The sequence below is a fragment of the Notamacropus eugenii genome, chromosome 5 (assembly GCF_028372415.1).
Source record: "Notamacropus eugenii isolate mMacEug1 chromosome 5, mMacEug1.pri_v2, whole genome shotgun sequence".
NCBI lineage: Eukaryota > Metazoa > Chordata > Mammalia > Diprotodontia > Macropodidae > Notamacropus > Notamacropus eugenii.
Window position 1 is genome coordinate 69785825 of NC_092876.1, and position 70384 is coordinate 69856208.

The 70384-nt window shown below is 44.0% G+C and overlaps 1 protein-coding gene across 6 annotated transcripts; it reads left to right on the forward strand.

Moving 5' to 3' along the window:
* The first annotated feature begins 14805 nt into the window (after window positions 1–14805).
* On the forward strand, window positions 14806–60583 carry GMEB1 (glucocorticoid modulatory element binding protein 1). Of its 6 annotated transcripts, none has more exons than XM_072609593.1 (11): window positions 14806–14959; window positions 26742–26899; window positions 47628–47740; window positions 48218–48342; window positions 49065–49168; window positions 51199–51356; window positions 53118–53249; window positions 54447–54584; window positions 55047–55169; window positions 58248–58295; window positions 59727–60583. In XM_072609593.1, the coding sequence occupies exons 2-11, from the start codon at window positions 26772–26774 to the stop codon at window positions 60425–60427; spliced, it is 1770 nt and encodes a 589-aa protein (XP_072465694.1). In that variant the 5' UTR covers window positions 14806–14959; window positions 26742–26771; the 3' UTR covers window positions 60428–60583. The 6 variants fall into 6 exon arrangements, with proteins under 6 accessions (XP_072465694.1, XP_072465697.1, XP_072465698.1 ...); XM_072609596.1 differs by having other exon boundaries at window positions 47658–47740; XM_072609599.1 differs by lacking the exon at window positions 58248–58295 and adding an exon at window positions 24086–24181 and having other exon boundaries at window positions 14858–14959; window positions 47658–47740.
* The last annotated feature ends 9801 nt before the right edge of the window (window positions 60584–70384 follow it).

Genomic DNA, 70384 nt, shown 5'->3' on the forward strand with positions numbered 1-70384 from the left:
ACTCAATACTGTGTATAATGTTCTTCTGGTTCTGCTCATTTCACTCAACGTCAGTTCATATAAGTCTTTCCAGGATTTTCTGAAGTCCCACTGTTTGTCATTTCTTATAGCACAGTAGTATTCCATTACATTCATATGCCACAACTTGTTCAACCATTCCCCAATTGATGGGCATCCCCTTGATTTCCAGTTCTTGGACACCACAAAAACAGCTACTATAAATATATTTGTATATGTGGGACCCTTTCCCATTTTTATGATCTCTTTGGATACAGTCCTACAAGCAACATTGCTGGGTCAAAGGGTATGCACATTTTTGTAGCCCTTTGGGTATAGTTTCAAATTGCTCTCCAGAATGGTTGGATCAGCTCACAGCTCCACCAATAATGAACGAGTGTTCCAACTCTCCCACATCCTCTCCAACATTTATCATCTTTCTGTTCTGTCATGCTAGCCAATCTGATAGGTGTGATGAGGTACCTCAGAGTTGTTTTGATTTGCATCTCTCTAATCAATAGTGATTTAGAGCACTTTTTATATGACTATAGATAGCTTTAATTTCTTCCTCTGAAAACTGCCTGTTCATATCCTTTGACCATTTATCAACTGGGGAATGACTTGTATTCTTGCAAATTTCACTCACTTCTCTATATATTTTAGAAATGAGGTCTTTATCAGAGACACTAGTTGCAAAAATTCTTTCCCAGTTTCTGCTTCCCTCCTAATCTTGGTTGCATTGGGTTTGTTTGTGGAAAACCTTTTTAATTTAATGTAATCAAAATTATCCATTTTGCACTTCATAATGTTCTCTCTCTTGTTTGGTCATAAATTTCTCCATTCTCTATAAATCTGACAAATACACTATCTTTTGCTTCCCTAATTTGCTTATAGTATCAACCTTTGTACCTAGATCATGAATCCATTTGGACTTTATTCTTATGTATGATGTCAGACTAAGTCCCTACTCGTAATGGCAAATTCCTATACTCAAAAGTTTTGTAAGCATAATACCAGATCTATTGAATAATGGGTTGCTATGGGAACCTCTGAAGTTACTGTAGTAAGATTAAGCTATTATAATTAGGTCAAAGGCTTTGAAATCAACATACTTAATATCAAATTTGTCTTAATTAATGTTAAAAGAAGAATGGTTTGCAGTCTATCATGTAAATGCCTTAAAAGAAGCATAACTTGAACAGAAGTTGGAATTGTTTTATGACTTGATATGTACTGTGTCAAAAAAAAAAGTGACTACTTATTGTATTTATGTATGTTCTGGAGCCTATCATTAATTCCTTAGTGAAATATCACCCTCCTGATGGGGAATTAGTGAGTAGTGGATTAATGTAAAATGTAAAAACTAGGTTCTAATGCGAATTTCTTAAACATGACAATTGGCCAAGGTTCCAATTTTGATTTTATAAGGATAGCAGTTTTGTAGGAGAATGAACATCTGGGTTTCTACAGGAAGGTGATGGGAAGATGCTGAGATACAGTGCTAAAGATGGCTTGAATGAGCATCCAGACCAGAACACTACATCAGATGATGTTCCTCCCTCCAGCCTGCTGCATGAGATGAAACTTCTAACTGGACAATTGATTGATTTATGTTTTTCTTTTGAGTCTGTGTATCTATACTTATAAAAGGGGCCTGCCCCCTTTTAATGTGTTAATGCATGAATCAACTTTGTTCCTTTCCCATATTTACATAAAGAGGAGATAGATGACAGAAAAAATCTATATGGGAAGGAAAGTGAGGAGGTATCGATTGGATTTAGGTGTGGAAACAAAAATTTTGAAAAAAAGGGGGAAGTTTTGGGAAATAAAAGAAGGAATTCTGTTTCCACAGGATTAAAACTCCTCACAGCTTTGAATGATGCAGCTAATCAGAGTTGGGACCTAGCAAAAATAGGCTTCTGATCAGGTAAAAGGTCAGAAACTTGTGAGCAGGCTTCACGAGCTGTTAGAGGGAGAACCTATCAGAGAGGAGAACATAAAGTGAGTATGTTCCTCACATGACTCTTCCACTTCACCTCGATTGCACACCAGGATAACTGCCCCCAAGTGTCCTCTTTCCATGTTCAAGAAGACAAATTTCCTTTATCTGATCCTAATCTTTGATCATTCCAACTCTCCCTGTGCCTTTCTCTCCTAAATCTCTTCTCAGCCCTCATAATGATCTCCAGTCCTTCCATCTTCAGTATCTTTCCAGGCCATCACCCCTGCTCCTGGCTATTACATGTTCTTTCAAATCTGATGAAGCTTAGTTAGGCTAGGGCAATATTAAACAAGGTCAATCTTATACTATTCTCCCTTCCTGGATTCTTTGCTCCTTTCATTTGAACCTTTCCAAACCTAACTCATCTGCTTCTGCAGCTCCTCCTCATGGAACCAGAGTAAGGCATAGCACTGTATCAAGTGGGTCTACTACAAAGATGCCACTCTAAGTCCCTCTGCATAGGGCTCAAGTGGACCCTCACTACAGGAAGGTTACTCTTCCCTAATTAAATTCTCTATCCTACTCACCACAGCAGCTAGTTCAAACCTCATGTTCTCCTCCTCACAATACCCTCTGCTCCTACCCTCTCAGCTGAGGACCTTACTGCATACACTTCATGGAAAAAAATCAAGAATCTTCTTCCCTTCTCTTTTCACATTCCATGATATCATCTCTCACTCTTCACTCCCACCTTGAATGAAAAAGTGACCCATCTCCTTGCCAAGGTCAGCTACTCTATGGGTATCTGTGATTTTTATCCTCTTCCACTTCTCCAGAAGATAGCTCTATCACCCTTCCCTTTGTCTAATCCTTAATCTCTCACTACTTGTTCCTTCCTTATACCTTTCTCTTGTTGTTGTATTTGCTTTTGTTATTATGTTTAGAGTTTAACAAAAGTATCTAGTACCATGTAAGTACTTGAAATATATTTGTTAATTGAGATTTCTTTCTAAGACAGATGGGTTGTTTAAATGGTTTAGGGGTGGTATAGATGGATGTATTAAGGGGCCTGGCCTGCTTCAACAGAATAGAGGTAAGGGGGGGAGGGGAGGAGAGGGAAAATAGCCTCAGGAGTTTGTGAGGCTGGGAGCTCTTTTTTTAAAAAAATGTTTATTTATTTATTTTTAGTTTTCAACATTCATTTCCACAAAATTTTGAGTTCCAAATTTTCTCCCCATCTCTCCCCTCCCCCCATGCCATAACAACTTGCATTCTGGTTACCCCTTCTCTCAACATGATTTCCCTTCTATCACACCCCTCCCTTCCCTTGTCCCCATCTTCTCCCTTTTCTTGTAGGGCAAGATAGATTTCTATACTCCAGTACTTGCATTTTTTATTTCCCAGTTGTATGCAAAAGCAATTCTCAACATTCATTCCTAAAATTTTGAATTCCAACTTCTCCTGTCTTACCTCCCCACCCATCCCCACTGGGAAGGCAAGCAATTCCATATAGGTTATATATGTGTAGTTTTGCAAAAGACTTCCATAATAGTCATGTTGCATAAGATTAACTATATTTCCCTCCATCTATCCTGCCATCCATTTATTCTATTCTCTCTTTTGGCCTTGTCCCTCCCCATAAGTGTTTACTTCTAATTACTCCCTCCTCCCATTTGCCCTCCCTTCTGTCATCTCCCCCACCCCATTTGTCCCCTTCTCCCCTACTTTCCTATAGTGTAAGATAGATTTTCATATCAAATTGTGGGAGCATGTTATTCCCTCCTTAAGCCAAATGTGAAGAGAGTAAGCTTCACTTTTTCCCTCTCACCTCCTCCCTTTTCTACTCCATTGAAAAAGCTTTTTCTTGCCTCTTTTATGAGATATTTTGCTCCATTCCATTTCTCTCATTCTCCTTCTATTATATTCCTCTCTCACCCCTTTTTAGATATCATCCCTTCTTATTCAACTCAACCTGTGTTCTCTGTATATATATGTGTGTGTGTGTATGTGTCTGTGTGTGTGTGTGTGTGTGTGTGTGTGTATAATCCCTCCACCTAGCCAAATACTGAGAAAAGTCTCAAGAGTTACAAATGTTATCTTTCCATGTAGGAATGTAAACAGTTCAACTTTAGAAAGTCCTTTGTGATTTCTCTTTCCTGTTTACCTTTTCATGTTTCTCTTGATTCTTGTGTTTGAAAGTCAAATTTTCTATTCAGTTCTGGTCTTTTCATCAAGAATGCTTGAAAGTCCTCTATTTCACTGAATGACTATTTTTTCCCCCCGAAGTATTATACTTAGTTTTGCTGGGTAGGTGATCCTTGGTTTTAATCATAGTTCCTTTGACTTCTGGAAGATCCTATTCCACTCCCTTTGATCCCTTAATGTAGAAGCTGCTAGATCTTGTGTTATCCTGATTGTATTTCCACAATATTCGAATTGTTTCTTTCTAGCTGCTTGCAATATTTTTCTCCTTGACCTGGGAACTCTGGAATTTGGCCACAATATTTCTAGGAGTTTCTCTTTTCAGATCTCTTTCAGGTAGATTGGTGGACTCTTTCAATATTTATTTTCCCTCTGATTCTAGAATATCAGGGCAGTTTTCCTTGATAATTTCATGAAAGATGATGTCTAGGCTCTTTTTTTGATCATGACTTTCAGGTAGTCCCATAATTTTTAAATTGTCTCTCCTGGATCTATTTTCCAGGTCAGTTGTTTTTCCAAGGAGATATTTCACATTATCTTCTATTTTTTCATTCTCTTGGTTTTGTTTTGTAATTTCTTGGTTTTTCATAAAGTCATTAGCTTCCATCTGCTCCATTCTAATTTTGAAAGAACTATTTTCTTCAGTGAGCTTTTGAACCTCCTTTTCCATTTGGCTAATTCTGCTTTTTATAGCATTCTTCTTCTTATTGGCTTTTTGGACCTCTTTTTCCAATTGAGTTAGCTTATTTTTAAAGGTGTTATTTTCTTCAGCATTGTTTTGGGTCTCCTTTAGCAAGCTGTTGGCTCACTTTTCATGATTTTCTTGCATCTCTTTCATTTCTCTTCCCAATTTTTCTTCCACCTCTCTTCCTTGATTTTCAAAATCCTTTTTGAGCTCTTCCATGGCCTGAGACCACTGGATATTTATTTTGGAGGTTTTGTATGCAGAAGCCTTGACGTCTTCTGATGTTATGCTTTGTTCTTCCTCATCTAAAAGGATGGAAGGAAATACCTGTTCACCAAGAAAGTAACCTTCTATAGTCTTATTTTTTCCCCTTTTTTGGACATTTTCCCAGCCAGTTACTTGACATTTGTGTCTTTTGTCAAGAGGAAGGTATACTCTAGGGACCTGTAAGTTCTCAATTCCTCCAAGGTGGCACAATCAAGGGAGGAGAGTTTACTCCTCTCCTGGCCTGTGCACTAGTCTGGGAGCAATCAAAAACTTTTCTTGCGGGGAGCTCTTTCTTCCAGTCTCTAATAAAGGTATGAGGCTAGTTTTCTATCTATCTATACCAATCAAATATCTCTGAACTAGGGATAGGAATTTTCAGAACAAAAGCTGTTTCCCTGGTTGCACTTAAGTGGTAAGATTAGCCCTTACTAGGTCCTTTCTACTGAATGATAGTTTACAAAAGACAATCACAAATAGCAAATCTATTTATCCAAGCAAAACATCAAACAAAAATTGTATCAGTTCCACAGTTACACCAGAAAATATATAAAAGTGAATGAGTTCTTCAACTGAATCAAGAGAAAAGACCTAGTCTCACCAAAGGAGGTCTCTTCTGGCAGTCTCTAGGAAGGTAAGCTGGAAATTAGAAACATGTCAATGACCTGGCTTCACCTACAGGTTTGCAGTATCTCTTTTCATTCTTTCCAGTGCTGACCTCTGTGCAAATATGTAGCATCCCTTCTACATTCTCTTCACCAATGTGCAGTCATTCTCCTTCTGCACATAGTATGCTGCCTGCTCCTCCTCTCCCTGCCTTGGGTGGGAATCAGGTTATACCTGCTAACATGCCCATGTTCATTTCACCATCAAAAAACTCTTACCTAGGAAACAAGAGATACACATAAACATAAAATAAAGATTGAGAATAGAATTTATTAGGAAAAAAAGCAAGGGTAGTAATTATGATCTCAGAGAAAGTTAAAGCTAAAATAGACTTAATCAAAACAGAAAAATAAGGAAACTATACTGTATGTCAGCCATGTTAATAAATATCGTTTTATACTGTTTAAAAGAACTAGGTGGTATACTGTTGGAATCTCGCTGTAGTAAAGGAAATGATGAGTTGGTGGACTTAGAAAAATATGGAAAGACTCAGATGTATGAAGGAAGAGGTTATTTACCCTCAGAGAAACAGAGGACAAATAAGTATAGTCTTACACAGATGCACATGAATGTATATGTCTGTATATGAATATGATTACAGATATCTAAGTATATGTACATGTAAGTGTATGTATGTATAGGTATGCATATATGTCTTTTGTGTGTATATGTGTATGTGTGTGCATATATATTTATCTGCACTTAACTGTAGCCTTCTTGGGGGGGAAGGAAAAAGGGAAAAAAAGAACAAAGTGAAAGGTATACAGTAGAGAAAAAAGAAAACTTATAAGGAAGCAAAGGTGGACAACTATGAACACTGAGTGTTTTATTTTTGTTACTGTTATTATTATTAGTTATTATAGGCTTTTTTGAAAAGGAAATTCACTGTTGTATATTTTGAAGCCTCTCTTACATTCTGCTCCACACATGACAATGCTATTTTTTTCTCTTCCTATTGTGTTTGTTTATTATAGGTTTCTTTTTATTTTCTTATTATATACTTAAGTTTAAAATAATATTTTTTTGAAAAAAAATCTCTCACCTGGAACTCAAAATTTTTAAAAATTGATGATAAAAAGATTTATGTCTGATTGGGAAATATTTAACAAAATAAAAATGTTTTAAAAAAAACAAACCTCTCACTTGATCTTACCATTCCCACAAGCCATTATCCTCTGTCATCTCCCCATTCTCCACTCTCACCTTAGCAAGACTTTGAAAATACTTTATATGCCAGGTGCCTCCACTTCCTTTCCTCTAATTCTCTTCTAAACTTTCGACAATATATCTAAACCTCTTCGTTCAACAGAAACTGTTTGCACTAAAGTTACCACTGATGCCCTAATTGCCAGGTTTAATGACCTGGAGCTCTTCTATCTAGGCATCCACTACACTGCTCTCTCCTGGATTTCCTCCTGCCTCTTGGACTGTTCATTCTCTGTCTCGTTGGCTAGTTTTTCATCCATGTCCCACCCTCCTCATAGGAGTGACTCCCAATCCTCTCCTCTTTTTTCCCTCTATACTCTTCCACACACTGAATTATCATCTCTACACAGATGACTCTCAGATCTGCATATTTAGCCCTAGTCTCTTTCTCAAGCTAGTCCTGCATCATTACCTGCCTATTGGACATTTCAAACCATAAGTCTCATGGGTGTGTTAAATTCAGCACATCCAAAACTGAACTCATTATCTCTCCCCTAAAACTCAGCCCTCTTTTTGAATTGGATGGGCAGCTAGGTGGTGAGGTGGATAGAGCACTAGCCCTGGAGCCAGGAGGACCTGTGTTCAAATCTGGCCTCAGACACTTACTAGCTATGTGACCCTGGGCAAGTCGCTTCACTTTCTTTGCCTCAGTTTCCTCATCCATAAAATAAGCTGGAGAAGGAATGGCAAACCACATCAGTATCTCTGCCAAATGGGGTCACAAAGAATTTGACACAACTGAAAATGATGGCAGTCAGTTCACTGCTCTGGCTCCCTAGCTCCCTGGCCTCTCTCCTCTCAGCCTTCCAGGTGCTCATCACCATGACTTCCCTTTGCTTAGAGCTATTTCTATCTTTGGAACACTCTCTTACATAGTCTCTTCTTTCCTTTAGCAGCACTAACACCTTGGGGCAGGTCTCATTACCTTCTGGTTTGCCTCCTGCTTCAAGTCTCTCCTCCCTCCTGCATATTTTCTTCTCATCTATCCAAGTCATCTTCCTAAAGCACAAGCCTGGCCATGTCATTCCCCTACCCAATCACCTCCAGCGGTAGCCAATCACCTCCCGGAACATGATCACCAATTTATCCTGTATATTTTGTTTGTACGTAGGTGTTTGCCAAGTTGTACCTGCCTTTCCACCTTAGAGTGCAAACTTGTTGAGAGCAGGAACTATTTACGTCTGGGTATCCCTAGTGATGTCACCGGTCCTCTTCAAGGATGAAGGACAAACAATAACTAGCACAGTGCCTGGCACATAGTAGGATCTTACTAAATGCTTGTTGACTTGACTTCTTTCCCCTCAACAGCTCTTGTATATGTCCCTTTCTCTCCAGTAACCAAACTGTCACCCTAATTCAGGCCCTCATTGCTTCTTGTTTGGAACAGACTTTCAAAGGTGTCTCAAGCCTCTCAGTTCTACAATATATCCTCCACATGCCTCTCAAAGTGGATTTCTTACAGTGTAGGGTCTGACCACTTCACCCTCTACTCAATAAATAACTGTGATTTCCTATAACCTCTAGAATTAAATATGGATGATGTATTTTTGTTGACGCATAAATTGGATTTAAACGAGTCAGCAAAATCACCTGCATCCCTGTTTTCCAGATTCATCACAGTTCAACGGCAAGAAAAAATCAAGATGACTGGTGATGGCTTGGGATGCAGTGAATGACCTAGGCATCTTTGATGTAAAACAAAGTTCTAAGTGTTACACAGCACTTAGCTGCTTTCATGACTGCTGGAACAAATTGTTCTCATCTATCCATTCCTCTGAGGGAAGAGTTTACATGCTTGAGGCAGACCCCCCCCCCTTTTCCCCCAATCCTCCAAAGGGTCTGAAACCCCTCAGTTACCCTTAACCTAGTTTAGCCCGTCCACTGAAATGAGTTTACTGTGATGTGGCTGCTGGGCATGCTACAGCTTCTTGGGGCCATAGGACAGAGTTGGGTGAATCAGGGGAAACACCAAAGGTGGATGGGCATCCCTCCCACCAGAGATGCTAATCTTCCCTGAACGTACCCTATGCCCTCTGTGGTTTTTTAAGATCTTTGCAAACTTGTCCCTTCCTGTCTTTCCAGTTTTCTTACACATGCCCCTCCATTTATCTTTTCTACAGGCTTCAGCCCATTTGAGTTTCCTCACAGACCAAGTTCCAATGCCCATCTCCCAGTCTGTATCCTGGCTTTGGCCCCTGCTGCCTAAGATGTTCTCCCTCTTCACTTCTGCCTCTCAGAATCCCTGGCTCCCTCAAGAACCATTCCCAAGGCCCCTTTTTTCAGAATGCTTTTCCTGGTCTCAGCTGCTAGTGCCCTCCCCTCTAATGTACTATGTATCTTTTGTGTGTGTTTTTTGTATAAACTTCCTTCTGTACATGTTGTTCCCCCCCTCCCCACTTAGAATGTAAACTCCTTGAGAGCAGGGACTGGGTTGTGTTTTGTTTGTTTCTTTGTTTTTTATTTTCTGGTTTGTCAGTCAGTCAGTAAACCTTTATTAAGTAGAACTGTGCTAAGTGCTGGGGGTACAAAGAAAGGTAAAAGACAGTCTCTGCTTTCAAGGAGCTCTTAGCATAATGAGGGAGACAGTGTGCCAACAACTATGTACAAATAGGATCAATTGGAAATAATGAAGAAAGGGAAGGCATCAAGGGACACCGAGAAATGGTTCCTTATAGAAGGGAGGATTTTAGATAGGACCCTGTATTGTGTTTGTCCTTTGTTTTCTTTTTTTAAAAATTATTCTTTCTTTCTTATTAATTAATTTATTTGTTTTCAGTTTTCTATAGTCACATAAATCTTAGATTTTCTCCCTCTCCCTCTCTGAGACAGCATGCAATCTTATATGAGTTCTACACATACATTCTTATTAAATACATTTTCACCTTAGTCATGTTGCATGGAAGAATTAAAATGAATGGGAGAAACCATGAGAAAAACCAAATCAAACTAAAACAAAACACAAGAGAAAATAGTCTGCTTCATTCTGCAATGCAATTCCATAGTTCTTTCTCTGGATGTGGATGGCATTTTGCCTCAGAGTCCAATGGGAATTTTTTAGGTCCTTGCATTGCTGTGAAGGGCTAAGTCTACCAGAAAAATTCCTCACACACTGTGGTTGTTGCTGTGTACAAAGTTCTCCTGTTTTTGCTCCTTTCCCTCAGCATCAGCTCATACACATCCTTCCAGGCCTCTCTGAAGTTTTCCTGTTCATCATTTCTTATAGCACAATAGTATTCCATTACATTCATATACCACAATTTTGTTCAGCCATTCCCCAGCTGATGGGCATCCCCTTGATTTCCAGTTTTTGGCCATCAAAAAGAGAGCTACTATAAATATTTTTGTACATGTGGGACCCTTTCCCATTTTTATGATCTCTTTGGGATACAGTCACAGAAGCAATATTTCTGGGTCAAAAGGTATGCACAATTTTGTTATCCTGAGTGTATTTCCACAATACTCGAATTGTTTCTTTCTAGCTGCTTGCAGTATTTTCTCCTTGACCTGGGAACTGTGGAATTTGGCCACAATATTCCTAGGAGTTTCTCTCTTCGGGTCTCTTTCAGGAGGTGATTGGTGGATTCTTTCAATATTTATTTTGCCCTCTGGTTCTAGAATATCAGCCCAGTTTTCCTTGATAATTTCATGGAAGACAATGTCTAGGCTCTTTTTTTGATCATGGCTTTCAGGTAGTCCCATAATTTTTAAATTGTCTCTCCTGGATCTATTTTCCAGGTCAGTCATTTTTCCAATGAGATGTTTCCCATTATCTTCTATTTTTTCAAAGTTTTGGTTTTGTTTTTTAACTGCTTGACTTATCTCATAATCATTCATTTCCCTGCTCAGTTCTCTCTTTCAAAGAACTACTTTGCTCAGTGAGCTTTTGAACCTTCTCCTCCATTTGGCTAATTCTGCTTTTTAAAGCCTCCTTCTCCTCACTGGCTTTTTGGACCTCTTTTTCCAATTGAGTTAGCCTCTTTTTAAAGGTGTTATTTTCCTCAGCATTGTTTTGGTTCTCCTTTAGCAAGCTGCTAACTCACTTTTTAAGTTCTTTTATTGCCTGAGCTCAGTTTAAGTTCACTTTGGGGGCCCTGGAGGCAGGGGCCTTGACTTCCTGTGACAGTATGCCATGTTCTTCCTCATCTGAAAGGATGGGAGGAGACACCTGTTCTCCAAGAAAGTAACCTTCTATGGTCTTACTTTTTTTCCCTTTTTTGGGCATTTTCCCAGTCAGTTACTTGACTTCTAAATCCTTTGTCAAGAGGATGGTCCTATTACCCCTCCTCTCCCCAGGATCATGTTCAAGGCTGAGATTTGACTCAGCTGCTTCATTCCCTGGGACTTTGGGTGGAGGTGGGGCTGTCACTCAGGGCTGAGGTTTAAATCAGCTGCTCCCTACTGCTAGATGCTTTAAGCTGAGTTGTCTGGATAATGAACCCAGGTTGCTTCCTGGCCATGGTAGATGCCTGTAGTATGCTGCTGCTGTTGCTGCCTTCGCCTGGGGCTATTGCTGGAGGAACTCCGTTTCCCTCTCACCCAGCTGGGAAAGCCCTCCCACACTGACCTTTGGAGCTTTCTTTGTTGCTTGTGGGTTGAGGTATCTGGGACCCTCCCTGCTGGGAACTCTGCCCTGGAGGTCTGTTCAGGTCCTATTCCTCCCAGTGCCACAGGCATCCCGTGAGATAGACCTTTCCTGTCGGCCTTCTAGGTTACCTTTGACTGGAAACCTCTTTTGCTCTGTTGTTCTGTGGCTTCTGCTGCTCTAGAATTTGTTGAGAGTCATTTTTACAGGTATTTTGTGGGCTGTGGGGGTGGAGGAAGCACTAGAGTATATGTGTCTTTCTACTCTGCCATCCTGGCTCTGCCCCCAAGATGTTAGCCTTCTCTAGTACAAGGTTGGGAAGGAAATAGCTTAGTATTCAAATGTAACAATTAGAAAAACAAAATAAATATTTTTTTAAACGTCCAGAGTGTCTTGTGTTAGGCAGAAGCAAGGAAGCTAGTGTCACTGGATTGCAGTGTACATGGGGGTTGGAGTCTATATATATATATATACATATATATATATATATATATATATATATATATATATATATGTGTGTGTGTATATATAAGGTGGAAGAATATTAGAAAGGTGGGGCTGGGGTTGGGTCGGGAGGTAGGGGTGGACTATATAGGGGTTTAAAAGTCAGAGGGCTTTCTATTTGATCCTGGAGATAATGAGGGGCTACTGGAATTTAGTGCAAAAAGGAATGACAAAGAAGTGACCAAAGCTTCAAGAAGATCATTTAGAAGGCTGAGTGGAGAAAGAACTGAAATGAGGAGAGCTCTGTGATGGGAGGACCAATCAGCAGATTATTGCCACAGGTACAAGGTGATGGGGCCTCCATCATGATAATGGTGGCTTTGAAGAGAGAAGGGGGGATACAAAAGAGATGTTTGGCAACAGATTGGGCATGGGAGTGGTAAATGCGAGGAGTGACACCTTGGGTGGTAGCATTTTCAACAATAATAGGAAGGTTATAAAGAAGGGAGGTTTAGAGGAAAAGATATTAAGTTCAATTTTGGTGAGTTTAAACTCAAATGAATTTTAAGATGTCTGTGGGATATCCTGTTCTAGATGTCCAATAGACAATTGTGAGCCTAGAGGTCAGAAGAAAGGTTGTCTGGATAAGTCAATCTGAGAATCATCAGCATAGATAATAATATCAGCATAGACAGATGATAATTGAATCCTAGGAAGTTGAGAGATCCCATGATAGAGCCCTATGGGATGTCCAGAGTTAGTGGGCTTGACCTGGATGAACATCCAGCAAAGCAGATTGAGAAGGAACAGTCAAATAGAAAGGAAAAGAGTAGGGTCATTAAAGCTTAGAGAGAAGAAGGTGAGTAACAGTGTTAAAGGCTTCAAAGAGGTTGAGGGGAGTGAGGACTAAGAAAATACCATTAGATGAAACAGTTAAGAGATAATTGGTAATTTTGGATAGAGCACTTTAGGTAGAATGATGAGATCAGAAACTAGAGTATTAAGAGAGTCAAGAACAGAGTGAGAGGAAGGGAAGAGGCAGCATCTATTATAGTCAACCTTCTGAAGGAGTTTAACCACAAAACAGGGGAAAGATATGAAATGAGAATGAATGGTGATGGATGGACCAAATGAGGTTTTTTAAAGAAAGACGAAGATATGGGCATGCTTGTAGGCAGAAGGGAAGCAGCCAGTAGACAAAGAGACTGAAGATAAGTGAAAGAATTAGGATAAGAGGGGACAATCTTTGGAAAAGACCTGATGGATTGGTATCTAATAAGCAAGTAGATACTTGTGGACTAACTGAGTGACATCACTTTGGTTTCACTGATCTAATCTAATCTTAACCTTCTCACAACAGACTTGTGTGAACCAAAGACACTCTCTCCTTTCAAAACTTTGATGAGAGGGGCTAAATTAAACAAACAAACAAAAAAGAGTGCACTTTCATTCATATCCCTGTCAAAAAGATCAATCCACCAAGCCATCCCATGAAGTCTTCTCTGAACATTGCCCACCCCCCAAGAAGGGGACCTTTCTCAGAACTCCCAAACACTTTCTACTCTTACAGTGATTACTACCACATACTAATAGCCTAATACCTAGACCCTTGTAGCTTGGCTCTCAACCACAAAAATTTCTTTAGTAATCAGTCAATAACTATTTGAGTGAGGAAGACTGTGGGAGGTCACCAGCCTCACTTTCTCCTCCAGAACCACCTGGGCCTAGTGGCCAGATATTCATCAGGATGACTGGAGATGGCCCAGGAGGCAATGGGAGACGCTGGCCCTCCCCCCCTTCAATGAAAGTCAACTCCAAGTCATGTCATCGTCTCCCTGATGTCATGGTCCACTGAGAAGGAAGGACAAACACAACTACCAACAAGTATTTATTAAACACTAGCTGCATGCCAAGCACCTGGATGACAAAGAAAGGCCAAAGGCAGTCTCAGATCTCAAAGAACTCAGTCTAGTGGTCCTTGCTTGACTGGGATCCTCATCCCATCTCATTCACAGGTGTAGGTTTGTGGAACTGAATCCTAGGAAGTGGAGGATCCCATGATAGAGCCCTGTGGGATGTCCAGAGGTAGCGGGCTTGACCTGGATGAACATCCAGCAAAGGTCCGAGAGGAGGCAAAGCCTGTGTGATTCATGAACCGGATAAGTGAGAACCAAGCGACACACTCGTACCTGCTGCTTCGACGAGACGCCAGCCCGGCTGTCAGTCTGGCTGTCTGTGGTCTGTTGTACGTGTGCGTGTCAGTCCTGCCCCTGTGGGAGCACCCCCGGTGCACCGTGCGCTAGCACACGGTACGGACTGGCCTTGCAACCCTGTGCCCGGAGCAGGTCCGCGTCTCACACCCGCTGTCTGGGCGGTGCTGGGCAGCACGCCGTGCCCGCTGTAGTGTGTGCGCGTGTGTGTGGCATGCCGGCGCGTGCTGGAGCGTCTGTGTGTCCTGTCCGTGCCGGAGAGGGCCTTGCGTGCAGCGCGTGTGCAGGAACGCTCGGTGTTGCGGTGGTGGGCATATGTCGGGGGGCTTTTGCAGGTTGCCAGCCTGCTAGTGCGCGCTGGACGGTGCGTGGTGGGTGCGCACATGCGGGGCTGGGTTTTTGCAGAGTGTGCTGTGGACGCTGGAGTGTCGTGCGTGTGTGTGTGTGTGTGAGGGCCGCAGCTGTGCGCGTGGGTGTCCTGCGGAGGCATCCAGGTGGGCCAGTACCGAGCGCCCGGCTCCGCCGGTCAGTGCCGCAGGGAGTAGTCCAGAGTGGGAGGAGGGAGGAGGGAGGAGGAAGGGAGCATTCTCGCGGGAAGGCCCCAAATAGGGCCACGGCCCCTTTAAGGCGCTAGCTCCCTGGCGGCGGCCGGAAGTGTTGAAGCCCGGACTGGCGGCGCTGGTGGCTGCGGCAGCGGCGGTTTCTGCGCATGCTCCGTCGGCCTCCCGAACTCGCCGCCCGCCGCCCGCCCGCCGGAGACGGTGAGGAGGAGGAGGGGGGAGGGGTGGGCGCGCGGGCTGCGGCGGGGGTGGGGGGTGGAGGCGGGAGCGGGGGCCACGCGGCGGGAGGGGAGGCGAGGCGAGCGCGGAGGGGGAGGGGAGGCGAGAGGCGGGGGGGCTGCCTCCGCGGGCGCCTCCCCACGCCCCGTGCGTGCCGCCGCCGGGGGAGCGAGCGGACGTCGCGGCGCCGCGGGGGGGGGGGTGACGGGGGCGGGGGAGCGACGAGGCGACGCTGCCGCGGCCGCCGTGACCGCCGCCGCCGCCGGCGGGGCCGCGCGAGCCCCGAGGGGGGGAGGGAGAGAGGCAGGCCGCGCGCGCCCCCGGCCCGGCCCCCGCCCGCCCTCCCGCCTCGGCACGCGCGTCCCCGCCCCGCCCTGGCCCGGCCACAGCCCCCGGAGCGAGCCCCCGCGGAGCTCGCGCGCCCCGGGCCCAGGCAGGGCGAGGCAGGGCCGGGCAGCGAGCGGGCCGAGCGCGGAGCTGCCCCGGCCGGGGGCCCGGTGCCTGGCGGGGAGCTCAGGGCCGATGAGGCCTTGTTACAGGGGAGGAAACTGAGGTCGGGGAGCCGGCCCAAGGTCACCCGGGGGGGCCGCGTCAGAGCCAGGATGGGGAGGCAGGGGGGGAGCAAGCGTTCGGGCAGCGCCTACTACGTGCCAGGCCCCGCGCGCAGCGTTGTAGCAGGGAGCTCTCCTTTGATCCTCTCTGCCCGAGGATTCGAACCCAGGCCCTCCGGCCCCAGAGCCGTGGAAGCGTGCAGAGGGGCTGCTGGGCGACCCTCCCCCACCTCTGCTTCCGAGGCCAGACCCCCGTGCGGCTGCAGACCCCTCCCCCTCTGCGGGTGTTACTGGAGGATCCATTCCCAGGTCAGAGGTCAAGGAAGGAGCCAGGGTCCACCTCCGTGTGGATCAGAGTTGGGGGCTGCAGGAGGAGCCAGGCGCACCACCAGGGACCCTCTGATAGAGCATCCTTGCCATGGAAACAAACATTTAGAAAAGGGGCACAGCATCCAAGGGATCGCCCGGTCTTGAACCGAAGAGGAGGCTTTTTCTTTCATCTGCTACAGTATCCATCCGAGAAGTCTTTTCTTTGGCTTCCCTAGGTTCTCCCCTCCCCCAGTCCACACTGAGGTTACCTTCCTTGTCCTCTCCTGTATGTCCCTGGTTGTTTACACGTTGTCCGCCCCCTCCGCCTTAGAAGGAGAGCTCCTTGAGGGCAGATGTGGTTCTCCACCTTCTTTGTGTCCTTCCCACCTAGCACGGTGCGTGGCACATAGGCCTAGAAGCTGGACGTGGGATTTCATTGATAGGGGAACCCCCAGAGGGGAAAGCTCTGGCGGAGCAGGGCAGCACCTTCTCTTCCACTGACAGGTTTTAGAGAGTTGCAGGGAGCAGAGGTGTTAGGCCCAAAGCAGATTAAAATGGAATTGGGAAAGGGTTGAAAAAATAAAAATACAGTAAAACTAATGCCTGCTTTTCTGAGTCAGGATGTGGTGCTCAGGGAGCCTTCTGTGGGCCCTGTTTCTGTTTCACTTTGACACCCCAGGCCTGCAGCATTGAGAGGTTGGTTGACTGACTTCAGGAACATGAAGTCAGTATGCATCAGAGGCGGGCTTAGAACTCAGGCCAGCTTTGTCTCCACTATGCTGTAGACATATAATATGTAAACAGTAAGTGCTTGTTGACTGGCTGCGCAGTCATTAAGTGCCTACTGTATGGGAATACAAAGGATTAAAAAAAAAAAGCCAGTCTCTGCCTTCAAAGAATTTACATTCTAACTGGGAAACTACTCGGAAAAATAAAAACAAAAGACATACCAGGTACCTGCTGTGCCATAGCTGTAGGTGCTAGCCACTGGAGGGAGGAAGTTAGGAAATGCCTCCTGTAGGATATGGTGAATGAGCCCAGGAGGCCAAGAATTCCAAGACTTGCAGATGAGAAGGGAGCCACTCCAGGTGGGGGGAACTGTGCAAAGGCACCCAGACAGAAGATGGGAAGAGCAGGTGATTAGGTCAGTTTGGCTGAAACCTAGCAAGCTGGAAGGGAGCCTAGAGAAGTAGGCCAGAGGTGGACTTGGAAGGGCCTTAAATGCCAGGCTGAGCAGTTTGTAACCTGGATGACTAGAAGGCTGGTGGTGTCCTTAAGAGAAATAAGGACTTTGGGAAACGGGTGGGATTTGGAAGGAAAGATGAGTTCTATTTTGAGTCAGAAGTACCAACAGCACATTCATTAGGAAATATCCAATAGTTACTTGGTGATCAGGAGTGGACTAGGGGTCATCTGCCTGGAGAGAATTGAACTTAAGGGAGCTGATAAGGTCATTGGGAGGGAGGGAAGGAAGAGGGCCTGGTAGAGAGCCTTGGGGTACACTTACAGGCAGTGATCCAGAGTAAGAGCTGAACAGATGGGAAAGCCAAGAGAGGAGAGTATCCCAGTGGAGAGGATGATCTAACTGAAATGTTATGAATGGGCAACAGTGTCAAATGCAGGGGTGGAAGAGGTCTGGGAGAAGGAAAAGTATTCAGGGATTGAAAGCTTGCCCCCATGCCTTGGAGGACCCTTCTGTGTCAGGGTCTGGGAAGGAGCCCAGCTTGCTCGGAGGCATCGTAGTGAAGTGCAAAGGGTACTACATGTGGAGTTGGAACTTGGGTTAAAATCCTGGCACTGCCTTCTGCTACATGTGTGATCTTGGGCAAACCCCTTAGCGCTTTAATAAAATGAAGTTGTTGGACTGGAACAGGATTCTCAACCCTTTTTTGTGTCATGGACGCTTTTGGCATACTGGTTGATAAATAAGCATTTGTTAAGCATCTACTATGTGCCAGGCTCTGTGCCACACACTTTTACAAACATTGTCTTGTTTAATAAGCCTGTGGACCTCTTCTCAGGATATTTGTTACCTACATTCAAAGACAAAATTTTTTTTTTCCATCCAAGTTCATCCTTGAAATCTATCCATGGATCCTAGTTAAAAACCCCTGGTGCAATGATCTTTACGGTCCTTTGTGGTTCTAAAGCTGCACTTACTAGAATGTTAGCTCCTTAGAAATCATAGAAACAGTCAACAATTTCATTCAAGAGAATGACAATAATGAGACAACATACCAAATCTTATGGGATAGAATGTTAGCTCCTTGAAGTAGGGGTTGATTTTGCTCCCTGATGACCCTGTACCACCAGACATTTAGTAAGTTTTTAATAAATGCTTGTGGATTGATTGATTGAGTCTGAGTTGGTATATCTTCTCCCAGGGGACTGAGAAAGTAGACCTTTTGGGAGATTTCAATGGAAAGGATCAAGGGCTGAATTTCCAGCTAGGAAAGCATGTGAACAAATCCCATCTCAGACACTAACTAACCAGGGCCTGATCACCTCACCTTTACTGAACTTAGGGAATCTCATCTGTAAAAAGGGGACAATTCCTACACCACCTTCCTCACACAGTTGTTGTGAGGCTCAAATGAGGAAATAGATGTAAGGCCCTTGGTAGATATTTTCTTCTTCAGTTAACTTTATTGAAGGAATTCTCCCCTTCCCCCATTCCAGGATGTGAGCAAAGGCATGCAGGGGTCCCCTACTATTTGAGGGGGTCAGGGAAGAAGCATAGGAAGATAGTAGAATATCCCCTCCAATACTGGGATGGGAGGAGGAAAAAGGAAGGAAAAGAAGCCTTCTGAGGTAAGGCCTTGAGACGAAGAGAAATTTAATTTAGTTCAACCTTGACTGGCCATCTAGGTGTGCTACTTAACCTCTCTGGGCCCTAGGGGACACTCTAAGACTATAAATTGCCAGGAAGGTTCTGAACTGCCTTGGTAGAGGGAATTTTCCTCATCCTTGAGGAAAGTGATGAAATCTCAGCCAGTCTCCATGCCCTAAGAACTGTTCTTGATCTTGAGGGCAATGCAGAAATGAATTAAGAAAATGCCTCAATCTTCAAGGAATTGAGGGTTTTTTAAAGTTTTTAAAAAATCGTTTCCACCATTTCCCCTCTCCTCTTCTTAATTGAACCGTCCCTGTATAACAAAAAAAACAATGAAGCAAAAGCACCAGGTAACTGGCTATCTGACTGCACAGCATTCTTCCTGGGCACCCCACACCTCTGAGAGGAGGGAGGCATAAGTTTCATTTTTTATACTGGGGGACTATGACTGTTTTTTCAAGGACCTAATTCAGCTTTTTTTGAATGGTCTTTCCATTTATATTATAGCAATTGTGTATGTTCTTTTGGTTCTCCCTGTTTCACTCTACATCAGTTCATACAACTTTCCCAGTATTTCTCTGAATTCCTCATTTGTCATTTCTTTCTGCACAACAGTACTTCATTACATTCATTCACTACCGTTTATCCAGCCATTCAGTTTCACACAGACTTATTCTGGTTCTCAGTTCTGGCTTTTAATTCGAGTTGTAATCCCTTAAACCCCACTGGGATGGCTCTTTGTGCAACTCTGCCTCACTTCAAGACATCACTTGGGATGTCATTGAATAAACAACAGTGGGATGACCTTACCAAGCTCCCCATTGACCACTCATTTATTCCCCTCTAGAAGAGTGATTTCCAAGCAGCTTTTCAGAAAGCTCTGCTATTCCTAAGATGTTAGCTATTACCCTGACTGTGGTTCTTTGTAGCTTAATTTCCCTTGATCTTTGCTTTGAATTAATGTGAAGGGATAAAGGGGATGAGGATGAGGGAGGTGTGGGAATGTGTACCTCAAGCATACCTTTAACACAAGAATTGACCAGGTATAAACTGCTTAGTGTATCTCCCAGCCCAAAGACTAAAGTTTTCCCTACCTTTACTGTTACAAGTTCAACGATGGTTGGGTTAATTGTTTTCAAAATTTAAAAATGTTTTCTAAATACCTTATAATCTCTACTTTTCTTATCCTTCAAATTCCAGACCTCATAGCCTTGCTACATTGAGCACAATAAGCATATTCCTCTGGTTTAGACATTGTTTTCTTGTAACTTTTAGGAGAAACACAAAAGCCTGAATTTAATTTTGAGTAGATCAGTTCCCATATGTTGACCTGTTATCTAAACAATCAAAGTCTCTTTTTTCACCATGTCCTGTTTGTCTTTTGAGAATAAGAATGGGGAAATCATTTTTAGTTTTCCTTCCACTTTGATTTCCCTTCTAAACCAGGATGGGGTTCTCAGTGATGTCAAGGCATTATGGATATTTGAGGGCCTTTCCATAAAATACCCAATGAAACTTCATTCCTCTCTTGCCCCAGGAGTTTTTGTTGTCATGAACAATAGCCACACTTCATTTTGCATTCAGCCTTGCCTTTAGCTCATACTGTAATAAGAAGTGCTAGTTTTGGATTGCTTGCTGGGAATGTGGCCTTTTGGGTGATAAAGGAACATCCCTTTCTCAAACTTGCCTCTGGAAGAACATAAGAATTGTTGTATTGGATCAGATTCTTGGTTTTATCAGCCTGGTGCTCTGACACACTGATTTTTGTTTTGTGGAAGGACATCCGTAGTACCGAACACCGAAGTTAGAGTCTATGGACCTGGGTTCTAATTACCCTTACTGCCAGTGTTAACTTGGGCAAGTAATTTATATTTATGGGTAAATAATTTTACATGTATTTTTCATTTGTAAAATGAAGGGGTTAGACTAGATGGCTTTTAGGTGTTCCTTCAGGTCTGAATCTATGGTAACTAGTATAAATGCTCCAGAAGCGAGTATGGGTACCCTCAATATGTAGTTTTAGTTCATAGCATATTGTGGTCTTGACATCCATGAAATTAATCTTAGACCTTTTGGAATCTATTTTCCACTAATACCACCTTTTGGAGGTACCAAATGCTACATTTTCATGCAGCACTTAGAAAAGCATTATTTGTATTTTTTCCAAGTTTACGTCATTCAAGAGGTGTTTTTCTTTTTAAAGCATTTGCTGATATCTTGTATTTTCATATGACTTTCATTTCTGAATATTCCCCCCACCCCACCCCCCACAGTGAGGCATCATAAGATCATAGATATAGAGTTGGTAACAAAGAAGAAAGAGGGGGAAGAAAAAGCAATTCTGCAGAACAAACCAACACATCAATCAAATTTGACAGGACCTGGAATGTTCCACCCATGGTTCTCCACCTCTGCCAAGAAGGAAGGGAGGGTGTGTTTTATTTCACAGGTGCTCTTATCACTGGAATTAAGGGATTTTCTTAATTCTGGGGCATGGTGAAAGGCTGTGTTCACTTAAGTCCTACCCTTTATGATTTTTAAATGGATTACATCTCTCTCTGGATGGGAGGGCATTAATCTATTCTGTTATCACATAGCAGCCTCATCCTCTTGGTTAATGTTTCTGTTGCTGTAATCGAATGCATCAATCAAGCAGGCAGACATTTATTACATGTGTTAGTTTCTTTATCTTTCATCGCTTCATGATGACCACTCAAGAAATGTAAATAAGTTTCAGAAGGATTTATATAATTTGCTGGTCAGCCTTTGACTGACTACCTTGCCTTGCTCTCCACAGTGATGAGGATAAACCTCCTTTCTCTTCTGGCTCCCACCTCCAACCCCATACTTTTCATTCTCAGCAAGTGATCTCATATGACATTACTGAAAAGATTGAAGCCACTTCTCTTGAACTGTCTTCCTCTTTCTTCCCCTTTGCTGCTAAATGTCCAGAAAAAACAGCCTACACTCCCCACCTTCACTTCCACACAACCCCTTGAACTCTAGTCTCCTTTAATCTGGCTTCCATTGCCACTGAAACAACCCTTTCCTAAGACATCCATGAACTTACTGCCTTTTCTCAGTTTTCCTCCACTATTGCCCCCCTACCCCCCATAATTCTCTCCTCCTCAGGCTTTCAAGATACTGCTTTCTTCTCATTGTCTTCTTAAACCTGTCTAACCACTCCAAAGTCAGCTTTCCAGGTTGAGCTGCCTCCTCTTCCCATCTCATCTCAAAGAGTGGGTGTTTCTCAGTCCTCCTCTTTCTCTTTAAGCTGTTTTTTGAAGAACACATTCTCTACCCTGGCTCCTGTTGATTGCTTCCATTCAGATGACTCCCCAGTTTTCTTCTCTAGACCCATTTTCCTCCCTAAGTGCCTAGGCTGGAGGGGGAGAAATTTTGAGATAGGGAGACCAATCAGGGGCAGGACCAGAGTCCAGCTAAAAGATGATGAGGGCCTCGACCAGGATGATGGCTGTTCACCAGCTGAAAATGATCTCATCCGTCTCAGATTTTCTTGGAGTGCTTTAGGCTTTGACTATGCCTTCTTTTATACTTTATATACAATTTTTACTCCCAAATTCTAGATTATAATAAGCTTGAGAGAAAGGACCTTGAGCATTTTTCCATCTTGGTATCTTTAATGCATTTCTTTGCCCACAGAAGTCACTTAACAAATTTTTGTTGAATAAAATATTATAATATAAAAAAATATATAAGTAAAAGTGGAAGTGGGGGAAGAGGTAAGGAGTTTCAGCAAGTTTTTAACCTTTTGAGCTTAGTTTAGTGTAGAGTATACACCCAGCATCCTTCAAAACAACCTTTGGTATTGATGCCAGAGATGAAATACCGGATTGGAAGAATCATGAATCAAAATGCCAGAACAGTATAACAAACATCTATTAAGTGCTACTCTCTGTTTGCTGGTGGAGCTGTGAAGTTTTGATAAGACATAATCCCTGCCCCTGTGTGGTTTATGGTCTAATAGAATCAGACCCAATATGGTGGTTCTTAATGAGTTGTCTGTACTTTTGTGTCATGTTTTGTTTTGAATTATATTAAGAGCTATAACATCCAGTTGCTTCAGTTTTTCTCCAATCTGGGAGAATGTGAATATCAGAGCATGGCCCCAAGTTGCAGTAGGTGAAGATGTCTCTATGCTGGGTCACCCGATTGCTTGAGAGGATTTAGACATACGTATATTTTTGGACCTAAATTGGCTGAGGTGTAAAGAATTTAGGAGCTGGGAGTTTGAAGCTGTTGCAAGCTCAGCTACCAAGAGCTCCTGAATAAAGTTTTGCTGGATGCCCCACCTAAAAGTAAGCTTGCCCTCCTCATATTTCCATCAAACATTTTGGATCTTTCAAGTGAAGGTGCAGGCATCTACTATGAACGGTCCCCAAGAGCAGGGCTGGATTGGAACCAAGAACCAAAACAAAAGGAGGTCCTGTATTGGTGGTTTCTTAGAGCAGGTTTTCAGGTCTTAGGTTTTCCTAAGATGATTCCTTATAGAGCCTGGTTCTTCATGGTATCTTGTGGCGAGTCTGTGATGGGAGTAGACTGAAGCCTTCTTGGAAGGCATTCTCTTATTCCCCATAGATTACAAGGAAAAGCATTATTAAGCACTTACTGTTTGCCAAGCTCCAAGTAAAAGCTGAGAAATGCTATTACCAAATTGAAGATGATCCCCACCCTCAAGGAATTTGATTTTAATGGATGAAACTTATTGGGGCAACGAGCCTTGGGAGAGGAGGTGAGCGCACCCCTGCCGGCAGCAATGGCAGCACTAGTTTGGTTATAGTCCTAGTGTCTAGTGGGGAGGTTTTTTGCCTCAGATGCTTACTAGCTATCTGTGTGACCTAGGAAGTCAGTTAACATCCCTCAGTTTCCTCATCAATAAAATAGGAATAATAATAGTACCTTCCTTTCACGGTTGATGTGAAAATAAAATAAGACAGTGTTTGTAAAGTTCTTAGCACAGTGCCTTGCACTGAGTAGTCATTAATAAGTACTGTTTTTTTAAAGATGGCCCCAGATGAAAAATAGTATGCCCTGCATTCTTTCCTTTTAACTCATTTTCTCCCCCTCTTTTATTTTCTGCTCTGTCCTTTTTCTCTGTTCCTTCCCTTAGTTGTTGTTAGTAGTACATGAGGCATAGTGAACTTTTGCATAGAACCCTCTTCCTACTTGGGGCTAAATAAGTATTGATACTATACCCTAGAGTAATTCAATTCAGTGGGTGTTTTATTAATATAGTATTGGCATTGTGTTTTCCAAAAAAGGAAACATTCAAGGACCTTCTCTTACTATTATCTTACTTGCCCCTAAGATAACTCAATAAACCTTTATTTCGTTGTTCAGTCAGTACAGTTGTGTCCAACTCTTTCATGATCCCATTTGGGTTTTTTTTGGCAGTTACTGGAGCAGTTCACCATTTCCTTCTCCAATTCATTTTATGGATAAAGAAACTAAGGCAAACAGGGTGAAGAGATTTGCCCCAGGGTCACACAGGTAGGAAGAAAGTTTCTGAGACCAGATGAGTCTTCCTGACTGCAGGCCTGGTGCTCTATCCACTGCACCACCTAGCTGCCCAAGCATTTACTGAGTGCCAACTATGTGCCAGACCTTGTGCTAAATACACTGGAGATGCAAAGAAAGGTAAAAGACAGTCCTCTGCTCTCAAAGAGCTCCCGGTCCAGTGGGAAAGATAACAAGCAAATAACTGTATACAAACAAGTCATTTAGAGGGTAAATTGGAAATAATCAACAAAAAGGAGGGGCTGGAGAAGGCTTGTTGTAGAAGGTGGGATTGTAGTTGGGACTTGAAGCCATGGAAGTCAAGAGGCAGAGATGAGGAGGGAGAGTTCCAGGCTTGGGGGCAGCCAGGAGCACAATGTCACTGGAATTCAGAGGACATGGAGGAATGTTGTTGTCCTTCCTTCTGGAAGAAGACCATGACATCAGGAAAGTGATGCTGTGACTTGCAGATGAATTGGGTTTAAGTGAGGGAGGGCTGAGCAAAGTCACCAGCCTCACTTTTCCTCTAGAACTCTGTGTGTCCAATGGCCAAATATGGATCAGGACGATTGGAAATGGCCTCTGGAGTGTAATGTAGAAGACTTGAAAAGGATGGGGGCAAGGGGAAGTTATAAAGGGCTTTAAATGTCAAACAGCATTTTATAGTTGATCCTGGAGGTCATAGGGAGCTACAAGGAGTTTGTTGAATAGAGGAGTTTATTCAATAGAGTCTGACGTGGTCAGATCTGTCTTTTAGGAATATCAATTTAGTGGCTGAATGGAGAGTGAGCTGAACTGGAGAGATACTTGAGGCAGGCACAGCCATGAGCAGCTGGTGCAGTAGTCCAGGTGTGTGGGGATGAGGGCCTGTATCCCAGGGGTGACAGTGTTAGAGGAGAGAAGGGGGTGTATTCAGACGTGTCACAAAGATAAAAGTTAACAGTCCTTGACAACAGATTGAATATGGGGGGAAGTAAAATAGAGTGAAGACATCACAGTGGTTTGGGGGCTGCAGTGAGACAGCTCAGTTTCTTTTTTGCTGGAGGCAGGATAGTGCAGTAGAAAGAACCCTGATTTTTGATGTCAGAGGACCAGGGTTCAGATCCTGGCTCTGCTGCTTCCTATCTCTATGGCCTGAAAGTTGGTCTGGGTCTCAGTTCCTCATCAGTAAAATGAAGGAGCTGCTTTAGATGATCCCTGGTCCATTCCAGCCCCAAATCTATCAGCCTGTGATTTTTTACCTCTCTGGGCCTGGTTTTTCATCTAGTTGTATTAGAAAACCCCTTTCTACTCTGAGTTTATGATGCTTTAATCCTATGAGAATAAAGAGGACTGTAGACAGTGGTGTACTGGTAAATGATCTCTGAAAAAAAAAATGCTCACCATATTCTTTTAAGTTTAATCTGTATTATTAACATTTTTTTCCATTACTTTCTAAATCTAGACAGTCAACAAAACAGTAGATTAAACCCTGATTTGTATCATTTGCCAATGCTGGAGGTGTAAATGGTCACACTGAAAATTTAACAACCAGCTCTCCAGAACCTGTCCAAGCTGGCTCCAGCCCATCCCTGATTGTAGGATTATCCAATGCATCATGGGGTGGTGGTGGAAAGAGAACTGGCCTTAGGGTCAGGAAGACCTTCATTCCAAATCTGCCTCTACCACTTATGTGGGCAAGTCACCTAATTCCTCAGAGCCTCAGTTCCCTGCAACAGCTACCTCATAGGTCCTAGGAGATCCTGCCTGTAAAGTATATTGCTAGTGTTAACAGAGGTAGGGCTGGTAGGTGGTACCCACCACCAGACCTCTGCTTAGGTCCTTCTGAACATGGTACTTTCCTTGAAGTTCCTGAATTTTAGATGGCAACATCTATTTGCTTCCTCCCCAAGCCGGGCTTTGTGGAGCTTCCCCTGTGTATGTTAGAGCCTAGCCCAGTGCCTGGTACATAGTAGGTACTTAAATGTTTACTGACTGAAATGGTCTCTTCCCTTTGAGAGCTTACACTCTTGGGAGGAGAGCATATCTATATACCCGGTCTATATGACAAATATTTACAGTATGTACACACATGCTGAGGGCTAGCTGGATGGAAGCCTCAGCCTCACTTTTCCCATAGCCCTTATTCTGGACTGGGAAGCTCAGATTCTCAAGGATCCCTGCTTGGTGCTTGCCATGCTCTGGCTGACCTTCTTCCCCCTGGCCCCTACTGCCTGAAGACCAAGGCTGTTACATTTCCCTCCCCCAAGGTTCTTTGGTACCTTTAAGAGGTCGGGGGATGTCCCTGTCAAGCCCTCACTGATTATGTTCCCTCAGTTTTATAGTCTAAGCACCCCAGTTCCATTTAGCCCCTTAAATCAGATGAGTTTCTACAAAGAAATATTTACTTCGAAGGTAGAACAAGTATGAACAAACCTCCATTTTTCCTCAACCCAATGCTTGGAGGGCAGAGTCACCCCTGCACCACTCAGTCTCTGGGGGAAGGAGGAAAATCAGTGTTACAGCTTCACCCAGTTCCTATGTAGCATTCCTGATGGAACTTCATCCCTTACAGAGTTCTCAGCCTCCCGACTTCATGTGAAAGATGGCCAATGCTGAAGTGAGTGTCCCTGTGGGGGATGTAGTTGTGGTGCCGACCGAGGGGAGCCAGGGGGAGAACCCCGAAGACACCAAAACCCAGGTGATCTTGCAGTTACAGCCTGTGCAGCAAGGGTAAGTGAGCAACGCTTTGGATACTCTGGAAACCTGGAGAGCTGTGGAGAGCAAGGGAGAGAGCACTCAGCTGGCCTTCTTTCTTCTGATATCCTGGCCTGGGTCATTAGTGACGGTTCTGGCAGCCACACAACCTTGCTATTAGGCTTGGATTTAGGGATGAATCAAGGAAGGGACCTACAGAGATGTCCCCTTTCTTGTTGAAAAGGTCTTTGGACCCTCATGAAAATGGCAACCAAATACTTTTTAAAAGACTTGCCATCTGCAAAGCACTACGCTAGGTTCTGTAGGCAGTGGTGTGCTGGAATAGCTTGTACTTAGGCTGTTAAATTTTCACTGTGAGCATTTACACCTCGAAAATTGGCAAATACAGCATATGGGCTTGATTTATTGACTTGTTGATTGTGGAGACTTAAGAAGGTGATGGAAAAATGTGAGTAATGCAGATTAAACTTAAAGATTTTTCCTAGGTCCAGTTATTTTTTTTTTCAAATGAGCTGGTTGTTAAACATTTCCCAGCACCACACTGGCTGTAGTGAATACCCCTGTGGATCTCACAATCTGTTTGCAGAAAGGAAGACTTCATAAGAAGGTAGAGTTATGAGGCAGTATACTTGGAAAGGGTTAGTTTCTTGGGCTGCCATGATGATCAGGGGAGGTTTCACAGAGCATGTGGGATCTGAATTGGATTTAAAAGGATGAGTAGAAATTAAGCATGCAGAAATGACCAGAGGGGTATGAGGAGACGTTTTAGAAACAGTTTCTTCTCAAAATAAGGGTCCCAACAATCACACATACTCAAATCGGCCATCATGATATTTAATTTTGTCTTCCAAACCTCTGAGAGATTCCTTGGCCTCAGAGTGTCAGCCTTTGTCAGTAGAATATACTTCCTGGAATCTAACCTGACTCCTTCCTGTTTGGAATTTGGGGTTTTTTTCCCAGTGATGCAATGGTGTGATAATTTATTACTGTTTTTAAAAAAAAACATTTTAGGCAATGGCAGTTTATGGTCATGAAAATAATAATATGGCATTCATTCAGATGACTTTTCTTGCTCTGCCCTTAGTTGATACTCTCTTTTAAAGGTTTTATTGGTGTCTTTTTTATTTTATACTAGACATTTACTAATATACCACATCCCACACACGTTGAACCTTCCCCTCAACAAAGAATAACAGTTGAGCAAAGCAAAACTTTAAAATGATAAAATGACATCATCCAGTAGTGTGTGCCTCCTCCAGTCCTGTAGTCCCCCCACCTTTCTGCCTGGGGAAGGAAATGTGCTTCATCCTAGGTTAGAAAGGAGCTGGTTGAGCTCTGCATCAGGAGAACTTCCCAGTGGTCAGTAGTTTCCAAAGTGGAATGGGCAGCCTCCAGAGCTGGTGGGTTTCCATCCTCCCTGAAGGTCTTTGGGTACAGGCTAGATAATGGTGTGTCAGGTGTTCCGGATGTTATCGTTCCATTTATATATGGTTTGAACTGGATGGTCATTGAAGTTCCCTCCAAGCCTCATATCACATGATTTTGTGACCACCTCATAGTCATCATTTCTTACTTCACAGTAATAGTCTGTTACCTTCATTTACCAATTTCTTTGGGGAAGCTTGGTGGCACAGTAGATAGAGCACAGGGCCTAGAGTCAGGAAGACCTGAATTCAAATCCAGCTGCAAACACTTATTAGCAGTGTAATCCTGGGCAAATCACTTAACCCTGTTTGCCTCTGCTCCTCATCTGTAAAATGAACTAGAGAAGGAAATGACAAACCTCTCCAGTGTCTTTGACAAGAAAACCCCAAATGGGGTCACAAAGAGTCAGACTGAAACAACTGAGCAACACCAACCACCAGTTTCTTTAGTCATTTTCTAGCCAAGTGGCCATTTTTTTGCCATCACAGAGGCACTGCTATAAATATATTTGTAGATATATTGTAGATATAGGACCCTTCTGTCTTTGACCTCTACAGACTCCGTCTTCATAGACGTAGTTCCTTTCATCTCTCTTTGGTTCTATCTCTTCGTTGCTTTCATTGTATTGCTTTTTGGGGGTTCTTTTTGGGTCTGAACACTCTCGTAGTCTCCTTGGGCATAGGCCCTCCCATTGAAGGGTGGAAATAGTTTCCCTGTGTTCATTTAGAACTAGTTACTGTTCCTGTAGACAGAATGACACTTGTTAACAGCTAAATTAGCCAGAAACAAAAAACAAAAACCAGCTTCTTTTAGGATTTTTTGACACAGATACTAAGGTTTTTGTGAGGTTGAGTTAAGGGATTGATTTCCAATTGTTTAATATAGCTAGGAGCTTTTAAATAAGTAGGGTGTTTTTTTTTTAAACAAAAGGAAGAACTGGTGATGTGCATAATGCAAATATATTCTGTAAGCAATTCAGAAGGCTCTTAGAAGGCCTGAGGACATTAGGATTCCACCACCATTCTCCTATTTTCCCAGTGCCCATAGTGCTTTCACATAATGGTTAGTATAGTAAACACTATATAAATGTTAGCTGTCATTATCATCATCATTATTATTATTAAATAGATGTTTTCAAATTTAATTGAATTTTGCAGCATACTTATGAGGTTGAGATTGAATACAGGTTTATTTTAGATTCATAATGAAGTACTCCTTAGTGTCTCAGTATGAAGTAGAAATGACCCTGGGTCCCATCCACTCACCCAAGTTAATTACTTTTAATTTCATTTATTTAATTAATTTATTTATTTTATTTATTCCTTTCCACCCCCTACCTAGACTCAAACATGAAATATTCCCCTCCCCTTATTGATTCCTCTCTTATCATAGGGAAAATTTTGAGTACCTGCATCTGACTGGACATGCTTTGTTGGATATCCATGTTTTCTTCTCCCTATTACTGAGACGGGAGGTTATGTTTCCTTCTTTTTCTGGAACCAAGATTGGTCAATGGTTAGTTTGAATTTGGCAGCATTTTAGTATGACTTCCATTTGCAACTAGAGTAATTATTTATATGATTCTCTTGATTTTATGCTTTTTAACTCTGCGTTAGTTCATACAAATTCATCATGTTTTCCTAAATTCTTCAATTTGCTGTTTCTTATAGTGCTATAATAATCCTATTATATTCATATGCCACAATTTTTTTCAGCCATTCTCTATTTTATTTCCATTTTTTTATGACCACAAAGTATGCTGCTCTGAATATTTAGTTTTGCGTAAAACCCATCTTTTTGTCATTGATCTACTTGGGGTATATCCCCAGTAGTAACCTGCCTGAGTGAAAAGTTATGAACAGTTTAGTGACTTTTCTTGCATGACTCCAAATTGTTTTCCAGAAGTATATTAGTATGTTTATTTCCTCAGAGCCCCTTCAGCTTGCACTTGCTGTTTTTAAAAATCATCTTTGCCAATAAAAAAAAAGGTGGCAAAATAAAACCTCAGAGTTGTTTTAATTTGTATTTCTCTTATTATTAGCCATTTAGACTGGGCAGTCTTTCATTTGGTTGCTGACAGTTTGTATTTCTTCTTTTGAGAAGCTACACTTCTTATCCTTTGACCAATTAGCTATTTGAAAATAGTTCTTGTTCTTATATACTGGTGTTACTTCCCCTTATGTCTTGGATATCAGACCTTTATCAGAGATATTAGATGTGAAGCTCTATGTCCAGACACCAATTTCTTTCCTCCTAGTTATTTTAGTTTCTTTAGTGATCCTGATATCTTGAAGGTTAGGCCATTAAATCACCAGTTCTTGTGGGCCTGGCCACGTGGATAAAGCCTGACCACAGACTTTGTATTTATAGTCTGAAGATCACCCTAGACAATTTTGGAGAGGCTCATTCACTATCTGAGACACGGCCATGAGGTGATTGTACTTTTGGCTGCAACTATTTGTGTGAGCTTACTACCAAGTTGAGAATGGGTTGTGGAAGGAATGACTGCATGGATTCAAAAAATCGCAGATCCTCGATGTGTTGAAATATTATAGAATTTCTACATAATGAGCCCTAGAACCCTGAAATTTGAAGGGACCTTAGGTATCCTTTAGTCCAGCTCTCATCCAATGCAGAAAGCTCCTCTGCAGCTTCCCTGTCTGGTAGATGCTTCCGGCACTGAGTTTGAGGAGGGGCTGCTCTCTGGTCAGGTGAACTGTGCATAGAAAGGCTGTGAATCCATCCACATTACTCAGTTCTGTCCTTCACAGTTACACAGAATAAGATGAATTCTTCTCTTGCGTAATAGTCCTCTTTCAGTCCAGGAAAGAGAAGGTGTCTTCACTTGGTGTAGTGTTGGAACAGGTGTGGTAGAAAGAGCACAGTATCAAGCCCGAGGACCCTCGTTGGAATCTTAGTTGTTGCTTCTGTGACCTTGGTCAGCTCACTTGTCCTTCAAGTCTCAGTTGCCTTATCTGTAAAGTGAAGCATTTGGTCCAGATGACCTAAGGTCCTTCCCAGTCTAAATCTGTGATCCTTGGACCAATCATCACATTCCCCTAAGTCTTCTCTTCTCCAGTGCTCCTCACCATCTCTTCACTCTTCTCTAGACATGTGTCAGTTCCTCGGTCCCTTTTGTCCTGCCTGTCCTATCCCCCATAACACAGCTGCAGTTAGTTGGATCCTAGTCGGATTGCTGTCAAATAAAATCCCTGTCGTTTTTCTATGAACGAGAGTTTAAGCCAGATTTTTTTTCTATCCTATACTTTGGAAGTTGATTTTTTTTCAAACCAAGTTCTCTAGCTTTTATACCAATCCCTCTTCAGTTCTGTTGTATTTTAGGATCAACATCCTACTTTGGCAAGATCTTTATGGATCCCAAGTGTGACTTTCAACTGTTTCACTCTCTCTCCCAGCTCTGTGTCATCAGCAGATTTGATAAAGTATACCTTCATCCAGTTTATCAATAAAGTTTCTGATAGAATAGGACTCAAAACAATGGTATATCACTAGAGCCTCCCACCATGCTGGTATATGTTCATTAATCAACACTTTCTAGAAAGAGTCAGGCAGCTGGGATCTATCAAACTGCACCATTATCCATACTTCATACCTTCATTTTGACTCCAAGGATCTTGTCAGAGATTTTGTCAGATGTCTTACTGAAATCCAAATATATTATATGGCAACTATGATGCAGCTGGATTTGGAGTCCAAAGACCTGGGTTCAGATCCTGACTCCCATTTATTATCTATGTCAGCCTGAGCAAGGCCTTGGTTTCTTTATCTGTAAAATAAAGGGATTTAGTTTAGATGAATCTCTAAGATCCCTTCCAATCCTAATGCTCTGATTCTGTGATGTTGGTGGCATTTCTGTGGTCTAGTAACATCATCAATGCAGAAATTAAAGTAGTTGGTAATGATTTGTTTTTCATGGCTCCTAGTGATCATTTCTTCCTCTTCCTGAGTACTCCCAAACCATCTGTTTAATAATCTCATCTGTGATTTTGCTGGGTCTTGATATTGGGCTTATCAGAGAGGGACATTTATTTATCTCTCCAGTCTCCTGGTACCTCTTCCTTCACTTATGTAGATCACACATTTTCTCGAAGATAATGAACAGTTGTTCCTTGATGACATTTGCAGGTCCTTTCAGTATTCTGCTATGTAATTTTCCAGGATCTAAACACTCGGAACTCATTGAAAGCATATGGCTGGTCTCTTGCTGTCTTCCCAGTTTTCTCATGATCATGTCTGTGGTGCCTGTTCCAGTTTGGAGATAATTTTCCTTGAGACAGTAAAGCCAGAAGCAGAGCAGTTCAGTCGTTCTGTTTTTTCTGTCATCTGTTAGCATTCCACCATCTGCCCTAAGAAATGGGCCTTCTTCCTTTTCTTCTTCCCTCAAACATGCCTCCACATTGTAAGCACTTGTGTTTAGCATTATTTGTGAGCTTCACCCTATTCTGAACTTCCATGTTCCTCATACTAATCAGTCAGTAAGCATTTATCCAACCAGTATACCATATTGGGCCTTGGTGATCTGTTTGTCCTCCCTTCCTACTTTATATGTATCCTGAATTCTGAGCACAATGAAGATATTCCTTTCTCCATAGACACATGGTCTTCCACTTCCTCACAGGCATCCTTTGTTAGAGTGGTATCAGAGTTTGTTAGAGAGCCCTTTCCAAGACTCCTGTGATGTATTTATTTGAACATTTTCAGATTGGCTTTTCCAGAGTTTTGGAATTATATCTAACTGTACCCAACCTTCTCTCCTTAGCAGTTAGAATTGTCCACAAGTCAGTGAGCCAGAAAATGCAGCTGGAGTTAAAGACCCATCTCTTGACACATAACTGCCTATGACATCAGTAAAAACATAGGTCAGTGTGTGTACATGTGAGAGAGAGAGAGAGGGAGACAGAGAGAGAGAGAGAGAGAGAGAGAGAGCATGCCATCTTTGAATAGTTCCTGACACATCAGGTCAATAACATTGGGACACTGGTCCCAAAGAAGAGATTTGAAAAGAACTCTTCCCCACTCCATAAAAGTTAGGGTCCACAGGTGTGGAACATTGCATATATAACATCATATTTTCTTTGATGTGTTGATCAGATTTTTTTCCTCCTCCTTTTTTCTTTCTTCAAGAAAATTCTTTGTTATAAGGGATGGTCTCTCTGTAAGAAGGGAGGGAGAAGAATACAAGGGGAAATCTAGGTGATATAAAAATAACAGGTAGCAATAAAATCTATTAATTATTTTTAAAAGAAAGAAAATAAATTCTGGAGTTTCTCCTGGATGAGCAAACTTGACAGACTACTCATACATCCTGTGGGCTTGCCTGCCCCAGGTTGTAAATTTTTGCTGTTGAGAGAATTCCTGTTTGGGTTGGGAGGTTGGACTAAATGGACTGAGGAATCCCTGGCAGTTCTTTGGCATCTTTACCAGGGATGCTCGATTTTGTGGGTTGGGGTGAGAAGGACAGTTTCTTGGCTGTTGAGGGAATAAAAGCTCTTTACTCGGCTTTTTTCATTTTGCCATCACCTGAAGTCATGCTTCCTGGCCTGAGAAGGTGTATACCTGGAAGATTGAATGTGTCTGCAGCAAGCCCAAGAGAATAGCCATTGAGGTCCAGTGGTTACCAGTCATCTTTTATGCCCAAGCCACACTCTCTTTGGGAGCTTTGCTCTTGCGGCGAGGGGGGCATCCATTTTCATGTGGGCAAATTCTATTGTGACCTGCCTATTGGACTTACCAATGTAGCTACTACCAACTGCCACTTTTTTGCTACAAATGAAAATAAGACACAAAAATTTACATCATTAAAAGTTGTTTTACCTTCAGGGAGGGAATGGAAGAAGGAGGAAGCAGCTACTTTTTTTCTCCACGTGTGTAAGTGTGTAGTGATGATTTCAGCATGTTTTTATGTTGTTCTGCTACTTCGCTACCCTTCACCCTCTACTCCCCATTTCAAAATGCCTAATTGAGCTACATTAGCTACACTTGCTAATGTAGATTGTAAACCAGACATAATATTGTCTCGAATACTAGCACTTAGCACTAATGTTATAAATCCTATTTTTGAGGGGAAACAAAAAAAAGTGAATATTCTTTCTCAAAATTCCATTGTCTCTGTCTAGTAGTAAATTTAAGATCTTAAGAAGATGCATTAGCTTTTATGCCAGTATAATAAAACCACTTAGTATAAGCAGTAAATTGTCATTTGTGGATATATAAATAAAAAATGGTACACCTAGTAATTAATGTGTGATAATTTTCACACTCTATTCAGTAAACCATAATATCTGATCTCCTGGTCAGTCTGGATAAATGAGAATTAACTAGTTAATTTCCCATAATGTACCACTTTTAATAATTAGGTCAGAAAATAGACTTGACACTAAAGCTATTCTCAGTGTAATGTAAGTTCCTTTTGAGGATTCAGAAGGCATTTCACATACACACAACTACAACTAGAAGGATCCTTAGAGATTATGTTGTTCAAGTGTCTCATTTTACAGATGACAACAGAGACCCAGAGAAGGGCCTCAAAGAGTTTAGTCTTAATAGTCACTCCCAATAATAATAATTATTATTACAACAATAATAATTATTATAGGAAATGACTTGTTTAGGTCACAAATGTAAGTAGTATCAGAACCAGAATCTGAACCCAGATCTCTTGTCTTCTAGCCTACTGCTCTTTCTATAACACTGTGTAGCCCTCCTGCTCTATCCTTCTGCATTGCCCAAGAGTCATTATAAACATGACTTATCATTATATAAGATTGTATGGAAGAATTGGTTGGATATACAAATTTACCTTTTACTACTTTAAAAAAATATATGTTTGAGAACTAAAAAAGAAGAGGAAACTAAACTGTGTAATTATAATGACCAAGCCTGGTCCCTGAGAAGAGAGAAGATACATTTCCTTCCCTTACAAAGGTAGCAGACTCTCGATGAGGACCATTCCTTATGTAGTCAAACTTGGTTGATAATTTTAGATTTGTTGAACTCCTTTTATTTCTATTTTATTTCTTATCAAAAGAAATAGCTGTTTGAGTATGGAAGGGAAGAAGGATACATTCAGAAATAAATGTAACATAAAAGCAAAAAGACCAATAAATATTAAACATTTTAGAATATATATTTATCAAGGTGGAGCCAAAATGGCCAAATAACAGTAAGAATTACAATGAGTTCTGCCACAAAATTCCTCTAAGTAGATCTAGAATATGCCCTGGATCAAATCCTGATTAGGAAGTCTAAGAAAAATTCACGAGGGGGCAGAGCCAAGATGGCACAGTAGAAGGACACACATACGCTAGCTCTGAACCCATAGCCCATAAAATATCTGTAAAGAAGAACTCCCAACAAATTCTGGAGCAGCAGAAGCCACAGAACAATGGAGCGGACGAGATTTCTGTTCCAGAGGAACCTGAAAACCTCTCGCAAAAAGTCCACCGCGCCCCAGACCCGGAGGCCAGCCCAGCCCTGCCCTGCCTTGGCCGCGTGGCACCAAGAGGAGCGGATCTGAGCAGGCTTCAGGGACAGAATCTCCAGCAGCTGTGTGGGTCCCTCCACCCCACGGGCCCATTGGTGAGAGGGTCTTCTCGGCTTGCCGAGAGGGGAGTGGGGTCCCCCATAACTCAGGCCCCCTCGGGAGGCAGCAGCGGAGGCGGGAGCAGACCTGGGCTCCCCAAGCAGGCAGGAGCCAGGATCCATTGTTGAAGGTCTCTGCATAAACCCCCTGAGGGACCTGAGCCTGTGAGGTGGCCCTGCCCTGACCTGAGCAGCTGAACTTAATCTCACACTGAATAGCAGCCCTGCCCTCACCAAAAGCCCTGAGGCTACGAAGCAGCATTTGAATCTCAGACCCCAAGCGCTGGCTGGGCGGATCTGGAGGCAAAGTGGGTGTGAAGAGAATACTCAGAAGTCAAGTCACTGGCTGGGAAAATGCCCAGAAAAGGGAAAAAAAATAAGACTATAGAAGGTTACTTTCTTGGTGAACAGGTATTTCCTCCCTTCCTTTCTGATGAGGAAGAACAATGCTTACCATCAGGGAAAGACACAGCAGTCAAGGCTTCTGTATCCCAGCCCACCCAATAGGCTCAGGCCATGGAAGAGCTCAAAAAGGATTTTGAAAATCAAGTTAGAGAGGTGGAGGAAAAACTGGGAAGAGAAATGAGAGAGATGAAAGAAAAGCATGAAAAGTAGGTCAATACCTTGCTAAAGGAGACCCAAAAAAATGCTGAAGAAAATAACACCTTTAAAAATAGGCTAACTCAGTTGGCAAAAGAGGTTCAAAAAGCCAATGAGGAGAAGAATGCTTTCAAAAGCAGAATTAGCCAAATGGAAAAGGAGATTCAAAAGCTCACTGAAGAAAATAGTTCTTTCAAAACTAGAATGGAACAGATGGAGGCTAATGACTTTATGAGAAACCAAGAAATCACAAAACAAAACCAAAAGAATGAAAAAATGGAAGATAATGTGAAATACCTCATTGGAAAAACAACTGACCTGGAAAATAGATCCAGGAGAGACAATTTAAAAATTATGGGCCTACCTGAAAGCCATGATCAAAAAAAGAGCCTAGACATCATCTTTCATGAAATTATCAAGGAAAACTGCCCTGAGATTTTAGAACCAGAGGGAAAAATAAGTATTCAAGGAATCCACAGATCACCGCCTGAAAGAGATCCAAAAAGAGAAACTCCTAGGAACATTGTGGCCAAATTCCAGAGTTCCCAGGTCAAGGAGAAAATATTGCAAGCAGCTAGAAAGAAACAATTCAAGTACTGTGGAAATACAATCAGGATAACACAAGATCTAGCAGCTTCTACATTGAGGGATCAAAGGGCGTGGAATAGGATATTCCAGAAGTCAAAGGAACTAGGACTAAAACCAAGAATCACCTACCCAGCAAAACTGAGTATAATACCTCAGGGGAAAAATTGGTCTTACAATGAAATAGAGGACTTTCAAACATTCTTGATGAAAAGACCAGAGCTGAAAAGAAAATTTGACTTTCAAACACAAGAATCAAGAGAAGCATGAAAAGGTAAACCCCAAAGGGAAGTCATAAGGGACTTACTAAAGTTGAACTATTTACATTCCTACATGGAAAGACAATATTTGTAACTCTTGAAACTTTTCAGTATCTGGGTACTGGGTGGGATTACACACACACACACACACACACACACACACACACACACACACGCTCACACACATAGAGACAGAGTGCACAGAGTGAACTGAAGAGGATGGGATCATATCTTAAAAAATGAAATCAAGCAGTGAGAGAGAAATATTTTGGGAGGAGAAAGGGAGAAATGGAATGGGGCAAATTATCTCTCATAAAAGAGGCAAGCAAAAGACTTCTTAGTGGAGGGAAAAAGAGGGGAGGTGAGAGAAAAACATGAAGTTTACTCTCATCACATTCCACTAAAGGAAGGAATAAAATGCACACTCATTTTGGTATGAAAACCTATCTTACAGTACAGAAAAGTGGGGGATAAGGGGATAAGCAGGGTGGGGGGGATGATGGAAGGGAGGGCATGGGAAGGAGGGAGCAATTTGAGGTCAACACTCATGGGGAGGGACAGGATCAAAAGAGAGAATAGAAGTAATGGGGGACAGGATAGGATGGAGGGAAATATAGTTAGTCTTATACAACACGACTATTATGGAAGTCATTTGCAAAACTACACAGATATGGCCTATATTGAATTGCTTGCCTTCCAAAGGGAAGGGGTGGGGAGGGAGGGATGAAGAGAAGTTGGAACTAAAAGTTTTAGGAACAACTGTCAGGTACTGTTCTTGCTACTAGGAAACAAGAAATACAGGTAAAGGGGTATAGAAAGTTATTTGGCCCTACAGGACAAAAGAAAAGATGGAGACAAGGGCAGAGAGGGACGATAGAAGAGAGGGAAGATTGGTGATAGGGGCAATTAGAATGCTCGGTGTTTCGGGGTGGGGGGAGGGGACAAAAGGGGAGAAAATTGGGAACCCAAAATTTTGTGAAAATGAATGTTAAAAGTTAAATAAAAAATAAAATAAAATCAGGATTAAAAAAAAAAGAAAAGAAAAATTCACTGTGAGTCATTTGTCTAGGCCAGATTGTCACAGGGAGACAGAGAGGTCTGTGGGCACCTGGAATGGGCTCTGGCCAAGAATATGCCACAAAGAGTATTCCTGTTCACCAGCCCAAGATGAGGTCCTAGACCTGTGTACAAAGGCACTGGGACTTTTGTGGTAATGAGCTCCCAAATGAGCTGCTGGTAGCTTTGCTGCTCACTCCTCAGTTCTGGGATGCAGATCTAGAGCAAGAGCCAGTGGAGAAGCAAGCAGCAACTACAAAGGAACTCTGAAGCCAAAGGGAAGCCTACATCTTGCTTCCATCAGGAACTTGTAGAGCCCAGACCAGGAGACAATGACCAGCCTTGATCTGGGTCAGACCACATTGGAAGTACTGAAAGCTTGCAGGTTTCCAGCCTGAGTTGTCATTGAGAGACTGGAATAATGTAACACTCAGTATCCCAAGAGAACAGCAACAGTACTAGCCCAGACATTCCCTCTACAAGTGTGTAGACCCAGCCCTAATATGAAAGTCAGGAAGTAGACTGGAAGAATAAACAAACAAACAAAAGAATCCCACAATAAAAGAGCTATTGTGGTGACTAGGTTGCTCAAAGATACAGACCCAGAAAAAGAAAATGTCTCCAAAACATCTACAAAGGCTCAAAGGAAAACACACCTGTGGCACAAATTCAATTAGAATGCCTGGAAGAGACAAAACAAGTTATTAAAAAGAGTTTAAAATATTTTATAAAAGAAATGAGAAGGCTAGAAGAAAAACACTGGAAAAGATAAAAGAGCTGTGAAAGAAAGACTTGGAAAGAATTAACAGCATGGCACAAAAAGCACAAAAATTAAAGAAAATGTAGGGTATTTTGTAACAAAAACAACTAACCTGGAAAACAGATCCAGAAGAAAAAAAGGATTATTGGATTACCTGAGTGCCATGACCAATAAAGTAGTCTGGGCATCAGATTTAAACACATTTTAAAAAGAAAATTGCCCAGCTCTCTTAGAACAAGAGGATAGAGTGGAAAATAAAAGAATCCTGTAAGAAATCTCAAAGTGAAAGCTCCCAGGAATATCATAGCCAAAATCCAGAGCATCCATATAAAAGAAAAAGTACTATAAGCAGAAAAAGAATTAAAATACCAAGGATCACATATGAGTTAGCAGCCACCATTATAAAGAAGCAAAAAACTTGGAATATAATATTCTAGAAGGCAAAGGATATACAGGCTTACAGTCAAGAACAAGTTACTCAGCAAAACAATATGTTCCTTACAGGGAAAAAAATAGATCTTTAATGAAATAGAGGACTTCCAAGCATTCTTGATGAAAAGGCCAGAGCTACATAGAAACTTTGAAATGCAAGCATAGGAGCCAAGAGATACATAAAAAAGTTAACATGGATGAACAGTGATAAAGGACTAAATAAGGATAAACAGTTTACATCCAAATAGGGGGAGATGATAATTGTCTCTTCTGAACCCTATTCTCATCAGGGGTAATAGAGTCTAATTAGATGGAAGGCATAGGAGAGATTCTATTATGTCTTAATGATATTCAGAAAAGAAAGGAGAGGGAGAAGAGGAATGCACTGAGAGTTGGGAGGGGGAAAGGAATGTTAAGGAAAATTATCTTCTATAATCATGGTATGCCAATAGAAATCTGTACCAACAAGGAAGAAGAGGTAAGGGGAAGGGTGACACTTGAACCTCACTCTTATCTGACTGAAGTGATATCCGTCAATTAGGGAGTGGCTGAACAAGTTATGTTATATAAATGTGATGGAAAACTATTGTTCTATAAGAAATGATAGGGATTGTTCCTGAGAAACAGGGGAAGACTTATATGAATTAATGCAAAGTGAAATGAACAGAACTAGGAGAACAACTTATAGAAAGACAAAAAAGTTGTAAAGTCAGCTTTAAAAGATTTAAGAATTCTGTTCAGTATTAATGACCAACTACCATGAAGGCACTGGCTAGCTTTTTCTCCCTACCTTGTCCTCTTCTCTTTTTTAAAAAATTAACTTATTTATTTTTAGTTTTCAACATTCATTTCCACAAGATTTTCAGTTCCAAATTTTCTCCCCATCTCTCCTCTCCCTCTGTGCCAAGACACCATGTGTTCTGATTACCCTTTCCCCCAATCTGCCCTCCCTTCTATCATACCCCTCTCTTGCCTTGTTCTCATCTTCTCTCTTTTCTTGTAGGGCAAGATAGATTTCTATACCCCATTACCTGTATTTCTTATTTCCCAGTTGCATGCAAAAACAACTCTCAGCATTCATTCCTAAAACTCTGAGTTCCAACTTCTCTCCCTTCCTCCTTCCCCACACATCCCTACTGAGAAGGCAAGCAATTCAATATAGGCTATACATGTGTAGTTATGCAAAAGACTTCCATAATAGTCATGTTGTGAAAGACTAACTATGTTTCCCTCTATCCTATCCTGTCCCCCATTTATTCTATTCTCTCTTTTGACCTTGTCCCTCCCTAAAAGTATTTACTTCTAATTACTCCCTCCTCCCATTTACCCTCCCTTCTATCCCCACACCCCCCCACTTATCCCCTTCTCCTCTACTTTCCTTCAGTGTAAGATAGATTTTCATACCAAATTGAGTGTGCATGTTATTCCTTCCTTAAGCCAAATGTGATGAGAGTAAGCTTCACTTTTCCTCTCTCACCTTCCCCCTCTTCCCCTCTATTGAAAAAGCTTTTTTTTGTCTCTTTTGTGAGAGATAATTGAGTTACAAATATTATGTTTCCATGTAGGAATGTAAGCAGTTCAACTTTAAGAAGTCCCTTGTGATTTTTCTTTCCTCTTTACTTTTTCATGCTTCTCTTGATTCTTGTGTTTGAAAGTCAAATTTTCTTTTCAGCTCTGGTCTTTTCATCAAGAATGTTTGAAAGTCCTCTATTTCATTGAAAGACCAATTTTTCCCCTGAGGTATTATACTCAGTTTTGCTGGGTAGGTGATTCTTGGTTTTAGTCCTAGTTCCTTTGACTTCTGGAATATCCTATTCCACGCCCTTTGATCCCTTAATGTAGAAGCTGCTAGATCTTGTGTTATCCTGATTGCATTTCTACAATACTTGAATTGTTTCTTTCTAGCTGCTTGCAATATTTTCTCCTTGACCTGGGAACTCTGGAATTTGGCCACAATGTTCCTAGGAGTTTCTCTTTTCAGATCTCTTTCAAGAGGTAATTGGTGGATTCCTTCAATATTTATTTTGCCCCCTGGTTCTAGAATATCAAGGCAGTTTTCCTTGATAATTTCATGAAAGATGATGTCTAGGCTTTTTTGATCATGGCTTTCAGGTAGTCCCATAATTTTTAAGTTGTCTCTCCTGGATCCATTTTCCAGGTCAATTGTTTTTCCAATGAGATATTTCACATTATCCTCCATTTTTTCATTCTTTTGGTTTTGTTTTGTGATTTCTTGGTTTCTCATAAAGTCATTAGCCTCCATCTGTTCCATTCTAATTTTTAAAGAACTGTTTTATTCATTGAGCTTTTCAATCTCCTTTTCCATTTGGCTAATTCTGCTTTTTATAGCATTCTTCTTCTCATTGGCTTTTTGGACCTCTTTTTCCAATTGAGTTAGCCTATTTTTCTTCAGCATTTTTTTGGGTCTCCTTTAGCAAGGTATTGACCTGCTTTTCATGCTTTTCTTTCATCTCTCTCATTTCTCTTCCCAGTTTTTCCTCCACCTCTCTAACTTGATTTTCAAAATCCTTTTTGAACTCTTCCATGGCCTGAGCCCATTAAATATTTATTTTGGATGTTTGGGATACAGAAGCCTTGACTTTTATGTCTTTCCCTGATGGTAGGCATTGTTCTTCCTCATAGGAAAGGATGGGAGAAGATATCTGTTCACCAAGAAAGTAACCTTCTATAGTCTTATTTTTTTTTCCCCTTTTTTGGGCATTTTCCCAACCAGTTACTTGACTTTTGGGTCCTTTGTCAAGAGCAGGATATACTCTGGGAATCTGTTGAGATCTCAGTTCCTCCAAGGTGGTACAATCAAGTGTGTACTGGTCTGGGTGTAGGAAGGGATTTTTGTGCCCAGAACCTTAGCAGTTTCCTCTTCACAGCCACCTGGCCTCCAGTTCTGCCAGCTCCCTCAGGGCCTCTACACAGGGCTGAGGTAATAATATTCAGCTCCTCAGTGCCCCCAGGGGTTTTTCTGATCCAACAATGGATGCAGGCTGCTGTGAGAACTGCCGCCGCCTGCCCCATGTGGCTTCTGTGGCTGACTGCTGCCTGAGACCAGAGCTATGGGAAGGTCCTTCTCCCTTCCCAGCCAGCTGAAAAAACCCCGTCACTGACCTTTAGCACCTGTGGGTTGAGGGATCTGGGAACTGCTGCAACTGGGACTGGGGATTCCGCAACTGGGGATTCCTCGCCTGAGGGCTGTTCGGGAGCCATGCCACTCAGCGAAGGCTGGGCTGGGCTCTACTCCACATCCAGTGCAACAGACATTTCTCGTGGGCCTTTCAGGTCACCCTGGGCTGGAAATCTCCACTCTGTTGTTCTCCACTTCTGCTGCTCCAGAATTTGTTGAGAGGCCCTCTCTACAGGTATTTTATGGGCTGTGTGGGGAGAACCTGCATTTGTGTGTCTTTCTACGCTGCCATCTTGGCTCTGCCTCTAATTCTGCTTTTTAAATCATTCTTATCCTCATTGGCTTTTTGGAACTCTTTTGCCATTTGGGTTAGTCCATTTTTAAAGGTGTTATTTTCTTCAGCATTTTTTGGGTTTCCTTTAGCAAGCGGTTGGCTCAGTTTTCATGATTTTCTTGCATCGCTCTCATTTCTCTTCCCAATTTTTCCTCCACTTCTCTTCTTTGATTTTCAAAATAATTTTTGAGGTCTTCCATGGCCTGAGACCATTGCACATTTTTTTTTAGGTGTTTTGGATGTAGAAGCCTTCACTTTTATGTCTTCCTCTGATGGTATGCTTTGTTCTTCCTTATCTGAACGGATGGAAGAAAATACCTTTTCGCCAAGAAAGTAACCTTCCTATAGTCTTATTTTTTTCCCCTTTTTTGGGCATTTTCCCAGCCAGTTACTTGACTTTTGAGTCCTTTGTCAAGTAGAGGATATATTCTAGGGATCTGTAAGTTCTCTGTTGCTCCAAGGTGGCACAATCAAGGAAGAGGAGTTTACTTCTCTCCTGGCCTGCACTCTGGTCTGGGGGCAACCACAAGCTTTTCTGCCCAGGATCTGCAAGTAGGATTCCCTCTTCAGAGCCTCCACCAGCTCCACCACACCCCAGTGCTCCTCCTCACCCCAGGACTGCCACTCAAGAACTGAGACCCAGATCAGTGCTCAGTTCCCTCAGGGTCTTTATACCCAGGGCTCCAAAAATGGATACTGCTGCAGTGGCTGCTGCCACCCTGGAGCTGGGGCTGTGGCTGAACCCTGCTCCTTTCTCACCTAGGTGAAAGAATTTCTCACTGACCTTTGAAGCTGCCTTTGGTGTATGTGAGTTGAGTAATCTGGGAACCCCAGCTACTACCTGTGATTCCATGCCCTGAAACCTGCTCCAGTCCTCTCCCTGCTGTGCTGTGTAGCCAAGGCTAGGCTGTGCTCTACTCTGAGCCCCATGTGATAGACCTTTCCTGTTGGCCTTCCAGGCTGTCTTGGGCTGGAAATCTCTTTCACTGTGTCATTTTGTGGCTTCTGCTGCTCTAGAATTTGTTTAGAGTCATTTTTTACAGATATTTTATAGGCTATGGGGGAGCTAGAGCAGGTCCATCCTTCTGCTCCACCATTTTGGCTCTGCCCCCACCCCCAGCCTCTTCTCTTGAGCCCCTATACTTAACTTCTATATCAGTACGTGTATGTATATGTATACTATACTTACTCTGTCCCTGATGTTTGTTTTCCTGCCAAAAGTTGGCCTTGGATTACTTCCACCATTTACTGCCTTCACTCCTATCAAATGCTGATTAACATAGTTGGAGGAAATCATGAAACCATCCTGACCAGATGCACTACAAATTTATATTAGATAGTCTCCAGTGGGCCCTCACCAAGGCAAAGCAATCTTTTTATACCCCCCAGCTGATTCACTATTCCACTTACCACAGTGGCCTGTCCAAACTTTTTCATCCCTCCTCAAAACTTTCCATGGCTTCCTCTACCTCTCTTTTCTCAGCTGAGAACCCTGACTCATATTTCACTGAAAAAAATTGATGCTATTCACCAAAACATTCTTATCCCATTCTCATCTCACCTCCCTCATATATCTTCTGCAACTGTGTTCTCCGTCACTTCTGTGAAGACGGTGGTCTTCTTGCCAAAGCAAACTCCTCTGCACACACAAGTGATCCCATTCCATCCTCTTCTCCAGCAGTTTGCCCTTCCTGTCATCCCCACTTTCTCACTAATCTTTAATCTCTCCTGGTCTCCCTATTGCTAACAAATATGTTCATATCTCACCCATCCTTAAAAAGCCCTCACTTGGTATCTTTATCCTCAGTAGCTTTCTCACTTTTCTGAATTATCTGCAGCATGGCTTCTGACCTCCTCATTCAGTTGAAACTGCTCTCTCCAAAATTAACAATAATCCTTTAATTACCAAAATCTAATGGTCTTTTCTCAGTCCTCAGCTTTCTTGACCTCTCTGTAACTCTAACATTGTTATCACCCTCTTCTCCTTAATAATCTCTACTTGCTAGATTTTGGTGACACTAATTTGTCCTGGTTTTCCTACTGGGCTGACCCCTCCTCACTCTCCATTGCTTTATCTTCCTGTAGGTTATATCCACTAATTGTGGGTATCTCCAAAGGTTCCGTCTCTCCAGGGCTCTCCTTTCTCTGCATGTACTGTTTCTCTTGATGATCTCATCACCTCTTGTGCATCATTTATTTTGTCTATGCTGATAATTCTCAAATCTACTTTTCCAGCTCTAGCCTCCCTCCTGATCTGTAATCTCATGCCTACAGTTACCTATTTGGCATCTCAAACTGGATATCCTATACATATCTTATTTTTTCCTCACTTAATAGTATTTTATTTTTTCCAATTACATGTAAAGATAATTTTCAACATTTGCTTTTATAAGATTTTGAGTTTCAATTTTTTTTTTCTCTTCCCCCTCCTTCTCTTCCTTCCACCCTCCCCAGGATGGCAAGCAATCTGATATAGGTTATACATTCCTGTACATATCTTAAATTCAACATGTCCAAAACTGATCTCATTATCTTCTCCCCTCTTCCTGATTTTCCTATTACTGTTACCAGTACCACTGCCCTTCTAGACACCCAGGCTTCCAACCTGTCATCCTTGACTCTTCCCTCTCAACACTCCCCATATCCAAACAGATGCCAAGTCTTGTAGTCTCTACCTTAGTAATCTTTCTCCTCTGACATTGTCACCATTCTTGTATAGGTCCTTGGCACTTCACCCCTGTGTTCTTACAATGGCCTGCTGCTTGGTCCCCCAGCCACAAGTCTCTTCCTCATTCCAGTTCATTCTCCTCCCAGCTGTCCAAGTGATCTCAAGATATTGGTCTGACCATGTCATCTCCCTCCATTCATTAAACTCGAGTGACTCCCTATTACATCTAGGATCAAATATGAAACTCTCTGTTTTGTATTCAAAGCCCTTCATGGCCTGGGCCCTTTTCTGTCTTTCCAGTCTTCTTACACATTACTCATGACCTTCCCCTCTTCTCCCTGTAGCCCCCAGCCCTGTACTGTGGAATCCAGTAACACCAGCCTTGCTGTTTCTCCAGCAAGATACTCCAGGCATTTTTACTAGTTTCCAAGTCCCAGCTAAAATTCCACCTTCTGTAACAAGCCTTTGCCCATCCTCCTTCATCCTAGTACCTTTTTTCTGTTATTTCCAGTTTGTCTTGTATGGATCTTGTTTGTACTTAGCTATTTACATGTTATTTCTCTCATTAGACTATGAATTCCTTGAGAGCAAGGACTGTTTTTTGCCTTTTTTTTTTTTTTTTAGTATCCCTAGCACTTAGCACACAATTTCTTGTCATATAGTAGGTGTTTAATACATGCTTTGTTAACTGATTGAATGATTTGGCCCAGTCCAGTGATATCATTGATTTAGGGAGGAGAGCAGTTTTGGACATGTGTTTAAGATATGTTCAGGATATCCAGTTTGAGATGCCAAATGGTAGTTGGAGATATGAGCCTGGAGATCAGGAGAGAGGTTAGGGCTGGATAAGTAGATCTGAGAATCATCAGCATAGAAATAGTCCATGGTGTGTGTAGATTAGTGTAGATCAGTGACTCATCTGCAGACTGTAGACTTAGAGAGGCCTTTTTGATGTTAAATGATTTACTGATGGTGATGTAGCCAATATTTATCAGTCAGTACTTGAACCCTAACCCTGAGACCAGTAGTTGCCCCTACGCTGTGCCATTTATTGTTACCATCCTTTTGTGTTGTTTGAAGGTACAAATTACAAATCACTAAGTCATCAAGTTTTATGGTGATTTGATTCACCATAACAATTAGTAGTGTTAGAGTGAGTTGCTTTTTGGATTAGGTTCTCTGTGATACTTTGATCACTGGTTACATCACTGCTTTGACTAGGGAGACCCCTAAGACTTCCTACGTGCTGTAGTATTGTTCTGGGAAAAGCAGGTAGAAGGCCAGACTTGGAGTCAGGAAGACCTGGACTCCGATCCTGCTTCTGTCACTGCTGTGACTTGGGGGCAGGTCATTTAGCTCCTCATCTAAAATGAAGACAATGGTACCCCTACCACACTGGGGTCTTGTGAAGCTCAAATGAGACACTCCTACCAGTGAAGTGATGTCTAAATGTGAAGTGTTGTTCACTGTATTCTCTTTTGACTCCTAGCTTGAACCATGGAGGTAATACCACTCGTTGCCTTGTTAGGCCCTTCTTACATAAGGGCTATATTCTCAAAAAGAGTGGCACCTGTCATATGCTTCTAAACAGATTAGGGGAAAGTGGAGGTTAAGTACACTCCTTACAGAAAGCCATGTGCTCACCATCTTTTGATAAGAAAAGAACTGGAGCTTTTTCATTTTTTTTGGTGCTGTTTGTAAGGCAGCCTTGGGCACTTGGTTATTTGAGTCTAAGCCCAGTTTGGAGTAATGTAGAGCACAGAAGTTTTTGTAGCTCGGTAGGCTCCTTCTCTATATTGAACCCTAAGGGATGGATTAAGGAAGACTATGGACATTTCTTTACTTGATGCTATGAATCTTAATTTTTTCATGATTTATGTAGTTTGTTTATCGATGGACACTTTTACAACAGGATTTATGAAGCGGGGTCGGAGAACAATGCAGCGGTTGTAGCCGTAGAAACCCACACAATTCACAAAATTGAAGAAGGGATTGGTAAGTCTTTCTGCTCATGTGGTGCCTACTGACTTCAGTGCCCTATGCGGGATTCTCACTAGTCTCTTATCTCTTGTGACCTGAATATGGTGTTGGTTAAGTGCTGTTGCTAGAAGTCTGATGGTGCCTTATCCAGAATATCATTGCCCTTTGGCAAAAACATGTTGAATAAATTATTACTTGTACCCACCTCCTACTCTTGGCCGAGTATATCCACCCAAATGGGGGAATCCCATAGAGGGCTCCGTCCTATCAAGAATGGTCCTTGCCCTGGATGTTTTTGCAGAAGATGTTTTTGGTTTGGATTGTAAGCTGAGCAGAGTATATGTTTGCTAACTTGGATAAATAAACTACACCAACACTTAGGCTTTCCTTAGTCTTGTAAAAAGACCTGGCCAAATGTGGGTTTGGATTCCAGCTGTCTGAATCTCTTTGGAGGAAGAGATAACTTGGTAACTGAGATGTTTCTGTTTACAGATGCTAGCTCCATAGAAGCAAACGAAGAGATGGAAATTGCATATCCTATCACCTGTGGGGAAAGCAAAGCTATCCTCCTCTGGAAGAAGTTTGTATGTCCAGGAATTAATGTGAAGTGTGTCAAGGTAACCTTCCCTCACCTTTCTGTGCTTTCTTCCAAAGGTCTTCTTGCACACTGGTGCCTCCTATACCTTCTCTGCTATTCTTGTTACTCTGATTATTAGGTGTTTCTTTGTATTTGAGGCCACAGCAACAAGTCAAAGAACAGTCTTCAGAAGCCCGTGAGCATATAGCATGAGCAAGACTGCTCTTCATGTGCCAGTCTTAAGCCACAGCTGCTCACACAGATAGTAATCGCCATCAGTGGCATCATCTTTTAATTATGAGGGAATACTGAGTAGTTGAAGTGTTGGGAGGTATTTTCTGCCAGGATAGTCCCCTTCCTCACACCCAGTACAGGGCAGTCGGGCCTGACAGGATCACTTCACATGAAGATTTCATCTGCGTTCTGAATACTGGGTCAGACAGCCTGTCTTGGGGCATGGGGGGATTTGCCCAGGTCAATAGGTAACCCATTCTCATCCTTCTAATCCTTCCCTTGTACCTGTAGTGACCGGGGCACTGTGTTTAGGGGAGGTTATTTTTCTTTGGAGCAGTAAAGATGGGGTCAGCAGCCGTGAGAGCAGAAGCTAGGATGATGCAAGGCTGATGATGGACTAGGTCATCATCTCTGCATCTCTGTGGGGGCCAGATGTACGCGCTCCTGTCTCTTGGCTCTTGATGTCTTTTCCTTTGTTTCTGCCTGACTGAGTTGACACCTGTTTTTGACTTTGCTTTTTGGCTTCAGTTCAATGACCAATTGATCAGCCCCAAGCATTTTGTTCATCTGGCTGGCAAGTCTACCCTGAAGGACTGGAAGAGAGCCATTCGTCTGGGTGGGATCATGCTGAGGTAAGCACCCACAGGAGCCACCCACCAGTGGAAAGGTCTTGGCGGGTAAATTCACAGAGTTAATTTTTCTCCTTTGATCTAAAGTGTCATATATCTATGTTTTGGTGGCTTGGCTGGCAGCGCTGATTCATTTATCTTGATGGCATCTGAAGGCCCTGGATACTACTGGGAGGGAAGCTGATCTGAGCTAGTGCTTTCTGTCAGCCTGAGAACATTTCCATCAAGCCAGTTCACGGGGAAGGGGCATTCATTAGTCCTTAGTCTTACTAAACTGGGGCAGGAGTAGGAGAGAAATGCGGGTAGTACAGGGCAAAAAAGCTCCTGGTCCTCCCCTTCTAATTTGAGAAACTAGCTCTCATTTCTTTTTGGGCTGGCTTGATGTTGACGGAGGGGGTGGAGTCTAGGAGAGTGGCTCCTAGAGCTTCTTGAATGCTTGGGTACTGCTGCTCTGCTCCCAGGGATGAGCTTGCCCCTTTATGCACATGCATATATGCATACATACAGTCAGCTCTTTCTTAACCATGCTCTGGAGGATATCCATAAGTCATTTTATATTGGGTTTGACATGTGATATGAGGCTTTGGGGTAATAAAAGTAACCTTTCACACACACACACACACACACAGACACACACACAGACACACACACACACACACACACACACACACACACACACACACACACAGACACTCTTATACCAGGGGACTCAGAAGCCTGTTGAGGGGGAGGTGACTTGCCCCAGGTCACTACGAGTTGTGGTTGGCCCCTGGGTCATGTCTTCTTGCCTTTATTCTCTCAGATTAAATTATACTAAGGTTAACGTGCTTTCAGCACTCCCCCAGACCATCTGTGGGAGAATCACGTCTCATGGAATGAAAGTGAATGGGAAGCACTCCCTCCTTAGCTCCTTATCTCTGTTACTCTTCAGAACCATGGAATCTCAGTACTGAAGGGGACAAGGCCATATAATAGCCCAGGAAGTGCCCTTCCCCCCTCTGTGGGAAGCCTTCCAGTGAGGAAGAGGCCCCCCCTTTCTGAGACAGTTCCTTCTGCTTCTGGATACCTGTACATATTAGGAAGTCTTCCCTAAACTTGATACCAGCATCACATATTGAGGGTGAGAAAGGACCTCAGAAGCCATCAGATCCAACTCCCTCATTTTAGAGATTAAAAAAACCAAGCACAGAGAAGTTAAGGTACTTGCTCAGGTTTATGAGCTACTTTGAATGCCTGAGGACAGGATTCATTCTCAAGTCTTCCTGATTCTACATCCAGCACTTATTCCACTCTGCCACTTGGAAGCCTCTGATAGCTTGTCTTACCAGTGAAGAAAAGCATGTGCCCACATGCCCCAGATCCAAAAGAAATCAGAGTGGCCTTAAAAGAGACCATTCTTCAAGTCTGATAAGACCAGGCCATGAGCCTTCAAGAGCATGAGTGTAGGCCAACAGATGCCATTGTGACAGGAGTGCCCACTATGATGAAAGTATCTCCAAGCCCCATCCAGCCCCTGGCCCTGGAGATGGCAGTGTCGGGTGGGGCCACAGACAGTCCGGCAGCAGGATCAGTGTTTTCTCCATTCAGAGTCAGTACCAGTTGTTATCAATGATGAAAAAGAGAATGCTAGCTGCTCTGACTTGTATTTGAAAGGGTTTCTCTAGCCTGTCAGTCCATGGAAACCGTATTGCATCAGCAGCAGCAGCAGCAGCCTCACTGTTCTGACTTCCCCATGGTTTTTAATCTGTGATTTGACCTGTTTGCCTTCCCTTCTGTTTCTGTTTCTTCTGGGTTTGGTTTCCCCAAGACTCGGGGAGGGAGCCAGGGCAGTCTGTGACTGCTACAAGGTGGGTGGGGGAGACAGAGAGAGAGAGAGAGACTCCTATGAAAATCTTAATAAGAAGCTCATGTAGAATTTTCTGTAATCTGATGAATTTTGGATGACACTTGACAGGTTTGTTTAAGCGGGGCAGTGAGCCCTGGATTGTAAAATCCAGACTAGTCTGAGGTTTTTGTTTTTTCCCTCTGCACAGGAAAATGATGGACTCTGGGCAGATTGACTTTTACCAGCATGACAAGGTTTGCTCCAATACCTGCAGAAGCACCAAGTTTGACCTCCTGATCAGCAGTGCCCGAGCGCCCGTGCCGGGGCAGCAGACAAGCGTGGTGCAGACACCCACTTCGGCTGATGGTAGGGGGTAGGAAACCACCTGAACACATCCTTTGTTTGTCAGTAGCCCTGTCCTCTTGCTCCTCTCTCCTCCCTCTTCCTTCGCTCATTTGTTCAAAGGCTGTCCTTTTAAGCAGCTGTCACCTGCAAGTATCCTCAGATGGGGCTATGGCAAACCTCTTAGGAAACAGGCCCCCTGCTCTCGGTCTTCTGCTGCATCCCTTCTCATGCTAGGTACAGCTTTCTTTGCTTCTTTCTTCAAACAACAGCCAGCATAATCAAGTTGACATTTATCTAGCACTTGTTGCCTAGCACTAGAGTTTAAGAAATGCTTTACAGACCTGGTCTCCTTGGATGCCCTGTGAGGTAAGGGCTTTAGGAATTATTATCCCTGTTTTGCAGATTGATGGGGAGACTGAGGCTCAGGGAGACTGGGTGACTTCTCCATGATCATCAGAGGCAGGCTCTGAATTCCCGTCTCCCTGACTTCTGTCCCAGCACTCTTGTACCTCTATAAGTGTCCTGCAGGTTTCTCAGAAGCCATTATCCTTGGGCACATTTCTCAGCTTGGGATCCCTGCAGGTTTCAGGTGATCTTAGAGTGCTTTGAATCTTTTCGCTGATGACAGCTTGGTGGGGGATCAGATTAGGCTGGACCACTGTACTCAGATTTCACTCGGCCTGAGGGTAGCCCTAGGACTGACCATGATTTAAGGGTCTGAGGGCTCAGTCCATCAGGGCTTCAGGCCACCTTTGGGGGTAGAACTGTGATCTCCCTCCCAAAAGAGGCTCTGCCAGGCCAGGCCCATAAGGACCAGGGTCAGGAGGTACCATGATTGGCTATGATTGGCCCTCTGCACATCTGGAGGGGGCATGAATGAACTTTTAACTACTTTGGACAAATGCATGATCCCCGGAGCTCTGAAGCACACACACCCCTGGACTGCCGTGGCTCCTGATCTCTTCCAGAGCGAATATTCTTTGATCTTTGATCAGCCATTGGGCCTCTTTCTGGGAAACCTTTGCTGTTTAGGCAGCTGGGTTTTTTTACTAGAAAAATTAAAAAAAAAAACCCTTGAACTCTCATTTGCATTTGGTCTCATCCACTTTCAAATGTGGTTGTGTTTTCTCAGTCTGCTTTATTAAGATCTTGTTCAGGACTGGATGAGGAAATGGAGGCCCAGGGAGCTGACCCAGCTTGCACACGGCCTCTCCAGAGGGGTGAATGGCCAGACAAGGAATAGAGCCCGGGTCCTCAGGCTTTCTATCACTGCCCTTGCCTCTCCAGGAATTTCTCCTTCCTTCATTTTTCTTCTTTTTTGTTGTGGTGAATAAGCCACATCATGTTCAAACCTCAACAGATTGGACTGGGAATGTCACCTTCCTTGGGCTCCCCTTGGTTTGTTTGACCTGTCGGGGCAGCTTTTCCCTCCCATTCTGTTGGCCATGGTGTGGTTGACCTGGGTGACACAGCCCAAGCCCTTACCCTGTCAGTGACCCCCGAACACCCTCTGGTGAAATCAAGTCACGCACTCAGCAGCTATGGATTTGTGTCCCCTCTCCTGGATGTTCTTCTAGGCTCAACTGTTGGTTTTCTTGGTCTCAGACTGGGGAGTGAATAGAGGTTTTTCAACCTGGACTCTAGAAAACCCAACTCTGGTCGCCCCTTCCCTGAGCTCTGACTGGAGGAGGAGGGCCTGTCCTCATGATGCTGCTGGTGGTGTGTGAGCAGGAGCGGGAACTTGGTGCACCCTGACCTCTTCCTCTGATGACCCTTTGGCAGGGGGAGTCACGCAGATCGCCATTTCGGAGGAGAACATGGAAGAGGCAGGGCTGGAGTGGAACTCGGCTCTTACTGCAGCCGTCACCATGGCCACTGAGGAGGGGCTGAAGAAGGACCCCGAGGAGATTTCAGGTACCCCATGGGGGCCTTGGGTAGAGGGTCTGCTGACTCTTAGCCACCACCACCCCTTCAACACCTCTGCCTGCACTCCTGGCATGTTTGAGGTATCTGGCTTGGTGGCAGACAGATGGAAAATCTAAAATCTCTCTCCTTTTTCCCCTCTCCTTTCTCTCTTCCCCTCCTTCCCTTCCCTCCCCTCTCTCTCCTCTATCTCCCTTCTTCCTTCTCCTCTCTCCCCTGCCCTCCTTTGCTCTCTCCCCCCCCTCTCCTCCTCTCTGTCTGTCTCTCTGTCATTCCCCACATTACTAAAGCTATCCCTCCCCCAGAACTCCAGAAGGAGAACCTGGGGGTGCAGGCAGGAGGGTAGGGAGGGGCAGGGACCACCCAGCGTGCTTGGTCCTGATCTGACCTACTGTATCAGTAAGGACCCTAACCTACACAGAGGGGCTGGCAATCGCAGGTTCTTAGATCTGCATTCATAAAAGGAATGGCAACTTTTGAGGGGCTAACAGTCACTTTAATCAAGAACATGTATCATTTGTTTAACCAAGCCAGATATCATTCATCTAGTTCAGGGGAGTCAGCATCCTGAACTTCAGAGAAAATACAGAGAAATCAAAGATCAACAGGCATGGCTTCCTCTGCCTGACCACTGACAGACCAGTCCAACCGTCTGACCATAGTTACCAGAGAGGGAAGCACGGACATCTGGGTGCTCCTTACCCAGGTTCCCAGAGTCCTTGTCTGGCCAAACAAACACTTCAGTCAGTAAGCCCCAAAGTAACGCCTCAGCTCAGAGTATTTATACCTTTTTAGAGCCAGAAGGCATCCCAACCCCTGAGAACCAGTGCCTCATTAACAAAAGATTTAGACTTTCCCACAAATCTTCCCTAATCAAACTCCCCTTAATGCCCAGGCCCACTAATGGGTGGGGAAGATCTTTAACCACATTAAATAGTTAACAATACCAATACACATACTGTTTCTAGTTAGAGAAACTCTTGTTTCTGTACTTTACTCCTAGTAAAGACTCTTGGTCAAGGTTCAATCAGAGGCATTTGATTATACTAAAAAAAACAGCAAAAGATCCTATTTTGCTGGCCATCACACCTCCTCCAGGGGTTCCTCCTTAAGGCATTCTCTCTTAAGGGGCGACAGCTATCCATGGTATGTCCCTTCTCCAACTTCCCCTCTTCCTCTTTGTGCCAGAGGACACCCTGATGTTCTGGAAGGGCATAGCTGACGTGGGGCTCATGGAGGAGGTGGTCTGCAACATTCAGAAGGAGATCGAGGAGCTGCTCAGGGGAGTGCAGCAAAGGCTGCTTCAGGCTCCCTTCCAGATTACAGGTGAGCTGAAAATGTGACATGGGCAATTAACAGATTTATTATAAAATTAACAATGTGACTAATAATAGCTCACATTTCCACAACACTTGGAGCTTTGCAAAGCACTCCACATACATTATCCCACTGGAGCTTTTCAGGAATCTTCTGAGGCAGGTGCTATTATTATCTTCATTTACAAATGAGGAAACTGAGGTCACAGAGGTCATACAGAGTTACACAGCTAGATCCATGATGGTTTTACTTGGGAAGAAGGATTTTTTTCCCAGATTTTTGAATGGAGGGGTGGCAGATGATCAGAAGGATGGGATATGGAAGAAAGGCAGCAGGGAAGGGTGGGCAGAGCCTGTCCTCACTGTAGTGGAGATGGCAGAGCAAGCCCCCTGACTTCAGGGTTGTCACACTGATCATAGAGAGGGGAGCACCAGCACTCTGCCCTTACCCCACGTGGGACTCTTCTTCCAGATGCTGCTGTCCTCAACAACGTAGCCCACACCTTTGGCCTGATGGATACGGTCAAGAGAGTTTTGGACAACAGGAAGAGCCAGACAGAGCAAGGGGAGGAACACTTTCTCTACACTCTGACAGGTGACAGTGTATCTTTCTTTCCTATGATGGATTATATAGATTTCTGTCCTTCCAGGGGACCCGCACAAGATCATATCAGGTTGACTAGCCCTGGAGGAAACGAGAGACCTTTTTTCCTAAAGTCCTATCAGATGGTATCCTAGCAAGGTTTTGTGTAAGGAAAAAGCTATAGCAGTGAGAGATACTCAGAAGCAAAAATGGAGATTGACTAAAAAATTGTAAGTAACATCCTAGCAAAGTGGACTGGGAAGCTCCAAGAGCAGATGGGGTCCCCTTATTGAAGGTGATTGGGCAAAGATTGGCCAGTCCTCTTGTAGAGAGGGGGTGTTCTAGATTACAGAGGAACATCTTCAGGGAGTCAAGCGGGTGGGCTAGACCAGACATCCTCTGATCTCCCTTGCACCTTAGTGATTCTTGGTCTGCAGCTCCAGGAGGAGCCAGTGGATGGGCCAGTGTCCTCAGTGGAGCATCCAGCAGAGACGGAAATCTAGAAGTAGTGTGGGCTACCATAGGAAGACTAATTTACACTGATGTAGCCATTTCAAGTGGAGTGAGCATTTCCTTCACAACAACTAGGACAGTACAGGTAGTACACGTAGCATCACATGAGAAAACTGGAGGAATGGAGGGGCGGAAACAGCTGAGCCAGACCCAGATCCAGACCTATGTGTTCCAGCTTCTTGTTGTTTGTCCGTTGTTCTTGACGAGGACCATGACATTAGGAAGGCCATGACTTGCTAGTGAATTGGATTTAAGTGAGATAGGGCTATGCAAAGTCACCAGCCTCACTCTCTCTTCTGAAGCCATCTGGACCCAGTGGCCAGGTATAGATCAGGATGACTGGAGATGGCCCAGGATGCAGTGGGGGATCCTCCGACTACAAGTCCAGGGCTCTTCCTAACACATTCCAAGGGATTGTGACACCCCAGGCAGCCCTAGAAAACCAGCATGTCCTTAGCAGAAGACCCAGGGCCCTCTTGGGCAGTTCCCCACCAGTCACCCTTTCTTTTGTAGCTCAGGTTGCCTTATCTGTGGTAATATGGAAAATGAGAATGTGTGAGCTTCTTGAGAATTCACCTTGTTTTTGCATTTCTTTACATAACCAGCACTCAGAACAGAGTTGACTGACTCATTTAAATCCATGTGTGCTTTAGCTGAGCCATGAGAAAAGAGAAGGACCATGCCAGGGTCATTGGAAGAGCGTATAGTGCTGGGAGATTGTCAATACAAAGGCCTGGAGCCAGGCTGCAAGGAGCAGGGAGCAAGGCTTAACTGGATCATGGAGTATAGAGGGGAGAAGGAGTAGTGCCTGGTGGAGCCTGAAGGATTGGTGGTGGCCTTATCAAGAAGGGCTTTCAAAGCTAAGCAGAGGAATCAATCTATTCTTTTAGAGGCAAGAAAACCATTGAAGTGGGGAGGGGCATGGTGAGATCTCTGCTTAAGTAAGAAAAGCCCTTTGGCATCTGTGTGGAGAATGGATTGGAGTGGGGAGGCTTGAGGCCCAGAAGCCGTTAGGAGGCCACAGCTATGATGTAGGTAAGAGGAGACCAGACCTTTGCGAGGGTGACATTGTAGAGATTTGGCCCCTGCCTGGCTCTGAGAGGTGAGGAAGGTTGAGGAGTTGGGGGAATATCAAAGTGAAGGCCTTTCAGACCTGGAAGGTTGGTGGGGCCTTTGGCAGAAAGAGGGAGGGTTAGAAACCAGCTCGTTGGGAGGAAGGAGAAGGAATTCTGTTGTAGACATTCAGAGTCTGAGATTCATGCTTGAAATGACATGAGGCTAAAGCTCATGAGAGAGATAAGGGCACCTCTTGGCAGGGACAGGCTCATTAGACCTGAGGCTGAGGGACACTTCTCTCTCCCCACTGCTTCCAGGGCAACCGGCCTCACTTTTGAATGACTCCCAGTGCAAGAAAGCTCCTCTTTCTATCAAATCTGAATCAGCCATTTTAGAGCTTCCTCCTACTGCTCCTGGAGCCAGACAGAACATGCCTACTCCCTCCCCTGCATGGGAGTCATCACGTTCGCCCTAAGTCTTCCTTTTTCCAATTGAGCCTCAGTTAACAGGAACTTGAGATCCTTCCCCATCCTGCTTGTCCTCCTGAATCCTCCCTCAGCTTACCAGTGTCATTCAGACTGTGAGGCATGACCAGAGAGCTGCATGTCTCAGGTGGCAGCCTGAATTAGCTGTTGGCTGCCATGTCACATTGTTTCCTGACTTTGGTCATCAAAGTTTCTGGCCAACTAAGACCCCTAGATATTTTTCAGACAAGCTGCTATTTAGCCTCTCCTGCATCTTGTGAAGTTGATTTTTTGAACCCAAGTGTAAGACTTTCTACTTAGCCCTGTTATATTTCATTTCATTCAATCCAGCCTAAAGTAAGTTCTTACATATTGAGATCTGTTTCTATCTTGACTTTTACCAACCCAACTGATTGATTGATCCATTTATCCAGTAGGTTGGTTAGCTAGCTGTCCTTCCTTTTCAGCTTTATAGATCTTCTGTAAATTTAGTATTCCATCTTTGAATTTTTGATAACTATTAGACAGCATAAGATCAAACCTGGGCCACCCCCACTGGATACTACCTTCCAAACTGACATCAAACATTGAATGTTTAGTAAGGTTCTTCCCTGAATCTTGGTCATTTGGCCAATATTCCTGTTGTCTAACTCACATCTCTCCATTATTTCTACAAGAATCTCATGGGACACTTTATCAGATGCTTTGCTAAAATTTTGGCAAACTTCATCTTTGACACTTCCTGGAGCTACCGGGTTAGTAACCCTGTCAACTGAGGCCTAGCATATTCTGGTTGATGCCCTGCTGACTCTTTGTGATTACCCCTTTCTTTTCTAAATCATCATTATTGTTCTAGTCACACACCTGCCACTCCATCAAGGGTATAAAACCAGCCACTAAATTGACAGATCTGAATTTCTATTTTTTCCATCCACTTAGCTAAAAGACTAGAAGAAGAATAGCTGGCTTGTCTATAATACTTAAAGGCTTACAAAACACTCTGTGTAATTTCATTTGATTTTCACAGCAACCTACTGTTATTATCCCCATTTTACAGATGAAAAAACTGAGGCTGTGAGAAGACTTGCCCCAGGCCACACAGCTAGTAAGTCTCTGAGGCAGAATTCGAATTCAGTTCTTCCTGCCATCTGAGTCCACCTCTCTGTCCACCGCATTACCTAAGAAACAAAGCAATTAAGGCAATTGAATAAAAATCAAGGCACCTCCTACATGCAAGCCCCTTTCTTGGCATGGGGAGAGATGCAGTGTTTAGAGAGTGCCACCTCTGCTCGTGGGGAACTGCTCACAGTCTCTTTGGAAGCTGAGATACCAACACACAGACCAGACCCTGTGTACACAGAGGAAGTGCTCTGGGAGACAGAGTCATTACCAGCCAAGGGGAGAGCACGGAAGACTTTTGGGAGGAGGGGACGTGGGAATGGGATTTTACAGAATGAGTCAGATCCTGTTCAGTAGATGAAGATGGGGAGGGGGGCATTCTAAGATGCAGAGTTGTGAGAACAGAGCTCACATTCAGGACCAGAGAGTGGTCCATTTTGGCTGGAACCTAGAACCTACAGGTGGCAGACATAGGGAAGCTCTGGGAGTGAGCACTGGAAAAGTGGGATAGGAGCCTGCTTTATAGGCCTTTCTTACCATGAAGTCACAGGGAAAGAGGAACTCTTGGTTTAAAACAAGAGAAAAAATGCTCCAAGGGCTCCCAAAGTAATGGACAGACTGAAGGATTTACAGTCAGAGAGACTGGGTTCCGCCCTACCCTCGACAAGCGCTATGACCTTGGGCAGGTCATTCTTCCCTTGTCTGTTAGATGAAAGAGTTGGACTAGGTGAGGGACCCAGTCCCTTCTTCTCTTAGGATAAATTTTTTTGATGGTGATGATGATAATAGTAATGTATTTACAATCATTACCTCCTTAATTTGTACAGTTGTTCATGTGTGCGGGCTTAGAACATGTGAGCAGGGAGCCCAAGGACAACCTGCGTACTTTTTGGGGCCACAGTTTACCCAGGAATCTCAGCCCTTGTGTCTTTTGGGTTTATCACCCTTTTGGAATTCTGAGCTCTGGCTCCTTATCCAGAGGCCCAGAAATGCCCTTGGGAGCTGCTGTGTTCAGGGTAGGTGGGGCAGTTCAGGAAACTTATCATGATGAGACAACTTGTCTCCCAGGGGTGGGAAGAAAGAACTGAAGTCTAGAAATGGATGTGGTTACTAGGAGAATGTGTTTTTATTCCTTGTTGGGGTCATCACGGTGTAGGACCTTCCCCAGAAAGCAGGTCTAGTGTCAATGATCACTCAGTGAGCAGATTCCCATAAAATGGGTAAAAATACTAAGTGTCAGAGATGAGATTTGAACCCAGAACTTCTTGACTCCAAGCCTAGCACTCTCCACCATACTACACTACATCTGTATTGTTGTTGATAAATATTAATATCTTTTGAAAATTTCATTATTGAAACATCTGCCATCCTGAACATACTTCTTGCTGTCTAAACAAAAATTGCTTTTTCCTTGTAGACCTAGAACGTCAATTGGAAGAACAGAAAAAGCAGGCTCAGGACCACAGGCTGAAGTCTCAGACTGTGCAGAATGTGGTACTGATGCCCATGAACAACCCGAAGCCTGCCAAAAGGCCCCGCCTCCAGCGCCCTGCCTCCACCACCGTCCTGAGCCCCTCGCCCCCCGTCCAGCAGCCTCAGTTCACCGTCATCTCCCCCATCGCCCTAGCACCGATGGGGCAGCCGTTCTCCATGGGCAACCTCCCCGTGGCTACCCTCAGCCAGGGCTCCAGCCCCGTGACTGTGCACACGCTGCCTTCTGGCTCCCAGCTCTTCCGCTACGCCACTGTCGTCTCTTCTGCCAAGACCAGCTCCCCTGACGCAGTGACCATCCACCCCTCTTCCAGCCTGGCGCTGCTGAGCTCAGCTGCCATGCAGGATGGGGGGGCCTTGGGCAATATGGCCACTGTGGTGAGCCCCGTGGAGCTGGTGGCCATGGAGTCTGGCCTGACCTCTGCCATCCAGGCTGTGGAGAGCACTTCAGAGGATGGGCAGACCATCATTGAAATTGATCCTGCTCCAGACCCCGAGGCGGAGGAGCCAGAGGGCAAAGCCCTCATCCTGGAGACTGAGCTGAGGACTGAGGAGAAGGTTGTGGCCGAGATGGAGGAACACCAGCACCAAGTGCACAATGTGGAGATTGTGGTCCTGGAGGACTAACTGGGAGCCTGGGGCCAGGAGACTCGTTCTTTGTTTCGGATTTTAATGATTTGTTCATTTTTACCACTGTCCTGCTCATTTCCACATAGGATCCTTTTTTTTGGTTTTGTTTTGTTTTTCCAATTTAAAAAAAAAAAAGAAGAAAATTCTCAGTAATGTGACTGAACATGCTGGTCCCCTGTCTTCCCCTCTCCCCCACCAGGTAAGCAGTGGACAAGACAAGTTTCCCTCAGAGAGGAAAGGAATAGACTCCTCTCTTGCCCAGTCTTGCCACCTAGGAGGTTGTTTTATTTAGATGAGGTGGCAGGATGAGACCAGGCCTCCTGTCCAGAAAGCTCCTCCCAGGCTGATCTGTGTATGAATGTTGGTAAAGATGCAGTGTTACCCAGACTGTGGGTATGGATTTGACCCTTGGAGAGCATGGGCCATGTGGTATTTGACTTTACCTTTGTTCCTGGGAGGGAAGAGTGGGCCCTCAGAGGGCCAAGGGAAGACTGGCAGCCAGAGGAAGCTGGTGGGAAAGAAAAGGGTATCAGCATCTCCTTCAGGAAGGGAAGGGCTTTGATAAGGATCTGGGCAGGGAGGTTGGCACAACCCCCGGACCCTAGAGGGCAGCAGCCAAGGTGCTGGTGGGAAGGGTCAAAGTGGGGGAACAAGCCATGGAGCAGTGGCCCCAGGTGGGTCCTCAGCACAGGTAAGCAGCACGCAGAGGTGCCAGCAGCCACCCAGCAGAAGCCTGAGCAGGATCCTGAGGACTGAGTAGCCTCTGGAGAAAGATCCTGAGGAGCAGGACGGTCCTCCCCATTCTGTCACAGTGGCGTCAGCCCACTTATCCTGCCCACTCCACCGGTCTCTTCCCTCTGGTGCCCATTTATTTGTTGGTTATTTTGTCCTTCCCTGCAAGCCCATGCTCTGAAATCATTTTCTTACATCACGTAACTCCAGGAGCAAGAGAATTCTCCAGATCAGCTGCGGCTTTCACTTAAAAGCATTTTTTCCCTTTTTTTGGCTTTGGAATCTAAAGCAGCCACCCAATTATTGGTGCTTCCTCTGATCTGTATCATCCTCCCAAACCCCGGGTGGCCTCTGTCCCCAGTTTGGATAAGAACTATAGGTGCCTGCTCCTCCTCCTCTCCCCTCCTTGTTTGCACCCCTCTCCCCCCACCCCTCGTCATTTCGCTTACCTCGGATGCTGCTGCTGTTGCTGCAAGATAATGAGCTGGTAGCAGCCCTGGGTCTGGGCCGGAACTGATGCTGTAGCCCCAACCCTCGGTAGGCACTGAGCAAATGTCTCCTCCTGCGTGAGCTGGACTCCCCAGGAAAGAAGCATTGTCTGTGACATATTATAGGGAATGTACCCAGAATGTCAATAATAATGTCTCTGGGGGTTTTGTTTGGTTTCCCTTTTTTTTTTTTTTTCTAAAAGTTGTTTGAGACTTGGGAGAGCTATGTCTCTTTTTCCCTTAGACTTCCTCTTGGCTGGGGGTTGGGGGGTGGGCAGAGGGCAGGAGGAAGCTGGTTGTTGCCGGGGTGAAGGAGGTGTAGAGAACCTGATGGATTCCAGACTGAGAGAAAGAAGAGCCAGAGGGAGGAGGGCAGGATGGGGCATGGGATATTTCTTTTTTATTAAAAGGAAAATTTGACCCATGGTTTCCTGTGTCTGGAAGACATCCACTTAATGCCACCTTCGCTACCACAGGAGCTGGAGCAATTGTCAGTTAATGGGGTTTCAGGAGAGGCTGCTTGACCTGGGGGAATGGGGAGGCCCTGGGCTGAGCAGAGTCCCGGCCACCTGTGGCCCCCCTGGGCAGTCACTTAGCTCTGTACCACCAAGTTAGGGAGTTGCTGATGGATCAGGTAACAGAGTTATCCCAGGGAGATTCCTTGCGCTGAGGAAATCCCAGCTCCTGGCCTGGGACCCTCCCTCCTCATAGACCTGGCCTCCCTTCCCCTTTCCCAACAGGTGTTACCCTCAAAGCTTCCGTGGGGCCTTAGAGTCCTGCAAAGGTTGTGAAGCCAGCCAATGTGGCTTCCATCTCCACCAGGTTTTGGTTTCTAGCTTTAAAAGTTCCCTGAGATTTTTTTTTTCAGAAGAATTAAACTATGAGCAGATGTACAGAGGTGGCATTACTAGTCCCCTCCTGGGGGACCACCTCTTGGTACGCAGAGCAATAGACTATTTCAAGGTGGCAGGGACCTTGGATATTATGACTTAGTCCATTTTGCAGATGAGGCCACTGAGGCCCACGACAGCAGAGATGAGCCAGGTCCTCTGACTCTGGATCCAGGACTCTTGCAACAAGTCAGATTGCTAGGATAGACATGCTTCACCTTGTAGCCTAAAATTCACTTCAACCTGGGAAACATATCTACATTCTGAATAATTGCAACTTATTTATGTAGCACTGAAGGTGTGTAAGGTGCTTTACCAAGTCTCACCACTCCTGAGAGGGGCTATTATCCCCATGATCACTCAGCTAGTATCTGAGCAACAGTCCAGAATTAGATCTTCCCAGTCCAAATCCAGGATGTTAACCACTCAACCACCCAGCTACTGCCAGTCTGGACATTTCTCTTCCTAGTTAGTTGCCTAATAGGCAGACCTTAACTTCTGCTGAATGTTTTCCAGGGAATGCGAGCTCCCCTGAAATACGTACCAGACCCACAAGTGGGGTCAAAAGGAGGCAGCTCTGCAGTCAAGAGTATTCAAGTTTAAATCTGGGGTCTCTAGTCCTAATTGGATTAGATTCAATTCACCTTTGAAGTCCTTTTCAGCTTTAAAATCTAAAAGTAGCTTAAAGTGGAAAAAGCATCCCCCTCTTGGACTGTTGTTAATGATGAATCTATTGCACTTTCCCAGTTGAAAAATGTCTGGCTGAGAGGGAAATTCATTTTTATTCACTAGCAGACTTGTTACCCTGATGAAAACAAATGAGTTTCACTGCTTTTCCATCTTTTGCTAGTTCCTCATAACTAGTCTGTTGCCAAGGTCAGGCTGAATGCCCATTCTCTCCTTGTAGGAGTGGGTGATCGATCCCCAGCCCAGGCTTCCCCCTAGTTCACTCATCCATCACTTACTCAGTCAGAATGAAAGACCCTCCCTTTCACTTTTCTAAGCAGTTGAGTTCATTGGTGCAAGAAAAGAAAGGACATTAAATGTAAGGGCTTTCTAGGTGCCCTGCACAGTGCTAAAGACTTGAATGAGAGCATGAGGAAGCATTTAAATGCTTACTATATGCCAAGGACTGTGGGAAGTGTCTAGGAAAATAACAAAAGCAGTAATACTGACTGCAAGATCCTGGGTAGCTACTCAACCCTTTCTGGGGCCTCAATTTCCTCTGTAAAACAAGGGGGTAGGATTCAGCCTCAAAGACCCCCCAGCTCAGTGGTAATGTGGCTTTGATTACAATTTTTAGAGCAAAATAGGTAAGGTGGGGCATGCAGAGGGCAAAAGCTCTGGGAATTCACAGTGCCAGGGAGGGCAGAACTGAGGAGCTTAGAGTCAGAGTAAACTTTTAAAGTGCCTACTATGTGCTAAGCACAGAATACAAAGAAAAGCAAAAGACAGTCCCTGGGGGTAGCTAGGTAGCAGTGGAGAGAGCACAGGTCCTAAAGGCAGGAGGACCTGAGTTCAAATCTGATCTCAGATATTTACTAGCTAACTGTGTGACCTTGGGCAAGTCACTTCACCCTGACTGCCTCCCCCTCCCCACCCAAAAAAGACAGCCCCTGCTTTCTGGGAGCTCACCATCTTGGAGGGTGGGGAGCAACATAAAAAGGGGAAAACTGAGGGTCTGTTGGAAAATTATCTGGGGAGGTATGAGATTCAGAGCTAATTTCATCTTGTAAAATGATGGGGTTTCTAGAGATCCATGAAGTCTAAGGAGAGCAACAAGGGTAAATGAAGAAGCTAGCTCCTCTCGAGCAAGGGCTGTCAGGTTTGGAGAGTGGGGTGTGTTTGTTTGTCCTTCATTGCCAAAGAAGACCATGCCATCAGAGAAATAATGATATGACTTGCACTTGACTTTGTTTTGAATGAGGGAGGGCTGTGCAGGTCACCAGCCGCACTTCTCCTTCAGAACCATCTGAATCCAGTGACCAGAGTGGGGTAATAAGGTTCTTCGCGGCCTTCATGCTTCTGCCCCTGCCATCAGGTGGCAGCAGGGCCACCTTCACCTCCCAAAGAGCCTCAATTTGGGGGAGGGAGGGGACTGTGTCCTCTCCTTGACCTCTCTACCAAAGACTTCTCATTCAGAACAGTACTAAGATGGGTGCCAGTTCTATTCCCCAAGAAGCTAGCTTGGGAAGATGGCATCCAGTACTGATCCCTTGTGCACCTTCTTGAATGAAATGAAAATAATAATAAACATCTAACTGTATCCTAAGCACACGGGATGCAGATACAAACAAGCAAAGCTATCCCTGCCCTCAAGAAGCTTACATCCTAATCCAGGGACCATTTTGGTTCAGAAAGTTACCAAAACATCCAGTGGGTGGGACTACAGTAGACTGACACCTGTCAGACAAAGGCTGAGTTAAATAGGTCTTGGCTCAGGATCACAGAATTGGATAGGAATGAGGGAGACTAAAAGAGGTGCTATTTTCTGCCCAAAAGAGACAGTGTTGGTACAGTGGAAAGCCCTGAATTGGAATCAGAGTACCTGGGGTCGAATCCATTATTTCACTCCCAGTGTGACTCTGGGCATGTCCCTTCCAGTTGGTCCAGATGATTTCTGCGGTCCCATGGTCATCCTTTGGGTTTCACTTAGGTCTACCACCTGGAAAAGCAGGGGGAAGAAGGGCAGAGCAATGAAAAAGCTGGATTTTGAAAATGATGTAGGGGAGAAGTTGGAGAATCCCATTTTAACCCCTACATGCCAAGGGAAATGACTCTTCAGCATGAAAGTCATGCCAGCCTCTTGGGGTTTTAGAGGCCCCTCCCAGCTGCAATCTCATCTCATTCCTTAGCTGTGAGACTCACAAGCATCTGCCATTCACTCACCTGGGTTCATCCATTTGACCTCCAGAATTTTTTTCACAATCTGGAACACATAAGAACTAGCTTGCTTTTGTCAATACACATTCCAGTGCTCTTCCTTTCCCCAGGGACCACGGAGGAATGAGATAGGTAATGAGGGAGAGCCCCCTATAGCTGGGTACACCCTTCCCTAGGGTTCCTACCCCCAAGGTTGGCTGTAGGTCCTTCTTCCAAGCCTGGGACCACCTTCCTTTCTCCTGGAATGCTCATTAGCTCATTTCAGATGCTTAATTTTTCATATGTCAAAGATGTCATTCTTCATCTAACAAATATTATTATCTCTTTGTCCCTCTGTCTCTGTTTCTGTCTCTCTCTGTCACTGTCTCTCTGTCTGTCTCTCTATATATGTGTATGTATGTAGGTATGTAGGTGCTTATCTTCTGGGAGTTTACAGTCTGGTACAGGATTAAGACACAAACCTAATTTACTATGCTAGCTGATTAGTGCATTCAAGAGTTGCTACAAAATAGGTGTGTGCAGTTCCTTTACGATGATCATCTCATTTGATCTTCACAACAACTCTGGAGTTGTGGAGTAGGTGCTATTATTAACCCCATTTTACAGATGGGGAAACTGAGGCAGGCAGAGGTAGAATGACTTGCCTAGGCTCATACACCTAGGAAGTAGTGTCTGAGGCTGGATATGAACTCGGGTCTCGACCCCGAGTCTAATCTACCTAGCTGCCTGCCTTGGGACTCCAAATTCAGCCCTCTTTCCATTTCAGCACAGCCTCCTATCCAGGGCTCACATCCCTCTCTGTTCACTTAACCAAAATATAAGCTTAAGAGTAGGGTCTAAAAATAAGATTCCCCTATTTAGGTTTTTGGAGCTTCTTTCTCCTGATTATACAACAGGTGGACAGATTCCTACCAGCTCCCCCCCACCCCCTTCTCATTTCTCATCCCAAATATTGGCTGAGGCTCTACATTATGCAAGAGCCTGTAGGAATTATAAAGAATTTAGGAGTCTTACATGGCTGAACATCAAGGAACTGGGGCTAAAGCCCTTCCAGACAGCCATTCTCTAGCACATCCCACCTCATTTGTTTATGAGGAGCACCCTTCTGCTCTCCCTGGCAGGGAAGATGGTACCTGGAGTCAGACCCGAATTCCAGTCTGCCTTGGGCACTGACAGCCTGTGTAACCAAGTCCCCGACCCACTCTGGGTCATTTGTAAGACAGAGGTCATTAATACCTATAGTACCTTACAGGGTTGCTGTGAGGATCCAATGAAATAACGTACGCAAAGCAACGCACTTTGCAAACCTCCCGCAGGATACTAGAGAAATGTGAGCACCAAACCCTAGCCTGCCTATGCCTAGAGTGGGTATTAGATCCCTCTCACCACCAATGTGAAAGGCAACAAGGGTTTATTAAGTGCCTACTATGTGCCAGCAGGGGTGAGGAGCCTTCTGGGTCCTCAGCTGCAGCCTTTTGCCTGAGTCCAAGTTTTACACAACAAATCCTTTTATTAAGGGGGTTTGTTCTGTGAAGTTTGGATTCAGTCGAAGGGCCACACCTGAGGACCTGGAAGGCCACATGTGTCCTTGAGGCTGCAGGTTCCCCATCCCTGTGTCAGGCTTTCTGATCCTCACAACAACCCCCGTAGGTAGGTGCTATTATCGTCTCTATTTTACAGATGAGGAAAGTGAGGTAGACAGAGGTAAAGTGACTTGGCTAGGGTGACATGGCTAGTAAGTGTCTGAGGCAGGATTTGAAGTCAAGTCCTCCTTATATCAGTACTGGGGAGCTCTCTACTGAACTGGAACCAAGAGTTCTGGTGCTGGGCTCAGATAACAGGCAGCAGGAGAGGCATCCCCCAATTCACAAAAACAGTGATACTACAGAAGCCTATTTCTAAGTGGGTTATTTGGGAATTCTCTTTTTTCCCCAGCAGAAGCAATGTGGCCCCCAGGGATGGCCCAGTTCCAGAGCCCTGCACAAAAGCCCATTTAATCAACGATGTAGCTGAGTTACAGCCCTACCTGAGAGGCAGTGTGAAGCCATGGTTAAAATGCTGGACCTAGAGCCAGGAGCTGTAACCTCTCCTCCGAGGCTATGATGCCTCTCAAGGACTTTAAGTTAGAATGTGAATTTGTGAAGTGTTTTGCTCAGTCCTGGGGATGCAAATAGAAAAGTGAGACAGTCCCTTCTCTCCAAGAGATCATATTCTCACAGAAGGAAGGAGGTTTCATGTAGGAGGTTTCAGCTGCAGCAGCCAGGCATATGGTAATGCCTTTTCTTTAATGCCATTGCCACTGATAAAATCACATCCGTTCCTGATACTGAACCATCGGACAGCACCAAGAACTGGGGGGCTTGAGGACTTGCTTTCCTGGGTCTTTAGCCTTCTGGGGCTGCAGCCCCTGAAGAGGCTGTGGCCAGGCTCATCTCGATTGGGGTGGTTGCCCAAGATGATGGAAGCAGGACCTGGGGTCTGGGAGGTGTGAGGATGTTGGCACTCCAGGGTCTCTTTGGGTTCCCTCCCCTACCCCCACCAACCCTCAAATCACGTGTTCCCTGCTTTCTCAACCCGGGGTGGGGGGACGGAAATGGGAGGAGGAGAAGGTGGATCTTGCTTTGAAAATAAAATAAAATCACAAATCCTTGAGCTAAGCTCAAGCACAGCAACTTAATGCCTGGAACTTGTACCTCCCCAGCTCACCTAAGATTGTATCTGTGGACAGAGGCATTTCCAGGGCCAGCCTGGGATACAAGTAACAACTCTTTCATCTGTCTTCCCAGCTGTGGCAGGATCAGAGACTTGAGCCTCCCTCCACTCCTCTGTCTGAGGTGTGAACAGTAATACCACCACCCTGCCCTTCTCCAAGCTACTGGGGGTGCCTCCCTCGGCAGGGCCTGCAGGAGGGCCAAGTGCCAGGAAACTGAGGAGTCAGCACCCCTCCAGGAACAAGACTCCATCTGGCTTTGCTCTCATCTATCATAGTATCATAGATGGAGTGCTGGTACACTGAGTCATGAGACCCTGAGTTCAAATCTTACCTTAGGCTTGTGTGACTGACCAAATCATCAAACCCTTGTCTTTTCTCCCCCTTTCCAAAATGAGGGAATTGGACTCAATTTCTAAGGTCCCTCCCAAATTCCATGATCCGTTCTTTCTTCCTTGAGGTCTGGTGCATTAGTCAATTTTATAATTAATAATAATAATAGCTAGCATTTCTATTCTCTTTTGATCTTCACAACAACTCTGGGAAGTAGGGACTGTTTTTATCCCCATTTTATAAATGGCGACACTGAGGCAAACAGGGTTTAAAGGACTTGCCCAGGGTTGGCTGGATTTGAACTCAAATCTTTCTGACTCCAGACCTGGTACTCCCATTTACTTCCCTTTTCTTCCAAGGCTCACTGCAGAAGAAGATTGATCTTACAACTTCTCCTCAGCCTCCACTTCCTGAAGGCGAAGGCAGCACCTAGTCTTTTTGAGGTGTTCTCAGAACTATTTTTTGTTTTCCACTAAAAATAGATTTTTTTTTTTAGTTTTTAATTTTTATTTTTTTTAGGAATGAGTCCAGAAGTGTAAAATCATTTCTGTAAGAATCTCATTCTCAGACAGATAGATATAGCTCAGCACTCACTCTTAGACAGGGGCTGGGGCATGCTGAAAGTTCAAGCACCAGCAGGTTTGCACAATTCTAGTGGGATCATTAGGGCATCTTCCAGCCTGCCCTGATTTAGAAGGGGCTGAATTGAGAGGGTGCTGACAACAATTGTGGTTCCTTCACGAGTGTAAAAATAACTGAGATTAACACCTAGTTAGCAAGAATAATGAGTTAAAAATAGGAAGCTAACAGATGGCAGGATGGAATGAGCTTTTCTGGTATCTCCTCCAACCTCTACCCCCAGTTTTGGGGTTTTTTTTTTTGTACATAGAGAAGTGAAATGACTTGCCCAAGATCTCACATCTAGAAAGAAAGAGAAATTGGGGAGGGAGGGAGGGAAGAAGAAAGATCTTTAGATAACCCTAGAGTGTGCAGGTGTGAGGAGGAAAGGACCTGGGGAAGGGAGGGAAATCCTCAAGAGCCACCGCTGGGACTTGCCTCAGGGAGCAGTTGGCCCTGTTTATAAGAGGGATTGACTGGCTTGGGCAGACATAAGCAGAGATCTATCTGTGAAGGTCAATCAGGTCAAGGTTTGGGATCCAGCTGGAGTTAGGATGAAGACCACAATGAGGGCCTGAGACTGACCCCAAGCTTAGAAGAAAAAAAAAAGGTGTGTGTCTTTGGACCTATGATTCCTACAGGAATGTGTCATGAAAACTAGTTTGCGAAGCATTATATCTATGTTATCTCATTTGATGCAAATCAATGATCAGTTCCTGAGATCGTTGCATACCCACCAAAAGCATCTCCTTCCCCTCAAACTAATTGCAAAGGTGATTCCCATTTCCTTTAACATTCTTGTTACTCCACAGGGTAGGGAAGGTTTAAACAACCCATCATTTAGGCCCATTTATAACCACATTGAGCAATTCAATTCAGCACAACTCAACATTTGTCAAGTATTTACTAAGTTAGAGGAATTGGCTAAACCAGGGGTGGAGACCCTACTGACTCGAGGCCACATGGCTCTCTAGGTCCTCACATGCAACCCTTTAACTGAGTCCAGACTTGACAGAACAAATTCCCTTAATGAAGGATTCATTCTGTAAAACTTGGATAGTCCAAAGGCTGCACCTGAGGACCTAGAAGGCCACATGTGGCCTTGAGCCTGCAGCATCCCCACCCCTGGGCTAAACCCTAGGGATAACATTTTAAAAATGGGGTTTAAAAACCCTAGGGATCACATTTTTAAAAAATGAGAAATTTACACGATTCCTCACTTTACCTCCCAATCCATCATGCACATTAGGTATAATATACGGGAGAGAATGGGTTAAATATACAATGTACAATCAGATCG

Bases quoted from the DNA above. Each gene is read 5' to 3' on its own strand.
- GMEB1 (XM_072609593.1), top strand. From the start codon at position 26,772: ATGGCCAATGCTGAAGTGAGTGTCCCTGTGGGGGATGTAGTTGTGGTG. The intron at 49,169-51,198 runs GTAAGCACCCAC...CCCTCTGCACAG, and splicing joins CTGGGTGGGATCATGCTGAG to GAAAATGATGGACTCTGGGC. The intron at 58,296-59,726 runs GTAAGTCTCTGA...TTTTCCTTGTAG, and splicing joins TGCCCCAGGCCACACAGCTA to ACCTAGAACGTCAATTGGAA.